At 37.8% G+C, this 72089-nt stretch overlaps 3 protein-coding genes and 1 non-coding gene across 5 annotated transcripts in view; 2 read left to right on the top strand and 2 right to left on the bottom strand.

The window, feature by feature from the left end:
* The first annotated feature begins 25597 nt into the window (after window positions 1-25597).
* Window positions 25598-42783, top strand: LOC103710620 (uncharacterized protein At2g33490-like). Of its 2 annotated transcripts, none has more exons than XM_039131034.1 (11): window positions 25598-26081; window positions 27468-27540; window positions 28000-28074; window positions 28512-28573; window positions 28690-28758; window positions 33955-33983; window positions 34060-34267; window positions 34376-34606; window positions 36907-36960; window positions 39434-40448; window positions 42533-42783. In XM_039131034.1, exons 1-10 carry the CDS (start codon window positions 25965-25967, stop codon window positions 40445-40447), a joined length of 1932 nt encoding a protein of 643 aa, XP_038986962.1. In that variant the 5' UTR covers window positions 25598-25964; the 3' UTR covers window position 40448; window positions 42533-42783. The 2 variants fall into 2 exon arrangements, with proteins under 2 accessions (XP_038986962.1, XP_038986961.1); XM_039131033.1 differs by having other exon boundaries at window positions 27982-28074.
* A 9957-nt stretch (window positions 42784-52740) lies between these two features.
* Window positions 52741-52812, bottom strand: TRNAN-GUU. Its single transcript has one exon. It is a non-coding gene; the product is annotated as a tRNA-Asn (tRNA).
* Window positions 52813-54095: 1283 nt separating this feature from the next.
* LOC120112086 lies at window positions 54096-54740 on the bottom strand. Its single transcript, XM_039130652.1, has one exon. The coding sequence runs from the start codon at window positions 54738-54740 to the stop codon at window positions 54096-54098; it is 645 nt and encodes a 214-aa protein (XP_038986580.1).
* Window positions 54741-68531: 13791 nt separating this feature from the next.
* Window positions 68532-72089, top strand: part of LOC103710621 — a 5044-nt gene continuing 1486 nt past the window's right edge. The window contains exon 1 of the mRNA XM_008796437.4: window positions 68532-68871. Within this exon, the coding sequence (XP_008794659.1) occupies window positions 68687-68871 (185 nt within the window). The 5' untranslated portion in view covers window positions 68532-68686. The remainder of the gene's footprint in view (window positions 68872-72089) is intronic.

The following is a 72089-nucleotide window of genomic DNA, read 5'->3' as shown; positions in this document are numbered from 1 at the left end:
GTCGGCCTTTCATACTTATTTTACCCAAAGAATCCGATCAAGCTGAGTTTAAAATAGTATAGTCATGCCTTGGATATATTAGCATTCACCAAGAAAGGTATGCTATTAGCGGAGACAATCTGTGGAGTGATTGATGATAACCCTATTTGATTTTGATGAGCTCAAAGCATTTGAGTATATCTTATGTTTTACTAATGAATTCAATCTAGTGTTTCAGTGAAATTCTTGTAAATTTATGGTTAAGTGTCTCTAGATTTGGTTCAATACATTTTGGATAAGTAAAGAACTCAATTTGAACCAAAGTCTGAGACTCGAGTCGACTCCTGTATATTACGAGTCGACTCCGACTGAGAACAAACAGACAGACAGAAAGATTCAACTCAAAATCTGTCAACGAGTCGACTCCTGAAGAGCGCGAGTCGACTCCGATGCTGCCGAGTCGACTCCAGGGTAGTACGAGTCGACTCCAGGGAGTTACAGACAGAAAGACAGAGAAGTTATTTTGGACTCTGAGAGCCGAGTCGACTCCCGAAGAACTCGAGTCGACTCCGATGGTTGGCAGGTCGACTCCAAAGGAAGCGAGAGTCGACTCCCAGTGTGATACAAGGCAAAAGTCAGAGAGCAAATTTCGGACACTGAGAGCCGAGTCGACTCCTGCAAAGTCCGAGTCGACTCCAAGACAGCGCGACCCCAAAAGACAGAAGACGGTATTTTCGTCTCTGAGAGGCGAGTCGACTCCAAGACAGTTCGAGTCGACTCCAAGGCAGCGCAACCCCAAAAAGACAGAAGACTGTTTTTCGGATACTGAGAGCCGAGTCGACTCCGAAACAGTTCGAGTCGACTCCAAGATGGCACGAGTCAAAAGACAGAAGATCGGGAGTTCGGACTCTGAGCGCCGAGTCGACTCCCAGGATTTTCGAGTCGACTCGAGTGAGCAAACTTGAAAAATGCATCCCTGGATTCCTTACATCGAGTCGTCTCCAAAAGTGCCAGGTCAGCTCCGGACATTGGGGAGTCGACTCCAGGTTAAGTCGAGTCGACTCCCAGTCGAGACAGCACTTTAATTCAAATCCGGAACAGTTGCCGAGCCGACTCCAGAAAAGCATGAGTCGACTCCTGCAGCAGCCGAGTCGACTCCAGATCGCACGAGTCGACTCAAGATCGCGCGAGTCGACTCCGATCCCAATGGAAACATTGTCAGGATGTGCAGAATGTGCAGAACAGCTAGGAGATTGTGTCTAACGGCTAGTTTCCGTGGGGAATGGCTTAAATAGCTACAGAGAACTGTAGCAAAGTAGTGAGGTGATATTCCTTTCAAAGAAAACAAGAAATCTCTAGCTACCATTTGATTTCAAAGAGCATACACGGAAAAGAAGGAAGAGGGGCATTAAACTCCATCCAACCAACTCTTCCCAGCATTAAAGAGGTCTCCTTCAGCCTTCAAGTCTACAAGACATTCAAGAGGAGACCCAGAATTCGAGAAGCCCTCCTCTATATCTTCATAAATTTGTTTGAGGGCTCTTAACTTCTCTCTTATTTATATCGCTGTATATCTGCTTGTTTAGAAGCTTTATTTTTCTGTTTGTCTTTTGTTCAAACCATTTGTTCCTTACTTGATTCAATCAGGGGATTGAATCAAGGGTGTAAAGGTTTGTTGGTGAGCCTAGGTTGAAACCAACGTGTAAGGGTTTGATTGTGATCCCGGAAAAACAATCGGGTGGTTCTAGTCGGTGAGCCTGGGAAAACCGACCGAGTTCGTTGTGATCTCGTAAAACAACAAGTTAGGTTGTGAGCTTGTAAAACAACCGGCTGTAATCCGAGGGGTTATAGTGAATTCTCAAGTGAGGCTTGGGGAGTGGACGTAGGAGCAAGGGTTAGCTCCGAACCACTATAAATTTCTTTGTGTTTGTGATTGCCTTGTTATCTCTTACTTTCTTCTCATTCACTGCACATAACATCTAATTAATCAATTTGCAAAAAGTATTAATTAGTTATTCACAACCCTTTTAATTGCAATAATTACTTTAAAACCCAATTCACCCCCCCCCTCTTGGGTTGTCTATCTGGACAACAAGTGGTATCAGAGCCGGAACTCTTTTACCCAAAGAGTAAAAGATCAAAATGACAACCCCATTTGGATCTTCTCATATTGAGGGCCAGTCCACCCATAGACCTCCATTCTTTAATGGATCCGACTACTCTTATTGGAAGGCTAGGATGAGAATATTTATCCAAGCCCAAGACTATGAGATGTGGACCACCATACTAAATGGACCATACATCCCATCCATTTATGTAGAGGGTGTCACTGTACCCAAACTTGAAAAGGATTGGGGTGACAATGACATAAGGAAGGCACAACTAAATGCCAAAGCAATGAATGTGCTTTATTGTGCTTTAGATAGAAATGAATTCAATAGAGTCTCTACTTGCATTTCTGCAAAAGAGATTTGGGATAGACTTGAAGTGACCCACGAGGGCACAAATCAAGTAAAAGAATCTAAAATAAATATATTAGTTCATAAATATGAATTATTTAAGATGGATTCTAATGAAACAATCACTTGCATGTTCACTAGATTTACTGACATTGTCAATGGCCTAAAAAGCCTTGGCAAAAATTATACTAACAGTGAACTTGTCAGGAAGATTCTTCGTTGTCTACCAAGGTCATGGAAAGCCAAGGTAACGGCAATCCAAGAAGCCAAGGACTTAAACAAGCTGCCACTTGAGGAGCTACTTGGATCCCTCATGACGCATGAGCTAACAATGAAACAACACAATGAAGAAGAGTCCTCTCACAAGAAAAAGGTAATAGCACTAAAATCTGTTTCTACTAACAAAGATTTGTCTTGCAGCAGTAGCAGTGAAGAGGAAGACAATGAGGGAGATGATGATGAGGCTCTCCTTGTAAGAAAATTCCGAAGATTCATCAACCGAAAGAAGTCCTCTCATCAAAGGAGAGGCCCCTCAAATTCCTATCACAAGGATAAAGGTAAGAAAAGAGAAAATGAGGGGATCGGATGTTATGAGTGTAAGAAGCCGGGGCATTTCAGAGCTGAGTGTCCTTTGCTGAAGAAGGGGAGCAAGTACAAGAAAAAGAAAAGTCCTCGTCTCCACCCTATCGGACTCTGATACATCATCATCATCATCGGATGAGGAACAAGAAGAAAAGGCCAACCTATGTTTTATGGCTAACGACAATGAGGTAACATCCGAAACACATTTAGACTTTACCTTTGATGAATTATATGATGCTTTCAATGAATTAATGGACGAGTATAAGACGATAAACCTTAAGAACAAAGAATTAAAACTAACTAACCAAACTCACCTCTGTAAGTACGATACATTAATTAAGAATAAAGATGTTATCATTAAAGAAAATTCAGAACTTAAGACAAGCAACCAAATGTTAATTCAAAAGACTAATGCCTTAATTAAAGATAACGAAAGACTGACCAAAGAAATATTAGAACTTAAAAATAGTAAACAAATCATAAAAGAGAGTCTCACAAAAGACCTAAATGGACTAAAAACAGAAAAACTAAAATTGGCACTAGAACTTGAAAAGTACAAGCCTTTTGTAGAAAAATTTACATATAGCTCAGAAAAATTAGAAATGATACTTAATAGTCAACGAGCTGTTTTCAATAGAGCTGGTTTAGGGTATAAACCTAAAAATAAGCAAAAGCTCCTTAGTAATTTCTTTGTTAAAGCAGGGGAAAGCAAAACTAAGAAAATAACATGTTTTTGCTGTGGAACATTAGGACATAAAGCAAATGTGTGGGATTATAGAAAAGAAAAAACTAAAAGAAAAATTAAAAGGGTTTGGGTTCCAAAAGGAACCAACATTACTAACCATGAAGGACCCAAAAAAATTTGGATACCTAAAATTGTATGATTTGCTTGTGTAGGAGTGTCTTGCAGCCAAGGTCGACAAAAATTGTTAGTACTTGGATAGTGGCTGCTCAAGACACATGACGGGTGACAAGGACCAATTCTTCACCCTTGAGCCTAAGAAGGGAGGTGCTGTGACATTTGGAGACAATAACCAAGGTCACATCATTGGTATAGGTAAAGTACAAATCACCCCTTCAACATTTATTGATAATGTTCGATATGTTGATGGTCTTAAGCATAATCTACTTAGCATTAGTCAATTGTGTGATAGAGGTTTTGATGTTTTGTTCAAACCATCTTTATGCATCATAACCAACTCAAATGACAATAGTTTAGTTTTTAAAGGAATAAGACGTGGCAATGTATATGTAGTAGACCTTGAGGATCTTGCCAAACATAACCCATGTTTAGTTGTTAATGAAACTAGGGATAATGATGCTAGTTGGTTATGGCACCGTAAGTTAGGTCATGCAAGTATGGACACAATATCAAAACTAGTTAAAAGAGATTCCGTGATAGGTTTGCCAAAACTAAAGTTTGAAAAGAATAAAATATGTGAAGCTTGTCAATATGGCAAACAATCAAGGAACTCCTTTAAATCCATAAATTGTGTTTCTACATCTAGACCTCTAGAACTACTACACATGGATCTATTCGGACCAACTAGAACCACAAGTCTAGGTGGAAATAAATATGGTCTAGTTATTGTAGATGATTTTTCTAGATATACTTGGATAATGTTCTTAGCTCATAAAGATCAAGCATTTTCAGTATTTAAGAAATTTCATAAGGAAGTAACAAATGCTAGAGATACTTCAGTCATAGCTATTAGAAGTGATCATGGAACGGAATTTGAAAATCATCTATTTGATGAATTTTGTAGTAAAAAGAGAATAACTCATAATTTTTCTGCACCTAGGATACCACAACAAAATGGAGTTGTAGAAAGAAAAAATAGAACCCTAGAGGAAATGGCTAGAACCATGCTATGTGAAAGTAACCTCCCTAAGTACTTTTGGGGAGAAGCCATTAATACCTCATGTCATATACTAAATAGAGTTTTATTGAGACCCATTATAAAGAAAACACCTTATGAACTTTGGAAAAATAGAAAGCCCAAAGTAAACTATTTTCATATTTTTGGATGTAGGTGTTTTGTTCATAATAATGGGAAGGATAACCTAGGTAAATTTGATTCTAAATCTGATGAGGGTATATTTTTGGGATATTCTACAACTAGTAAAGCCTATAGAGTTTTTAATAAAAGAACCCTTGTTATTGAAGAGTCGATACATGTTGTTTTTGATGATTCTAGTGATATCTCTTCTAGCAAGAGAGTTGATCTTGATGATGATGTTGAAGTTCTTGAAGAAAAGATTGATGAGATGACATTACAAGAAGATGAATAAAAATTAATTGGAAATGCATCATCAAGCCAAGAGGCAATTGTGGATCATGGGCTGACTAAGGCTTGGAGGTATGCTCATGGGCATCCTAAGAAATTAATTTTAGATGATCCATCTCAACCTGTTAGAACTAGAGCGTCTCTTAGGAACTTAAATAATCATCTAGCATTTGTCTCACATTTTGAACCTAAACGCATAGAAGAAGCTGAAAAAGATGTAAATTGGATAAATGCAATGCAAGAAGAATTAAACCAATTTACTAGAAACAAGGTTTGGAACCTAGTTGAACGACCCTCTGAATATTCAATTATAGGTACCAAATGGATATATAAAAATAAACTTGATGAAAATGGAATTGTAATTAGGAACAAGGCTAGACTAGTAGCAAAGGGCTATAATCAAGAAGAATGTATAGACTTTGATGAAACTTTTGCTCCTGTAGCTAGACTTGAGGCAATTAGATTGTTACTAGCATTTGCATGCTCTAAGGATTTCAAATTATTTCAAATGGATGTAAAAAGTGCATTTTTGAATGGGTATATTAATGAGGAGGTGTATGTAGAACAACCTCCTGATTTTGAAAATCATCAATACCCCAATCATGTGTATAAATTAAACAAAGCACTTTATGGTTTGAAACAAGCACCTAGAGCATGGTATGAAAGACTTAGCAAATTTCTACTAGATCATGAGTTCTCTAGAAGAAATGTAGATACAACACTGTTTTTAAAGAAGAAAAACAAAGAAATGCTAGTAGTGCAGATTTATGTTGATGATATTATTTTCGGTGCTACTAACAATCGCCTCTGCGAAGAATTTGCTGACTTGATGCAGAGTGAGTTTGAAATGAGCATGATGGGAGAGCTGAACTATTTCTTTGGGCTTCAAATCAAACAATCTGAAGAAGGGATCTTCATCAATCAAGCTAAATACATCAAGGAGATGCTTAAAAAGTTTGATATGGAGGGAAACAAGTCAATCAGCACACCCATGAGCTCATCATGCAAACTAGACCAAGATGAATCAGGTAAATCAGTAGATCAAAAGATGTATAGAGGTATGATAGGATCTTTATTATATCTCACTGCAAGTAGACCTGATATCATGTTTAGTGTATGCATGTGTGCTAGATATCAATCTAATCCTAAGGAATCTCATTTAATTGCAGTCAAGAGAATCTTTAAATACCTAATAGGAATAAAAATATAGGTCTATGGTATTCTAAAGAATCTAGCGTGAACTTAATAGGATATACAGATTCAGATTTTGCTGGTTGTAAACTTGATAGAAAAAGCACTAGCGGGTCATGTCAATTCTTAGGAGAAAATTTAATCTCATGGTTTAGCAAGAAACAAAACTCGGTTGCATTATCTACTGCTGAAGCTGAATATGTTGCTGCCGGGAGTTGTTGTGCTCAAATCATGTGGATCAAACAACAACTGGAAGATTATGGAATTAAACAAGATAAAATTTTCATTAATTGTGACAACACAAGTGCTATTAACTTAACTAAGAATCCAATTCAGCACTCAAGAACCAAACACATTGAAATAAGACATCACTTCATAAGAGATCATGTACTGAATGGTGATGTTACACTTTAATTTATTTGCACTGATGATCAACTAGCTGACATCTTTACAAAACCCTTGAGTGAAGAGAGATTTAGTGTGCTTAGGGGAGGATTAGGAGTGATTGATCCATCCTAGTGATGTTCTCTTCTAGTTCATTGATTTTGATGATTAGGTTGTGTTAAATATAGAGTCTCTCATCTATGATCATCAAATCAGATCATAAACTTAGTGATTATCCCTTGTTTGGCACGACAATAACATGATTTTTAGGTGCGTGCCAGAGTTCGAGTCGACTCAGATACGTTTCAGAGTCGGCTCATGACGGGGAGTCGACTCGCTCATAGACGGGAGTCGACTCGAGGTCGATGACAGCATTAGGGGAGTCGACTCGTGCATATTTTGGAGTCGACTTGAGGTCGAGTCGACTCGCGACTTACTGGAGTCGACTCGCGTTCGGAAATACGATGTTTTAACCCTAATCAAAGCGTTTAATCGACACTTCTATTCACCGCCTCCACTGTTCACAAACCCTAGAGCCGTCTCCGACCTCGTCTCCGACCTCCATTAGGGCTTTTTCGTCGAGTTTCTTCCGACTCCTCGTGTCCTTTCCCCTCTCTAGGTCTACTATGCCTCGTAAGGTAGTTGTCCCGAGCCGGAAGAGGCTCCAATCCGCGAACGGCGCCGAGCGACGGTCCAAGGCTCGGAATGAACCCGTGAGGCCACAACCTCCGATTCCTTCCCCGCCGAGGCCGGTTCCCTCGCGTCCGTGCGCCGGGAAGGCGGTCTCCACCGGGAGATATGTCAACTTCGACTATCTCTCCCGGGAAGGCTTCACTATAGGGCATAGGTTGAGGGCCCAAGGATTAGAGTTGTTTTGCTCCCTAGATCTCCCTACTTACCCAGGGCTAGTTTGGGAGTTTTACGGGACTGTTTCTAGGGGTAATGGTGGGATACAGGGAACCGTAGCGGGTGTCCCTTTATTTATTTTAGAGAATTTTATTACACAAATCCTTCATCTTCCCCAAGTAGGGGTATTTCCCACTCATCCAGCCGATAGGACTGAGGCCTTTACGGCCATATTAGGGAGTCCACCCCAGTCCCCACTAGATGAGGTGTCCGCTAGTCAGCTTTCAGTTGAAATGCGGCTCCTCTTGAGTATTATTTCTAGGACCCTCTTTCCTAAGACCGGCCGCTTTGACTTTGTATCCGAGAGGGACCTAGCCCTTATGTACTACATCCTTCAAGATACCCCAATTAACTTTCCTAAGCTGATCTACAAATACCTATGTGAGCCTCTAGACAAACCTAGGCTCACTCTTCCATATGGGATGTTGTATACCCTGATTTTTAGGGAGTCTGAGGTCCCCATTCCTGAGGGGGAACCCTCTCGCGCACTGCGATACACAGATCGCATGGGTGAGGGAACCCTTCACAGGATGGGATTTGATAAGGTTGAGGGAGTCTGGGTCAGGAAACCATCCTCTTCCACACCTACTACTCGACACTCCCCCAGCCCTGATCATGATTCCGATCTTCCCACTTATTTCTCCACCTCAGCACCATCTACTTCAGCCGGACCCTCCTCTTCAGCACCACCTACTCAGCCACTAGAGGTCCGGATCTCTCCTGAGCAGCTTCGGGAGTTGCGGCAGGAGATCGTGCGGGATCTTCGGGACGACCTACTGAGGGAGCTCCGAGGTCCAGCGACTGCCCCCTCTACTGCATTGGTTCCTTCATTGGCAGCCGTGACCGAGATGTCGGCTCATCTGAGGAAAGAGATTTACAATGTTAGAAGCCTTATATAAGCCCAATTCTCAAATCTGAGCGATGTCACAAGCAACACTAGAAAGATGCGAGATGACATCCGACACGACTTAGGCAGCCAGAGTCAGGGGGCCGAGCGTCTGACAAATGTATTGATCTCCAAGTTGGATACTCTCCAGGCGAATCTGACTGAGCTCACCTCGATCTATAGTAGGGCCACCTCGGCGATCATCACGCAGCTAGGAAACATCATAGATGGGGTTAGTCTACTTATGGAACAATCCAGACTGGGCAAGGGAGCCACATCCTCCTCAAAGAAATCATAGATTGTTTTTCTTTTTCTCTTGATGATATGTACTTACTACTTTTTGATTATATCTACAAGTGTACTTAAACTTACATCAATATAATGAGTAGACATTTTTCTTCAGTATTGTGCACATTTGATCTCTAATTGCTTATGTGATGTGCTTTCTTCCTTTTTGCTATGATGACAAAAAGGGGGAGAAAATATATTGAAAAGACATGTAAAGGGAATCATTGAATAGATCAATAAAATGAAAACTTTTAAAACATACAATAATTTGTTCTTAGTGGATTCGATACCTCGAGGCTCATTATCTCTCTGTTGGGGCTCCTAACGGAGTAATCTCCAGAATCTATTCAAGGAATATTCGGAGATTAGTTGAATCATACTCAAGAACAAATTGGCAGATTTTTCCTCTAAAAACCAAAAATTTAAGTTCAAAAGCTTCAATACACTAAAAGAAAATTCAGAGAATCAAAACAAAGTTGAATGCATGTGTTGAGGGGGAGAATCTAAATCTTTAAGAAAGCAAACTCATTAAATATATATAAGCCAAACAATTGATTGCATGACATGAAGGCTTATATAATTCCAAATGAAAGGGGGAGCTTTAACTTCAAAATTTATTGTTTCACACCTTTCAGTTTTGGATAAATTAAATAACTAGACACTTGAATTCATTTTAAAATTCTACTATAAATCTCCTTGTTTGTTGAGCAATTCACTTTATATATACTCAATGTTTTGTCATCATCAAAAAGGGGGAGATTGTGGAGTGATTGATGATAATCCTATTTGATTTTGATGAGCTCAAAGCATTTGAGTATATCTTATGTTTTACTAATGAATTCAATCTAGTGTTTCAGTGAAATTCTTGTAAATTTATGGTTAAGTGTCTCTAGATTTGGTTCAATACATTTTGGATAAGTAAAGAACTCAATTTAAACCAAAGTCTGAGACTCGAGTCGACTCCAGGATATTACGAGTCGACTCCAAGCATATCAGAAGCACTGGCACTGGCTCGAGTCGACTCCTGTACATTACGAGTCGACTCCGACTGAGAACAGACAGACAGAAAGATTCAACTCAAAACCTGTCAACGAGTCGACTCCTGAAGAGCGCGAGTCGACTCCGATACTGCCGAGTCGACTTCAGGGTAGTACGAGTCGATTCCAGGAAGTTACAGACAGAAAGACAGAGAAGTTATTTTGGACCCTGAGAGCCGAGTCGACTCCCGAAGAACTCGAGTCGACTCCGATGGTTGGCAGGTCGACTCCAAAGGAAGCGAGAGTCGACTCCCAGTGTGATACAAGGCAAAAATCAGAGAGCAAATTTCGGACACTGAGAGCCGAGTTGACTCCCGCAAAGTCCGAGTCGACTCCAAGACAGCGCGACCCCAAAAGACAGAAGACGGTATTTTCGTCTCTGAGAGGCGAGTCGACTCCAAGACAGTTCGAGTCGACTCCAAGGCAGCGCAACCCCAAAAAGACAGAAGACTGTTTTTCGGATACTGAGAGTCGAGTCGACTCCGAAACAGTTCGAGTCGACTCCAAGACGGCACGAGTGAAAAGACAGAAGATCGGGAGTTCGGACTTTGAGCGCCGAGTCGACTCCCAGGATTTCCGAGTCGACTCGAGTGAGCAAACTTGAAAAATGCATCCCTGGATTCCTTACATCGAGTCGTCTCCAAAAGTGCCAGGTCAGCTCCGAACATTCGGGAGTCGACTCCGGGTTAAGTCGAGTCGACTCCCAGTCGAGACAGCACTTTAATTCAAATCCGGAACAGTTGCCGAGCCGACTCCAGAAAAGCATGAGTCGACTCCTGCAGCAGCCAAGTCGACTCCAGATCGCGCGAGTCGACTCCGATCCCAACGGAAATATTGTCAGGATGTGCAGAATGTGCAGAACGGCTAGAAGATTGTGTCTAACAGCTAGTTTCCGTAGGGAACGGCTTAAATAGCCACAGAGAACTGTAGCAAAGTAGTGAGGTGATATTCCTTTCAAAGAAAACAAGAAATCTCTAGCTACCATTTGATTTCAAAGAGCATACACGGAAAAGAAGGAAGAGGGGCATTAAACTCCATCCAACCAACTCTTCCCAGCATTAAAGAGGTCTCCTTCAGCCTTCAAGTCTACAAGACATTCAAGAGGAGACCCAGAGTTCGAGAAGCCCTCCTCTACATCTTCATAAATTTGTTTGAGGGCTCTTAACTTCTCTCTTATTTATATCGCTGTATATCTGCTTGTTTAGAAGCTTTATTTTTCTGTTTGTCTTTTGTTCAAACCATTTGTTCCTTAGTTGATTCAATCAGGGGATTGAATCAAGGGTGTAAAGGTTTGTTGGTGAGCCTAGGTTGAAACCAACGTGTAAGGGTTTGATTGTGATCCCGGAAAAACAATCGGGTGGTTCTAGTCGGTGAGCCTGGGAAAACCGACCGAGTTCGTTGTGATCTCGTAAAACAACAAGTTAGGTTGTGAGCTTGTAAAACAATCGGCTGTAATCCGAGGGGTTATAGTGAATTCCCAAGTGAGGCTTGGAGAGTGGACATAGGAGCAAGGGTTAGCTCCGAACCACTATAAATTTCCTTGTGTTTGTGATTGCCTTGTTATCTTTTACTTTCTTTTTATTCACTGCACATAGCATCTAATTAATCAACTTGCAAAAGTATTAATTAGTTATTCACAACCCTTTTAATTGCAATAATTACTTTAAAACCCAATTCACCCCCTCTCTTGGGTTGTCTATCTGGGCAACACAATCTCCACTTCGTCCTTGGCATCCATATTCCATAATGCCAAGAATTGATGCAGAGAGGATTGAACTCAGTAATTGGTATAGTTTTAATCTCTTCCAACCAATGCATTATAAGAACATAACCCTTCAATAATGAAGAAAGCGATCATGGAAACCTTGGATATACCTCTAGATGAACTAGCAGCACTCCTTTGGACTTGTAAAGTCTTCCAAAAATTAGAAACTAGCACATCTATTGCCAATAGATCATCCTCATTTTTGCCAAGCTTCCTTATGACTAAAGCTAGTATTTTATTGACAACCACCCCATTATCCACAAGCACCTATCTGATCAGCCTAAGAAACATATGCATATCAATACACAAGGCTTTTATGTGCTCACCGATCTCTTTTGTGGGTCTTTAGAATATATATTAGCAGCTTTTTAGGTCTAGACACAGATATCTGGCTCTTGTTTCATTAGCTAAGAGTGGCCTCCTTTCTCAACATTAGAACTAGCTAAGATCTCCGAATATTCCTCTTGCTCCTTAACATCACCTTGTTGTCCAGCGACCGGCTTTCACTTGAAAAATAAAAGGCAAGGTGAACACTATATTTACCTTTACTATATCTAATAACAAACCAAATTGGATCTTGATGACCATGTTCTTCATCCCTAAACTTTTGAAAATGTCAGCCTTCGTTATTGAGGAAACAACAACCTATAATTTGACTTGAGGAAGTTGCATGTCCATCCTATTCGCTTGTGGTTTCCTCTCCTCCATCCTTTGCCTTCTCTTCATTGCTCCTAGCTTTTGTCATCTTCTCATCCTTGCCTTTGTCATCTTCTCGTCCATGCCTTTGTCATCTTCTCTTCCATGCTTTTGTCATATATCAAGAGTGATAATTGTGGTAGAAAAAATGATACATTTTTTCTTGTAACTGGTACCAACAATCAAGCAGGATTACTCATGACTTAATGGTCTTCATCCTTTTGTCGATGCTAAGGGGTTGTGACTCTTGGCCAATGGTCCCAACTTTCTCTTCTTAGGAGAGGTGCGCCAGCGGCGAGCAGAAGCAAGGTTATTAGATACCGAAGGAAAGCCCGGCCAGAACCACACGTGCAAGTTTCCCATGTTCTATTAGCTCAGCAGAAGTTCTTGATTATCGAGCCAAGCGTGTTGCTCAGTTATGTAGCCCAAGAAGGGGTGAATTAAATTTTTTAAAAAGCTTTAAATAATGCAGCAAAATCAGATCCTTTGCAAAAGAATGATGATTTTAGAAAGTCAACAATAAGTAAGTATGCAAGAAACTAAAGCAAAGCAAACAAGCAAGGCAGACACACAAAGTTTGTAGTGTTCGGTGCCAATCCTACATCTTTATCCACTCTTTATGACCTCTTGAAAATTTCACTATAATCTATATCTCAGATTATAACCCAGCAATTTTTTGGATTTACAATCAAATCCAGTTAATTTTTCTAGGTCAATCAACCAAAATTTTTATCGATTGTTTTTTAGGTTCACAATTAACCTAGTTGATTTTTCAGGCCAATCAACCAAAGAAATAAAGAAAAAGATGAGAGGATAGAAAGCTTTGGCTAAGGGGGAGCCAAGCAAGAAAAAGAAGAAGAAGAGAACTTGGAGTGACAACGAAGATTTCAACTCTAAAGAAAAAGAAAATAAGGTAAACAACTTGTGCTTTACCACAAACTATCTGAAGGAAAAGAATTTATTTTAAAAAAATATCAATTAACTATAGAAAATAATAATCTAAAATTAAAAGTAGAAGGCTTAAATACTAAGCTTTTAAAATTCACACATAGAGAAAAGAAATTAGATATAAAAGTAACTAACTCTAATCACTCGTTCATAAGAGCTAATTATTATGGAACAAAAGGACACATGGCACATTCATGTTCACTTAAAAGTAATACTACCAATAGAAATAAAAAAAATTGGGTTCCTAAAGGATCAATAATGATTACTCAACAAGGATCTACAACAATTTGAATATCCAAAAACAAAAATCAATCATACATAAATCAATACTAGGATATTCTGATTTGAACTTGAAATTATTGTAAAAGTTGGAAATTAAATCATGCACATTTGAATGAAACAAAACCCTAAGATGGAACAAAATGAATTCTTAAAAATGAATGAATCTGAATTTGTAAGAATAAATTAATTTTAATATACCTCTTTGTCATGCCTTACATGCTTTAATTCTATGATACTTGCGCTTAGTGCCTTAATACATATTGTAATGCACCGATACTTGCCGAAACTTATTAAAATTATCCCCATATTTGGTTACAATTCTTTTTCTATAATGTTTGAAACAAATATGCTCTTGTCATGTTACTCTTAATCTCGACGACCTAAGTTGTATATAATTTGAAAATAAGGAAAGCTAAATCAAGTTGAATTGTAATGAATATAGAACACATATCTCCAATTATTTAATCTGAAAGTTTCATTGAAAAACCTTTCTCAAATTTTGAAACTTCAAGTGGAATGAATAATTATGGGGAAGAAATAAAAATTAAGGAGGAGAGATCATATGCAACTTGATAGCATAAATGAAAGACTTTTACAAAAAGGGAGAGAAAGAATGCTAAACATATAAAGAAATAAAAAAATATCCTAATTCTCTCCAATTAGCCTCATCTGAAATTTAAATATAAAATTTATTTTGATACTCCTTGAAGCTCGCTATTTGGTTGATACATCATGTGCTTCAATCATAAATCAAATTGAAAATCTAATATTTAATATTTTTAGCACCACCAAAATTGATCTTAAATAAGTCTAATTTAATGAAAAAGGAGGAGAGAGAAAGTAAACTATTGTCGAGTCTAAAATTTTCGAAACTCTTGAACCCTAAGTGGTCTGATACATTAATTTTGAATGTCAAAAGCTTTGAATCATTGTTTTTATCTTTAAGCTCTTCAATTCTCTTGAATATTGATTAGAACAAATTTGAAGCTGTTATAGTTCTCTTAATATTGAATAAATTTTATAATACAACTTTTTGATGCTATCGAAAAGGAGAAGAGAAAAAGTTGAGTATATTGCTTAATTGAATATGTATTAGCTTGAGTTAATCTGAACATTTTATGAAGCATTCATGAAGTATTTTCTTAAGTCATATATTTGTTTACTTCATATTTTACATATATTTACATAAATAAATTAATTGTGCACAAATCTTAGATGCACAATATGCTTTATATTGCATATACTCAAAGTTTTGCCATCATCAAAAGGGGAGAGATTGTTGACTCAATGGATTGATTTTGATGAGTACAAAATATTTAAGTATGATACTAATAATTTTGTGGAGTAGTCAATTTATTTTATAGGGAGCTCAGTAAGTTTGAAAGGTTAGAGAAGCATAAAAAAATATAGAAGAATAAATCTCAAAGTTGGAGAAGTACTTAAAGTGTTTCAGAAGCTTTTGTACTGGAGGAGTCGGCCCTAAAACCCCAGGAGTGTTGGAAATTGTGCCCCAAAGCCAATTTTTTAATTGTAAGAAATTGGATTATGTATATGTTTTATTAAAATGAATAAAAATTTATTCTAGCATTTTTCTATTCATCACAAGTGATACATCTTCAAATTGAACTCCTGTGTATTGTGATGAAGTCCTTAGGACTAATTTAGTGGATAAATGAGGTTTTATCATTTAGTCCTTAAACCAGTTCGCAACCAAATGATGAGCTATCAATTGGACGATAGCTATGTCAAGCATAGGTCGTTGTGTGCCATTTAGTTGGTTGTCCTCTTAAACCAAGGAGTGTGGAGACACTGTATGGCATACAGGTGAGATGTAGCAGTATATCATCACTTGATTTGATTAATTGAAATACACTATCGATGACCGGACTCAGAGTTCGACAATTCACTCTGAGGTCATCTTGAGCATCGATGGTCATAGGGATGAATTATGCAATAACCATACATCTAGGTTCTTGAATGTTGCTTTGCATATTCGACCTATCCGGACGTCGGATATCATTGCTAGATGGTCACCTCGATTAGTGCATGGAGTAGTCCATGTACTATTGGCTTAGTATTCGAATCTATTGGAGTCACACACATCAGTCAAGCTAAGTAGGAAGGTCTTGACCCAATTTAATTAAGAATTAAATTATGGGTCATTTGGAATTTGGTTCTGTCTATGTTCAGCTAGCACTGAACATGAGGTACATGCTAAATTTCATGGATGAACAACTAATTAAGTTTGTATTTCGGGTCAATCAAGTTTCAATTAATGTAATTGAACTTGAATAGGACTCAATTGTTGAGATTGGGTTTGATTGGGTCTCAATTAGTGTAATTGGGCTCGATCACGATTTAATTGGGATTTAATTTCGTATTTGTTCTGATCTAAGTCGGACTTGGATCGAGCCGAAACTAGACCCAATTGAGTCTCCCATGAGTCGGACTCATGTGGAATTTTTTCGGGTCAAAAATCATTCAAATGGGCTGTCAATTTGGTTTAGAACCAAATAGGCTTGCTTTATTACAAAATAATCTAACCCATTTCCTATTTGGCTAATCCATATCCCACTTAAATGGTTGACGGCTGATTTGTTTTAAAATCCTATGGACCATCCATGGACCGTTAACAACCGTGGACCCTTAAGAGTTTTTCTCATGAACCGCGATGGGAGAAACACCTGGGAGCAAAACAGAGCTTTCTCCACCGATGCTTCAAAGCCACGCCGCGCCACCGTCCGGCCTCCGGCCGCTCTGCCGTCTGGACCGAAATGTCCGATTTTGAATCGGCTACATTCCGGTTAAATTTGATTTTTGAAATCCGGCTGTTATCGGATGAATTGGATGATTTTCTCCACGTTTGTTTTTTTTTTAAAACAAATGTTATGAATCTTACATTTAACTCGATAACGGCAGCTCATAACTCCTCTTAAATGCTCACTGTGTTGGCCTATAGATGGACCAACGTTTTCCTCTTGAAATAGAGAACGAATCAGAGAGGAAAAATTAGAGTGAGTCTATTTGTGAAATCTTTGGAAGAAATTTCACAGACAGAGGCTTCGGTGGGAGTTTTCTAAAGGAGAAGAGGAAGAGAGAAGAAGTGGTCCTTCTCTCTCAATCTTCTCTCCAGTGGCAAGCATCCAAATCCGGCTTTCTGGTCTCCTCTCTTCTCCTCTGCGATCGGTCTAGAATCGAAGCTCTCGGGTTGGAAACGGGAGAGAAGGAAGAAGAAGGAGAAGAAAAGAAGTGTTTTCTTCTAGGGTCCTTTTTTGCAAAAAGTGTTTTTTTGCAAAATACAAAAATCGTCCAACCTTCCTGCGAAGCTCGACGTGCGCGCGAAGTAGAGGGCCTGCAGATCCAGGCCTCGCGAAGCAACGTTCAAAGATCTAGATCCGGTCTACCTCAACCATCTTCCGCTGCGGGATCGAGGTATGGTTTACATATTAGTATGTTTAAGATTTATAATTGTTATAAATAAAAAAAATTTAAAACTAATTTTCATGCCTGGCGTTTGATTTTATCGGACAACTCGAGAAATTTTTTCTTCAAGGAGTCGACCCAGAAAGCCACAGATCAAAAATAGAAGGCAATCACTTTCAAACATCTTAGGAGCCGAACCCAGGATCTCAAGAGCCGACCCCAGAATCTTAGAAGCCAATCCCAAGACTTTAGGAGCCAACTCCTTTGTAGTGATAACTTTAACGATTAGTTTTTTGCGAGCACAGAACATTCAAAATAACTTCCAACGGCTAGTTTCTTTTCTCCAACTACTAGAAATAGCTCTCCAATAACTTTTCAAGCAGTAAATGCTTCCAAATTAAATTGGAGAAGATGGAGAATTAATAAGATTGAGTGGAGAGGTAAAGAAAAACAAATACAAGTGAACACCACTTCTTGAGCTTTAACTTGAGGATCAATTTGATATGTGATTATTTAAAGCTTCCTTCCACATTAGAGTGAGCTTCCAAACATCCATAGAGAGAGAGCTTCAACTGCCAATCATTAAAATCCATCACAAGATCAAGAGTAAGCAAAAAAGAAAAAGTAAAAGAGCTAAACTCTACTTACCAAGATTCCAACTTTTAGAGTAATCAAACTTGAGCTTCAACGACATCAATCCAATCTTTGTAGAGGTTATTATGTATGAATTTTTCCATCATTATTTAGTGCACAAGATTAGAAAATTTCATGTGGGGTTTTTGGTGTGGTTGACACCATAAAAATCAGCTAGCTTGTAAGGTTTGATTGTACCCATAAAATAGCTAGATTGTGATCGTGAGCCCGAGTAAAACAATTTTTGTAGATTTTGGTTGATTTTTTGAAAAAAAAAATAGGTTGATTGTGATCTTGTGTAAAACAATCGGGCTATAATCTGGGATAGATTATAGTAAAAATTTCAAGAAGTAAGTCTTAGGAAGTGGATGTAGATGCAGGATTAGCACCAAATCACTATAAATCTTGTGTGTTTGTATGACTTGTGTTGCTTGCATTTACTTCTTGCATATCTACTAATTGCTCTCTTGCTAAAATTAATATTTATCCATTAAGTTTTTTTATTCCACCACATTATTTAAAGCTTTTTGAAAAATTCTATTCATCTCTCCTCTTGGGTTGCATAACTAGGAAACATATAAGCCCTCTAAAATTCATTCTTGGTGGGGTCCCTTTGAGCAGAAGAGAAAAAATGATGAGAAGGAATCAATAAGGAGAAATCAAAATATAGAGAAAAAGGAGAAGAAGATAAAAAGAGATCAAGAAGGTGACATTTTTTTATCTATTTTTAAGCATTATTCTTTCATCTTTCCTCCTTTAACTTTTATATCCTATATTATTCTTGCATCCAAGCCACACTTCTAAGTTTTTGATGCACCCACCTATTGTTCCCATTTTCCCACTGTTTAGCCCTTGTCCAAAGTTATTTCCTGACTAAAGTTAGAAGAGGATGAAGAAGGCAAGCCGAAAGATGTCTAGCTACTATTTCTTTCTCTTTAATTTATTTTGAGGGGAGAGGCAATTTGCATGCCGCTTTAGCCTATTTGATATGATTGATTATATAGCATAAATATGCATGATATGTTCACCATACTAGTAAATTATGGATGCTGTTAATAAATTTATAAAGTTAACCTTGGCTCATTTTGAGTTGGTATAATTATTAGCAGCTAAAAATGAGCATATGTATATGTTATGGATGTCTAAGCAATGGCTCGCATGTGTTTATTTTTTTTAGAACAACCATTATATAACAAAGTAATAGGATATTATTTAATAATTATGTTGTTTGCTAAAAAATGATATTTTTATTTCTATAAAATAATATGAAGGCTAAAAAGAACTCATCTTCTATTACAACACAAAGGCAAGTGTATATACAACATCTGTACAGAAGAGATCCCATGATTTATGTAGAATGTAAGTATCAAAAATGGTCAAAAATACAAGAAAGAAAATATTACAATATATACATGATGAATCCGGATGGATCTTTGCTACGGATGAATTTTGCCATGTGTCTTTGATTGTCCTTGATTTTCCTATGTGCTTTGTGTACTAATGAATCTGGACAGATCTTTGATACAAAGAAATTTTGCCATATATTTTTTATTGTCTTTGATTTTCCCTTGAGCTTTGCATTTCAATGAATCTAGATTAGATCTTTGGTATAGAAGAATTTTGCCATGTGCCTTTGACTTTCCTTGATTTACTTTAACACTTCCTCTTAAGTTGGTGCAGGAAAGATACCTAACTTGCTAACAAGGTGATGAAATTGATTGTGATCCAACACCTTAGTAAAGATATCGGCTAGTTGATTGGCAGATGATACATTCTTTATTTGAAGAACTCCTTAAATTTTTTTCATGGACCAAGTGGTAGTCTATTTCAATATGTTTGGTTCTTTCATGAAAAATCGGATTTGCAACAAGATGTAAAACCACTTGCTTATCACAATATAAAGTGGATGATCGAGGATGATCAACTTTCAAATCATTCAACGAGTAACGTAACTAATGAGCTCACATATAGTAGTCACCATGGAACGACATTCATCCTCAATAGAAAATTGTGAAACTACATGTTACTTCTTTATTTTTCATGAGATTAAACTGTCACCCAACAAAATACAATAGCATGAGGTTGAGTGTTACGTTGCAGGGCAACTTGCCCAATCAGAGTCACAATAGTCTAAAAGATAGAGAGGACCTTGAGAAGAAAGTAGAATGCCTTGACCATGGGTGTCTAACGCAAATGAGGATGGATGTTGCTGGATTTTTGTGGATGATAACTGAAACTCTTTCCTTTTTTTTCTTTTTTTTTTTCCTGAAGGGTTTGGCTTCAATTAGAAGTGGCGGCTGAAATTGATTAGACCCAAAGCTAATTTGGTTTAAGCTGTGGGAGGAAAAGTTTAGACATGCAGTTTAGATCTGAAAACTAAAGGACTTTATGATGAATAGAGCGTCAAAGAATTTAGGACTATTGTGTGAAAAAGGTGGGCGGATGGAAGAATGGAAGGTGTTGTGGTTTGGGTAGTATATGATAATTATGGGCTAAATAGAAGAGTCTCACCTCTATCCTAATCCAAGAGTCTTTCAGGCGTATCACTAAGGAAGAAGGGGCCCTTAGAGTCTCACCAAAGAAGGAAGAAGAAGCCACACACCTCTAGATCACCAGAGCAAGTAAAAACCAAATAGTTTTCTGCTTTATTCTTCAACGTCTACCCTTTAAATAGATGTGGTGTTGGCACAAATTAGAAACTTCAAAACGCGACAAAAACTCAAATTAGACTTATGGATAAACTCAAATACTAAGGACTAATTAGGACTCCTAACCAAAGTAGGATTTGACCAAGTCAAGATGAATAAGTAAGACTCCTAACCAAAGTAGGAGTGGACCAAGTCAATGGAAACTCCACATGCCTATCGAAGCAAATCAAAAGGTCTTCAAACCACTCTACAGTAGGAAGGAATTCAGGTCTTTACGTGATGAATGGATCAACAAAAATTCTCCACCGTTGGATGAACTCCATGTGATGGCGTTGAAACTTCTTTGAGGCGTTGGAACTCCTTCACACAAAGTAATTTCATGCGTTGGCACTTCATGCGTTAAATCCTTTTGGATTAGCATTGAGGAGTCTTCCTCAACATGGTATTCCTCAAGGATAGCGCTACATCAAAGGATCCTAAAAATCAACAAATATAAGGTATCCTAGCAGAAGGAGGAGTCTTCATGCACCAAGGCTTCTCTTCAAAATTCTTTATGCAATTCTTCCCTACGCGTCATTGGAAATCTTTCTCTAAGAAGGACTCTTCAGCGTATTCCTTGCATGGTTGGGGAGATTAATTTCATTCCTTGACGTGGAGAAGTCCTTCTCTTCATGGACTCTTGATGCCTCCTAATCTCTTGACATTAGAAAGAATCTAGAACTCATAGGGCAACTCGATTTTGACTAAGTCAAAGTCTACACATCATGCTTTGATCTTCACGACATCTAATTGCCACTTGGTACTCAATTATATGGACTCAATCATCAAATACAAATCAACAAATTACAAATCCAAATTAAGAACCTAATGTAACTAGGTGCTGAAAATACTGGACCCATTGTGTTTCGGGCACACCCAAGCGACGATCCAAATACGACGCACATCTAGGATGACTCGGGCTCCTGCTCCTGCATTAGTGCCTTTTAAATAGCATAAGACACACAAAGAGGCAGACATATAAGGTTTCCTTGGCTGGACCATGAATTGGTGGAGGATATTGACTGAGTAGATAATGTCAGAAAGTGTGACGGTTAGATAAATGTCACCCAATAAACCTATGATAGGATGAAAGATCAGTAATAAAGGTCCATATGAGTTATTGACCTTCAAATATTGTTCCATTAGAAAATTAGGGTTTTGCACCTAAATAACTAGCATCATCAAGTATGTCTAGAGTATTTCTGTTGATTTAAGAAAATATATTTGCATAATCGAGCCACCTTAATGCCAAGGAGAAACTTAAGATGACTGATATCTTTGATATGAAATTTGGAGTTCAAAAAAGTCTCATGATCAATCATCACGGAGTCATTACTATTGATGACGATATCATCAACATATACCAAGATAAAAATATGGCTAACTCCATGATGCTTCATAAACAATAAGAAATTAACTTTGGAATGTGTGAAATTATCTTCAAGGAGAGTGGTTGAAAACTTGGCAACCTAGTTCAGTGATGCTTGCTTCAAACCGTAAAGAGACTTATGGAGCTTGCAAATACGATTCTTCCCCTTACTAGAAAAATCAGGAGATAAGGTCATGTAAACTTCCTCATGTAGATCACCATGTAAGATAGCATTGTTCACGTCTAGTTGATATAATGGCCATCCTTTGTTAGTAGCTATCGCTAAAGGCACATCATTGTGACTAACTTGGAAACTAGTGCAAAAGTTTCATGGTAGTTGAACCCTTCTTGTTAAGTGTATCATTTTGCCATTAAGCATGCCTGGTACCTCTCAATAGAGTCACTATCATAGTACTTGATTTTGTAAACCTATTTGTACCCTATAGGTTTCTTTTTTGATAGAAAAGAAGTAATAGTCCAATTATTGTTCTCTTCCAAGGCTCGAATTTCTACTACCACAGCATCTCTCCAATGCAAATATTTCATTGCTTAGTTGAAAGTTTTAGGTTCAAAGTTAAAAGATAAAGCTGAAACAAAAGCAAGGTGAGGCTTGAAAAAATGCAGAGAGTTAAGGTAGTGAGATATAGGATATTTAGTACCTTTTGAGATCGCACTTGAAGAAGTCAATGGAGAGTGGCAATGAGCAATAGTGGAACACTTATAATCTTTTAGCCAACATAGGGTGGAGCATTGTTGAGAGGAATGATGAGAGACAATGGGAGCATGAAACAGCATGATTGTATCCATTGGGATCCTCGTTAGTACTAGCAATTGGTATAAATGCTAGAGAAGTATCAAATAAATGTAGGGGCAATATCTCATGTGTCTATTCATGAATTGATAACGAAATAATAGAATGAGTTGGAGAACCAACATATAATTTATAAAAAGAAAATATAAAATCTTGAAATTTAACATCTAGTTGGTAGAAGTGGTGTGGTTATCAAGATCATAAAACTTATACCCCTTTTGACCATATGGGTAACCAATGAATACACATTGTTGTGAAAATTATGGGTATAAGCTAAACAATCAAAAACATGAAGATGCTTATAAGTGGGTTCGGAGTTAATCAATAATTCATATGTGCTCTTGTAATTCAAAAGAGGAGAGGGCATTAGATCAATAAAGTAGGCAACTGTAAGAAGAATGTCGCCCCAAAAGGAGAAAAGTGAATTTGCTTGAAATTTTAATGCTTTAGCAATATCAAGTAAATGCTGATGTTTTTTTCGGTAACACCATTTTGCCAAAAAGTTCCAACACAACTATGCTGTTAAATGATTCCATGACTATGAAAAAAGAAGGAAAAGAATTCAAGATGTTATTACTTCAAATGTTTTCAACAGAATGATTAAATTGCTTTTTTACCATGGCTATGAAAGAATTCAAAAAGTAAGGTGTTTCTAATTTGTGATTCATCAAATACACCCAAGTGTAATAAGTGTAATCATCAATAATTGTTAAAAAATAATGTGCACTAGATAAGGATGATACTACGATTCTACCCAAAATGTTAGTGAATCAATTCATATGGGATAGAAGGAGACATTGAGCTAACATAAAAAAGGTTGTCGAGTTTGTTTTACCACGGGCACACACTTCAATGATGTTTATTGGAAATAGAAATATCATTATTTGACTAGGGTCCCAAATGCCAATGCCAAAGATTAAATTTTGGAATATATTTTCCAGCGAATGCAAAAGCAATAACTTGTAAAAGATAGAGTCCTTCTTGTTGCTTACCCACTCCAATCAAGATAAAAAATCACTCAACAGTTTAAAGCACCAATCAGAGAGCTAACAGAAAGGAAATATTACAATATGCACAGGTTGAATCTGGATAGGGCTTTGGTATAGATGAATTTTGCTATGTCTCTTTGATTGTCCTTGAATTTTTCATGCACTTTGTATGCCAATGAATCTAGATAGATCTTTGGTTCAGAGAAATTTTACCATGTGCCTTTGGTTGTTCTTAATTTTTCCATATTCTTTGCATGCCCATAAATCTAGACAGATATTTGGTACAAGGAAATTTGCCATGTACCTTTAACTTTCCATGGTTTACTCTAACAATGTCTAGTTTTGAGCAAAAAATTATCAATTTTTGGTTGAAAATGATATTTTATTCAATGAATGGAGATTTTGATGTATAGCTGCATATTTTTCTTTTATTAATCATTATATGTTATTAATTTATTTTAAATAATTTTTTTCAGAAAAAATAATTTTTATAAGTATTGGAGCAATTAATAATTGTTTTAATGAAGGCCCATTCTGACAGAATAATCACATTATTAAATAATTGATTACTATTAAAGAGAAGTTGCAACTGCCAAACAAAAATCGAGGTAAAATAGATATTACAGAGCAATTATAGAAAATGACTTTTTTATAAGTACAATGGCCTGAAATGAAAGCAAAATGAAGAAGTGGTGGAACTCGAAAGATAAATTTTTACATTAAATTTTTTTTCCATAATTGGGTCAATACTTGCATCAATTTTTTAATCCCTCTAAAATTACATTCGACCCACCTATCCATTTTCTTCCCGAAAAATATTAGAAACTTCAACTTCTAATTGCTGTCCAAAAGAGATCAAAATACCTTTTTCTTTTAAGAGACAGAGAAGCCAAGGGTAACCTGATACCAACCCACCCCATCTCCTAGGCCTTAATTCTTCATATTGTCCAAGGTGACCAAAATACCGTTTTTTTTTTTTTTAAGAGATAGAAGACACAAGGGTAACCCCATACTAACCCACCCCATCTCCTAGGCCTTAAGGTAGGTACATGAACAAACCAAGCTCATGATCATCAAACTAGGACTTAAGTGGAGACCAAAATATTTGAGAGATACCACTTCTTAAGTATTGAAACCATGACCTTTCGCTTATAAGACAAGAGCTTGTATCATTAAATTTTTCTTTGATAAAACAAATAACCGATGCCAGATTAAATGCCACCCTAAAATGGTCATATACCTACCATTGTAGCAATCTTTGGACAAATCACTTTATTGCCATGCTAATGTTTGAGTTCAAATTATTTTTTGAAAAAGTCTATGTAAAGCACAAGCAACATATAGTTGATCATGAAAATCATACAACTTTCATCTAGTTTAAATATCTAACTTCAAAAAGAGGGAAAAGAAAACCCGATCTATGATTTCAATTGGGCTAGCAATGTGAATTGCCGATGTTGCTTAGAAACAAATGTGAAGTGTTCCACTAATAATAGCAGTCCACTATAAATTGGTCGGATATGTTCATGCAAAGCAAGTAATTTTGGCACGTAGGGTTCATGTCTCGGCCATGAAGCCTTTGAACAAGCGTGAAAAGTCCAAAAATCAAGAGTTAGGACTGCTCAAGTAATGAGGTTTTGACATTTACATTTGTTGTCACGTGTACATTGCGTGTGGTACAGTGATGTCAAAATGTCAAAACCTTTACTCCATGAGATGCAGTCAGCTTAAGAAATTGGTTAGCTTGAATTGGGTGAACGGTGCAATGAGATCACAAACCAGCATATGATGGGCCCCATGATGATCTCTGGGCTGGTCTCGGTCAGTTTTGACCGGTCCTCCTCCAATAAAGGCAGTGTGACTTTGGAACCGGGAGCATGGCGGGGGCTGTGTTTGTTCAGCGGTCACGGCACCGCGTATGCCTTGACCGACACCAAAAACTTTGATACGAGGGGAGAAAGGCTACGCTACCTTGCTATTCTCACCCTTCAATTCTTCCCTCTCCATTCTTCCCCCTCCCTGCTCTCAGCTTCTTTTTCTTCTCCCCACTTTCTCTACGAACGAGTATTTATGTCTTCTTTGATCCGGAAATTATAAACTGAAATAAAACCAAGATAGAGGAAGGCGAGAGAGAGAGAGAGAGAGAGAGAGAGAGACGGGTTGTCTCTACTTTGTTCACGCATCCTGGTCTTTCTAGGGTTGCTGACCACAAAGAGGGACAAGGAGATTTTGTTTCCCTCTCTTTCCCCTTATCCTCTCTCCTCCAATCTCTTTTTCTGCCGCTTTACTCCTTCCTATCTCAGGATCTTGAAGGGGAATACGATTTGGTGTTGGGATTTTGAAAGGGAAAGTTAGAGAAAGATGAAGTCGCCTCTGAGGAAGCTCCGAGGGTTCACGCTACACCGGCACGATGCCAAGGAGAAGAGTGAGCACCATCACCCTCCGGCGATGCTGGATGAGCTCGTCCAGGCCACCCAGGTGACGCTTTTCTTCCTCCCTAAGGCATTTGCTCCGATTTTTTTGGTTGTTTGATCTCCTTATCTCGAAATTGGCGGCAAAGATGGGATTTTTAGTGCGTGTCTCCTTCCAGCTCGAAGTATCTCTGGTTTTCATTTCTTTTCTTTTTTTGATGCAAATTTTTTTTTTCTTTTCTTTTTTTTTTTTTTTTTTGGGGGTGGGGTGGGGGGAGGGGAAGAGAGCGGGGATTCTCTAATATGTGTATGGGTTACTCTATTTTTCTTTTTCTTATTATAGTTTGCTAAACTAGTTAAAGTATAATTAGTTATATTGCAGGGGTTAGATCCTCTTGCTGGAGTTCAAGTTGTCTACATTTGTCTTCTGAGCTGACTAGTGTATTAATTTAGGTATTTTGGTTGAAGGAAGCAGAAGGATTTTGTTTTTTCCCTCACTATTCTATGGAATTTAATGGCTTTTTTGGTTTCTTATCTAATGCACTTTTTTTGTCCACCTTGTTTTGTCCACAAAGTTGAAGTTTTTTTATACTTAATCACTGCAAGCTCTATTCTATGCTCTTCCTAACCTGTCATACTCGATGATACAAACAAGTGTCACAGATAGAACAGGTGATTCCGGAAAAGCAGCAACTAGACCTCCTCCAGGACTAGGTGGAACTGTTTTAGACCATTTTAACCCGAACTGAATCCTGGCAATTTTGACATTCACACTTTTCCCAACCATAATAAGCTCGAGCATTTTACCAAATGGGAAATCTTAGTATTCACACTTTGTATATCATTTTTGCACAAAATACAATCAATATTTGATTTTTTTATGATTAATTTGGAAAGGATATTTGTTAAACTAAATTTCATAGATAATGGTAAGGTACCTGTATGATACCAAGGTTTGGTTTGGTATATGAGCTAAACCGGTGCATACCGGTTCAAACCGAGCAGAAGCACCCCATACCATGTGGCATTGACCTGTACCACTCGGTTTCGAGTGGTACCATGGCTGGGTGTAAGAAAAATTATTGATAGCTTGTCTTGGTATGGGATGTGGAGCATATTGAACTGGTAATGTACTGGTACAGTTCTCGGTGCTGGTTTTTGCGAATCTTGGGTGGGAGGATGGTTGAGAAGTATTAAATTGCTCTAGTAATGGTTGTGGGGATGGTTGAGAGACATTCTATATGGAGTAAGAAGATTGAGTGAAAATTTACTTAAGAATCAATGGATATTCTTTCAAATGGACCGGGCAAACAAAGCAATCTGCATATCATTTGCAGAAATATGTCTGTGTTTAATCTACTAAAAACAATGAGCCAACCTAAAAGAATAATCTATGTTTTCTTCTTCTCAATTGTACCATCAGCTCTTACACTTGGATGCTTCGTGTTTGCAGGACATGCGAGACATGAGGAGCTGCTATGATAGCTTGCTTTCTGCGGCAGCTGCCACTGCAAATAGTGCATATGGTACATTTCTTTATGCTGCACTTAGGATGTTCTCTACATTAAAATGTTTCACATTATATTAAAGTATGTTAAACTCTAAAGTCGAAACTAAAAAGCTAAAAGCTATCCTAAATCTGCAAAAATTAAAACAGTGTCGAATCTGCAAAGTAAAAAACAGGATGTAATTTTCTTGCAAAATTTTTTAAAATACAGAGCAATCTTTATAACCAGAAAACTTAAATTTAAGTAGTTTATGTTTCTTATTCAGTAACTTTATAAAAAATTATGATATATTATGGAAAAAAATTACCTGTTTTGCTTTTGAGCTCATATGTTTGATGAATAAATTACATCATAACATATGCAAAGTTGAGAATACTGTGGCAAATGACCAGTCTTTACTACTTGAGAACTTGTGAAATAAATCTAAAAAATAACCATTGTTGTCTGATCTACTCTTAGATGTACATATTCTTGCAGAGTTCTCAGAAGCATTGCAGGAAATGGGTACATGTTTGCTTGAAAAAACTGCATTGAACGATGATGAGGATAGTGGTGAGTGAACCAAACTTTCATGTTTCCTGTCTTGCTTGCAGTCAATTAATTTTACTAACCTGCTTTTCTGGTTATACGTAATATTTCAAAAATGAGAGTGAAAATCCTGACAATAACTGAATATAGATTGAAATAATTTTCTGGAATTCCTAAAGTTTTCGTTTCTTCTTGAAATATCTCTGTACGCTTTCTGAAAGCATCATTCAAGAAGCCCTTTTTATTCTATGCATGCTGGAATTTTGCCAGCACTGTCTACCAGATCCCTCATTTCTAAACATACAATATCAGGACTCTATTTATTAGAAACAAATTAAAAGATACTTATTTTAGATATTGAAGTTTGAAAGTTGACTAATCCTCAAGTAATCTTTTAATTTTTCAAAAGTATTTCACCTCTTGATTTGTCATTTGCATTTTGAATTTGATTATGCATGCAGGCAGGGTTTTGTTGATGCTGGGGAAAGCACAATTTGGACTTCAGAAACTTGTAAATAGCTATGTGAGTCCAGTTTTTATATTGTGAATAGGCGTGCTAACACAAACCTTTCATATATTTCGTATGGCAAATGATCCAACATCAGTTGATTGGAATTTATGTTAAATTTTATTTCATAGCGTGCCCATATCATCCAGACAATTACAAAACCATCTGAGTCTCTTCTCAAGGAGCTTCGAACTGTGGAGGTTTGTTCCTTTTGATTTTTCTGTTCTAAATGAAAAAAATGTTTTACATTTTGATCCTGGGCACAATAACTGATTAACTAAGTGTTTATTTAACTATATAATGTGTAGAGTTAGCTTCAAATTTCTCTATTCTTATGTTGTATAAATGCCTGCAGCTGCCACATACATCATGAATCTGTCCCAGGCTGACCCATTTAATAAAAAAAAGGGAAGCCCAATTCGTAAGGCTTCCACTATTGTGGGGTCTTGGGAGGGTTACATGTATGCAACCTTACCCCCGCTTGTGAAGAGGTTGTTTACGTGTTTTGAACCTATGATCTCCAGGTCACAATGGGGCAATGTTACCTTTGCGCTATGGCTCATCCTTAGGCTGACTCATGTGATAACGAGCTCAATTGGTGATCAAATAGACCCGACATATTCTTGTGTGTCCAAACTTATTTTTTCTATATCATAAAAAGCTAAGGATGATAAAGTCAAGTAAACTATTATTCTTCTGAGATAAGCTTTCTATTATAATACTGTTATTTATTTCTAATAGATAACAATACTTACCAAGTGAAATATGGCATGAAATGTTTCTGATGGTTGGAGATACTTTTTTGTGCACCCACACCCCCCTATGCTGCACCATTAAAAGGTTGTGGGTCAACAAGTGGAGTTTGATTGAAGGGTCGTGAATTCAACATTTTGTTTTTTCATTTCATGGCCTAAGCAATGGTTATTAGTGGAGAAGTGGAGTATTGACTTTTTCATCCTGTTAAGAGCAAGTAAGATCAGAAGTCGATATAATTTGGCATAAGACTTTTGTGCTAAAGAAATCCAAATGAGATCGAAAGAGATAAAATGGGTTGAATCAAGTGGCTAAATAGGATTTTATATTGGTGCCAATAGATGGGAGAAGATTTGCTCTTCCATTCTACATATTAAGTAAGAGCAAGCTTTTAAATGGTGGGATGGTGGGGTGTCTCACCTTCCTGAGTATCAGGATGAGGTACCTTCCTGAGTGGTGAGATGGGATGAGTCTAGAAAAGAGTCGGGATAGGACACAATGACCATTATCCTAGTGTCAAGGTGCGGGGTGTCTCGTTCCAGGGAAAAAGTAGGACTTCCCCATCCCATGGTATTTAAAATCTTGCCTTGATGAGCATGCTGTAAAACTAAGACCAAGGATTTAAAAATCAAGATAAGGACCCGTACTAGTCATGTTCAATATAGTATATACAATATACAGGGTCACCATGGTCCAGTAGAGGGCCGGTTCAATGAGTGAAAAAAAAAGAAATTAAAAAGGTGAACTGAGTAGTATGGGATAGTATGGGGTGAGACTGGGTAGGTCTGAGGCTAAGGTTGTAAGTTCCAGCGGGACAGGGACGTCCTGGACATCCTATCCTATTTGTGTGAGAAAATGGGACTGGAACACGGTTGGGACTTTGAAACCCATCCATGCGGGGAAAGAAGGAAAAAAAAGAAAAAAAGAAAGGAAGAAAAGATGAAGAAAGGAAAAAGTGAAAGGAAATAAGAAGAAAAAGGAAAGAAAGAAATGAATGGAGCAGAAAAAGAATGAAAGGAAGATAGAAGGAAGGAAGGAAAGAGAAAGAAAAAGAAAAGGGAAAGAAAGAACGAAGCAAAGGAAGGGATAGGAGAAAAAAAGAAGAAGAAAAAGGAAAGAAAGGAAGGTAAGAAAAAAAGGAAGGAAACAAGGAAGAAAGGAAGAAAGCAAAAGAAAGGAAACAAAAGCAAAATGAAAGGAAAGAAGGGGAGATAGGCGAAGGGTACCTACGGGACTCTCAATCGAGACTGCCACTGGAATGTGGCAGGAAAGTGGGGGCATCTTGTTCCATGTAGAAATTGGGACACCCTTATCCCATGGGATTTAAAACCTTCTTGAGGCAGCGTTAGGTGGTCCAGGGTCAATCACTTGCAAACAGTGCCAAGGGGTACCATGTTATAGTCCCTAGCCGGTTCAGTATGTATATAGGGGTGTGGGTCTAGTACCTTGATCCTTAATGACTCGTGCTTTCTAATTTAGTGCCACTTGACAATTACAAAAGCAAGTTTATAAAAGATAGGATTGAAATGTTTATTCACCCTCAACATAGAAAAGAAACTGAAAGGTTAGCTGAATTATATTAAGCACTGCTGATGTTTATTTGCCAACAAACAAACAGCTAGGCCTAATGATGTTTATGTGCCAAAAAACAAACAGCTAGGCCTAATGCGATGCTAGTTTGCTTCTGAGAAGTTTTCATACCCATGCTATAGCATGATATCTTAAAAATGCGTGCTCCTTTTCATGTTTACTCATGAAGGATACTTTCCAACTTGGAAGCTTCCATGATAAAGAAAGTGAGGCTTATTTATGCGATTGAGCTCTATCTTTAGAATAGAACTTGATGACTCTTTGAGCTCTCTTTTATTGCTAAGGAAGTAAAATTAAGGAAACTAAGCAGCAAGTCTTGAATGTTTTACGATGTTGGGCAATGAAAGGAATCCACAGAGAATTGGATGAGGAGAAAATTGTAGTTTCAGTGGAAGATTGCTCATTTGGGATTAAGATACACTGAAACCTTGTCTGGGAGCTTAGTTTTTTTCCTATTTTTTGTGGTGTGTTGAGCTTTCGTCATCATCACTATCATTATTCCTCACATAATAATAATGATACTTATGTCCTTTTCTAGGGTTTTTCATAAGATGTTATGTGTGTTGGTTAAACAAGTGAGACTAGATGGGAAACAATGCTGTTTTTGTTTTGATCTAGTATAGTTTTTAGGTAAAGGTAGGCCTTTATCTTTAACTGAGCCAACTTTTAAGTTGTGTGGACTCATGGAATGCTGTACCGGCCCGTACCGGCCGGTACGTACCGGTCCGGTCCTAGACTGGTACCGGAACGACAAAAAAAACCGGTATTTTCCGGTTTAACCGGCCGGTACGGGTCCGTACCGGCCTGTTCGGAGCCCGTACCGGCCGGTACCGGCCGGTACCGGCCCGTACCGGCCGGTACCGGCCTCGTACCGATGCGAACCGGCCGGTACCGGCCACGTACCGATGCGAACCGGCCGGTCGCATCGGTACGATTTTTTTTTTAGAACCACAGTGCCCTGTGGTTTTTGAAACCACCGCGTACCGGTACCGGCCGGTATGTATCGGACCGGACCGGTACCGTACCGGTCCGGCCGGCCACCGGTACGCCGACCGGTACCGGTACGGCGGACCTTGTGTGGACTGCTTATTGATTGAAGTAGTCTTATGAGTGGGCGGCTTTTATGCGAGGACCATGCTTACATAAATAAACTAAAGATCAAAAATTTGGAATAAGTAAGGAGAAAAGACAATTTGTAATCCCCTCTTCGTCCCGAACAAAATTTTCCCTAAAATTGTATCTCTCTCTTTCTCTCTCTTCATAGTTCCAATCTTGTGTAGGTTTGATTATATTCCCTGTGGACAAGTTCATTAAAGCTCTACCTCTATCAGGAAAGACTTTGAAGGAATGAATTAGAATTTTAGAAAAGAAAACATGCTGTAATTTTCATATGTTCTGCTAGAAGCAACTCTCCTTCCTTTGTTTTTTTTCTTTCTTTATAATCTTTCCTTATGCTTTAGGATTCGCCCATCGTGTTGAGCGAATCCTTACCATTCAAAACCATTCAAATTTGAAGTCCTTACCATAGATTTAATAGTAAAATACAGGTTTATACTATAGTAGATTTCACTGGAATCTAAGTAAAACATGAAAGGCCATTTTCCCTCTTGATCTCCAAACTTTTTCTATTAGGAGGGTGAGAACCCGTAGTACCAAGGTCCGCCGAACCGGTACTAGGACCCATACCGGTCAGCGCCCGGTATGGTTCGGGACTAGTTCGGTGCCGAATCGAATCGGTAGGGCATGCCGGTTCACGGACTGGCACATCCTATTTTTTTTGGAGTTCTCAAAAAAAATTAATTGATAATCACTCTTTTCGAATTTTTTCTATGAATTTAAGTCTAATTTGATGTTTCTTTAATGTTTTCTTGATATTTTTTTATGTTTTCTTGATATTTTTTTTTGATTTTTCTATGATCTTGGTTTAACCTAGAATATGCATCTTATTGCTTTAAAATGATACAAATCATCATATGAACAACATAAAATATTCTTAAATCAAGTAGTGACATGAAAATTAAAAAACAATACAATCAATTGCATATTTTTAAAGTCCAACATACATACAAATATCTAAAATTGGGTCGGGCGATGCTTCTTGTAGATATCCGGATCATCCGATGCCTTTGGGCTTTCAAATTACATTAGGAAGGCCTTCTTGGGCCTGCCCAATGGCACTTGATGCCTTTAAAAGGCATCATGTGGCAGTGGCAGGTGGCCCATACCCAATCCGGTTCGAAATCGGATCACCGAACCGGCTGGTTCGCACCGAGTTGGCACCGAACTGGTCGGAATCGGATGGTAAAGGATCCGAACCGGTCGGTTTCGGGCGGTAAAGGACCCGAACCGGCCGGTTCTGGGCGGTAAAGGACCAGTTCCGGCCGGTAGGGGCCGCAACCGAATATTATTGACGAACCGACCTGGTTTTGCACTGGGTCGGTTCCGTATTGCCTGAATCGGGCGGTTCGGCAGACCTTGCGTAGTACTATTGGACTTATGTAACCAAGCAAAATGTAAAAAAAATTATGTATCTTTAGGAGGAGGTCCATCGAGCACCTCATGTCATTTGGACTATCATTACTCATCAAGCTCTAAAATCTAAATAGAATTAGGATGTGGGAGCATCAACTAGAAAGCGTAGAATTTGCCAGTTTCAAATTAATTTCAATATATAATATTTTCAGGACCTAGGGTGAAATTGCTTATCCACATTTGTTTGTGTTTCCAACTTCCTATTTCTTGCTTTTTCCTTCATGCCATGTACACAGTTTCAGCGTTTGTCTGAAAAATTTTGCTGTCAATCTAGTTATAACTAGTTGGACTCGGCTAGAGCATTTATTTATTTTGCTTTCGTTTCTCTGACTGATTTCCAAATTGACATCCCTTAAATCCTATTCCTTCCCAGACTTCTGCATTGAGCTTCTTAAACCACATTTTCAGAATTTTGTACTGAGAATATTCTTGAAATAACCAGCTAGACTTAACCCCTTTGTTTTCTTTGTGACCAAGCCATGATGTATTGTTCTTTTAATGGGACTTTATTGTCATTGCAGGAGATGAAACAACAATGTGATAATAAAAGGTATGAAGCGGCTCCAATTTTCTGTTTATTTTTCTTTATCTTAAAAATAATTTTCTTCTGGGATATTTTTCTTCAGAGATATCTATAAATTAATGTTAGCGGCACATCAGGAGAAACGGTGGTTAAGACATGCCAAAGGTGAAACTTACTCAACACAACAGTTGTTAGCAGCTCGAGATGATTATGTAGAGGAGGCTGCCCTATTTTCCTTTCGCTTGAAATCATTGAAACAAGGTCAATCTCGAAGTCTTCTAACACAGGCTGCTCGCCATCATGCTGCACAGGTTGTGGCTTCAACTATTTTATGTAAGAAATATTTATTTGTTTGATTGAACATGTAGTAATCTCACATTTTCCTTTTAAAATTTTGTTTTCTCCTGCTTGGACTTCAGTTAAATTTATTCAGAAGAGGACTTAGATCTCTTGAACTGGTTGAACCACATGTTAAAGAAGTTGCTGAACAACAGCATATTGATTATCAGTTCGGTGGAATTGAAGATGATGAAACTGACAACAATGATGATTATTCTGGTTATGATAGCAGTGATTATGGGGAGTTGAGTTTTGACTATGGACAAAATGACCAATATCAAGATGTTTTCTCAAATAAAAATTCAATGGAGGTGAGATCATATTTACTTCAAGGTCTTATTCAGTGTGTATTCATTATTTCTTGCTGCAGGTTAGGTTTAAAACTTGCAATATCTTTTTTGATGTAGACATTTATCATTTTAGTAGATGATTTTTACTGATGGCAGTGAATTTATGGGTTACTGCTTGATTTGACGTTGACATAAATCAATTTTATTATCAGAAGCTGTCATATTTGAAATAATTTCTTTGTGTGCTTCTTTCAAAGTGCTGTGCCAACATATCTATATGTGTACTAAGCAATTAAATTCTTCCTAAGAGAAAAGAGGCAAATTCTCTTATTTACAACAAGGAAAAAGAAATAAATGTTCTACATTGAGTAGTCCAATGATGCTATATTCTTAGGTCTTATTTCCAATTGTGCCTTATGTCACTTTCTAATTTAGTTTTAAAATGTTGCTTCTTAGTGGTTATTTTAGAAAAATTGTTTAGGGTTATGGCTCTTCCCCTTCTTTCTCTCTCTGTCTGAAGAGGCTGGACTGCTTATTCGAGCCTCTAACTTTTTCTAACATTCTGTAAGTTCCCGATTCTGTGCATGGCTGCATGCAATGGCAAAACTAATTACATGATATGGAAGATGGTCCTATTGTAAACTTTAAATTACAAATTCAAGCAATATTCCATTCTGCGATTTGGGAAAGATGCTCTATAATTATCTAAGGTTTAAGCTAGCAAGTTTTTGAACATCCAATGTCAATTGCCATCTCATCTATTATGTTTGGTGGTGGACCTGATTTGACCCCTATCATAGTCTAATTTTGCAAAATCAATCCTTTATTGGCCCAACCTGGCCTGTCTAAACCAGTCCTTACAATTCTTAGTGACTTATTTTCAAGATGAATTGAACAACTAGTGTTAAGAAGATCAATCACACATAAGATGCTTACCTGAGGTCATGACTCAAACTGGCCTCAACTGTCTTGACCCAAATAAAATTCTATGCTCATGCCCCTGGTCGGGTCAAACCTCTGACCTGTACCTGACTTGTTTAAAATCTGGGTCAAACAATCTGAACCATACTTGACCCAAATTGAAAAACCCCTGATCCAAACTTGGCCCAAATAGCATTGGTTCGGGTCACTTTTCACCACCCCTATGTTGACCTCTCTTTGAAAATTATGCGGCTTGATTGAAGTGTCCCGAAGTTGCCTCTTTTCTATGGTTTCATTATATTGCTTTTCCTATACTCTTCATGCATGGAAAATGTAGTTGCTGGCTTGCTGCATACAATGATTAAGAGTTCAATTTATTTTGACCAAAGAATTTTGTGCTCATTGCTAATGAAAGATCCAGTGCAACATCAAGAAACAATTGTGAAGAAGGCACATAACATGATCTAAGGAGATGATATTTAGGTCGTTATATTTTATTTCTGGGTAGGGTAGAGTTGGGATTATTTATTTAATGAAAATTTTTAAGTGGAACTGGTTAAGGTATAATATAAATGAAGGATAGCCACTAAGCCATATGAGATGGTTTGGCCTTAAAACCCAAGAACTTGAGATTGCCTTGACACACATCTGGTGAAACCAAGTAAATAGATTTTATGAATATTGCATTTAGAAATCTTAAGAACAACACTAATGATGAATAAGGATGGGAAAGCCATTTCACACAAGTTCGTTATATGCAAAGTGCTCTAGAAACGATGTGCTGAGTAGGGTTATCAGGTGTTGAAAGGTCTGAAAAATAGGCAGCAACTAAATAATACTACTATGGAAGTAATTAGAGGGATTTGAGAACACCTCATATATTACAACTAGATCTCCGATAAATGGTGAAGTAGGATTTTTAATTTATGAAAATGTGGGGTTTTTTAATCTATAATATGCCCAAAATCCCTTGTTGCAGAATTGGAAACAAAAAATTAAATGCTACAAAAGCAACTGATTGATAAAAAGAAAACCGTAATGCTTTATAGTAAAGCCAGTGGATGACTAGCTTGCTACCGAGAAAATAGAAAACCTAGTTTTGTGCACAGTTTGCTGAAACATCATTTACATGGTCCTGCAGCTGAATAAATGTCTGATTGTTATCACTATTGAAAAAAATAAAGCACATATGAATCATTTTTTTGTTACATTTTTCATCTGACTCTAATCGGTATGAACCTTTTGCTTATTTACCTGTATTCTCAACATTATGATTATCAATGGTCCTCTGCTGGTTTTGTTCTTTAGCTTGTTAGCTGACCAACAAATGCTTTTGTTCACCTTTATCACAGTCCATTTTCAGTTAGAATATCTAATATGGCCTTTTGTTTGACATGCAGTTTGATCGAGCGGACAATGTAATTGCCCCTGCATTAACTAAGGAATCTGCAAAGGTAGACTTTCTGTTCATTTTGCTAATAAATTTGATGCCTCAAGCTTTCCATCTCATCATGAACATGGGTCAACATCTGCTCTTATTCTAATGTCTAGTTGATGCATGTTGTATGGGCACTAATTGCCTTCTTGACTGAAGGTCTGGAAGGGTTTATTTGGTACATCACATCTTGTCTATCCTTAAAATACACTTTAGTTTATATATGTTGAATCTCATCTTGAAGCATTATGAATTCAAAATGGGCTTGCAAAGTCAAGTTGGTAAAATATATACTAAACCCCTTTTCATTTTAAAGTGCAACTTGTATGCTTAGCACATTCATGTGCATGGGTTTCTGTTTCACCCATTCTAGAGCTTCAGATTTTTCTGTTGCCACTGAAGCTTCACGAATGGTTCAAAGATCAATGATGTAAATTTTAGAAATTTTATGTGTAAAGGAAATTGACTAGTTGATATGCTCCCCCTAAACTTATGGTTAGTGATTGTATGAATGAGTGGATTGAAAAGTCTATTAAGAATGCTATCATAGGGAACACTTGGATTGCCCTTTTATGCTGTCATTGTAAAGAAACTCGTCTCAGGACTTTGCTATTGTACTCATGAACAAGTCATTCTTTAGCTAATCTTAGTGCCTTGTATGCATACAACTACAACCTCTCTATGGGGGACAATCTCAGATGCATTTTCATTTCTAGACCCTCAAGGTTTTCCAAGCCACCATGTGCTGTGAAACTATCATGTCTATAAGCAACACATGCTCGTCACAACTTCATGGTGACATCTTATCAGCATATCGTTTCTTCTGTTCAAAGTTAACAGTGATCGAAATTATAATCAAGGCATACCCTTAGTTTCAAAATACACCATATCCATTTAATCTTCCTCTATAATGCTTAAGTTTAATATGGAATTAGAGAGTTGTAAGAGTTCAGCAAAAGGTAATATTATAAATAGATGGAGAGGTACTTTTAACAAGAAATTAGCAACTCTATTACCACTGTGCCCAAGAAAGTCAACCTAGGTTGAGGTAGTACTCCAGATCTTTTGGCAGCTGGAGCAACGCATCATTATATGCACACTTCAATTTCCTGGAGACCCATCCTGTGATTCTTATGGTTATTTCGGCGCAGTTAATTATAGTCATATTAGGATTTCATGAACTGTCTAAATTTATGTAATTACTGTTGACTTCACTCTCTAGGGTTATATAAGGATTCCTGGGTCTGAGACTGTTCTGGAAATTTAATTTGAGTGGGGGCCTACTTAAGGATTCATACCTTATCTATATTAAGCTTAGGTAAGTTTTGATCAAGTAGAGTTGCCTTACCAAAAAAACAAAGAAAATCAAGTAGAGTTGGATCTCATGTATATTTTCAAGCCTTTACACACTTAATGTTTGTTTTTTTTTTTTGCTAAAATCATTTAATGTTTGTTGAGAGATGAATTTTGGAGTTATGTTGTGCTATTAGCCAATTGATTGTGATATTTAGTTAAGGCTTATTATCTTTTGAGTCCAAGGTTTCAAATCCCAATCCTAGTTTCGATATCAGTGAGGGACCGAGCAGGGATGGTACAATCCTGCATTCTGACACATGGGATGGGTTGGCATCCTGGTGATTCATGGGGAGATGAAATTTTGTTATCATTTTTTATGTTGTTTATTTCTTTTAATGATTGTTCAGGCTTTTTAGAGTTTGTCAAAAATTAGGATTAGAGTAGGTTTTTTGTGCTGATGGTTAGGTTTAAGGTGCCAACATTGGTACCTGCTTTTCCTCACCCTTGCATCCCCTCCTCTCTCTCTATTCTTTCTTTTCCTCTCTCCTCCATGATAGAAAACAGTTAGACAAGACATGACATCCTTGGGCTCTTTCTTTTAATTGGGTTCCACGTCTATACTAATTGGTACCAGGTGAACCATTCACCAACCTGCTTGGTCCTGATTGGGACCCACAGGTATGGACCAAGACGCTGATTTATGTGGATCCTGGGTCTCATTTTTGTCTCAGGACCTGGCCTCTTACTGGTTCAATCCAGGATGGCCAGGATGGATGGGATGGACTAGGTCCTGAATCCATGGTTTTGACAAATTTTACACAAACAGCGACTTCTATTTTTCCTTGTTCATGTTTCTAATTTCTTTCTTTTCTTGCGTGCTTATCATGGCTACAAATAATCTGGACCTAATACATTTGACAGTTTGTAACTTACATTCTTGTTTTTAACAATGTATAATCTAAAATATTGAAAAAGAAGCATAATTGCAACACCTATTAGTTATAAATTGTATACAACTGAGCTGTAGGTCTTTCTGATTCTGTAAAAGCATATGTGGCAGTTTTCTTTTTCCTTATTATACATCCCATTATTTTTCTGGATTTTTGTTATATGCTCTCTGTTGATAGGATGTTTCTGTTGTGGAAAGAAAAATAGTTACTTCACTCTTACCAAATTGTGCCTTTCCATTTATGCAGGAAAATGTAGATAGGAATCAAGATCATTTATTTACTTTCAATGAGAGCCCTGGGGTTGGCAGCCAATCGGCACCAATTTTTGCTGATAAGTTGAAAGAAATCCAACCTCTATCAACAAGAAAGTTTCACAGTTACGTTCTACCCACACCCTGCGAATCTAGGAACTCGGACTCCATGGGGCCTGTGAATAAATTTTCTGCAGATCAGTTAGAAAGCAAGGGTTGCTGGCCCGCACAGTTGTGGCATTCATCTCCGTTGGTGGCAAATAAGCTTGTGAAAGATTCCAGAGATAATGAATTATCAAGCCCCACCAGGGTACTTAAAGCACAGTCAGTACTTAAAGAGAGCAACATTAATAGTGGTCCTGTCCTCATGCCTTCTCCCATGGCAGAGGGGCTTCTAGGGCTGCAATTTAATCCACATACTGCTGATACTAAAAAAATCAAAAGACAGGCTTTCTCTGGTCCACTGACAGGTAAAGCTTCATCAGGCAAGCCGATGAATTCTGCCTCTGATTACAGATCTTCCATGGATTATTCTCCTGTATTTTCTGCAAAGCCAGCTTCCCCCACAAAACAGCCAATGGTTTCCTCAAAAGTGTCTCCTGGCACCTCACCTCCTACTAGGCCATCACCTAAAATTAGTGAACTTCATGAGCTTCCTAGACCTCCCACCAGTTTAACAAATGCTGCAAGACCTTCCAGTCTGATGGGTCATTCAGCTCCTTTAGTTTCTAGGAGTCAAGTGCTTGCGGCAACAAGCAGAACATCATCAACTGCATCTCCTACAGCATCACCACTACCAGCGCCACCTGGTCCAATGGCTCGCAGTTTTTCTATACCTTCTAGTGCTCAAAGAAAGCCGGTTCTACCCGTTACTAAGTTTGTAGAAGCTCGTCGTAGTCCAGAAGTGACTGGAGAGGTCGCTTCACCTCCTCTGTCACCTATATCTCTAACAAATATTCATCCAGCATCAACAACTTCAGAATTGGGTACTCGAGCTATGAAAGCATAAGGTCAGTGAAAGCTGTTAAAGCGCATAATATTGTCCGTTTTTGAAGCACTAGTCCACTATTTGCATGGTTTATATTTCATTTATTTGCTAGCTATGTTACTGTGCTATATTCTCTTTAAATAGTTTCAGTTGATATGTTTGAATGTAAGCGGAAAATAATTGTAATCTCATACCTGCATGCCCATATTGTTAGATGGGTTTGAAAGCTGTCCTGTTATTTTACAAATGTTTTACTAACTCGTTTGGGAGTATTATGATTGCAGAACAAATTGCTTTCATTTGCTTTTATGATTTCCAGATTACAAATTTAAGTTGGGGGTGGTTGCTATAGTGATTTATCAGTCACTCCAGTCCACATTGCCATGTACAATAAATCATGAAATTTTTTAATCAAATAATATTAAGTGAATGTTAAGTTATATATTTAGGGATTCACTAGTCACTTGATGCGATATGAGATTCCAGATTTTTTTTAAATGTCATTCAATAGGAGGAGTTCATTATACTCTTGATTGGTTATAAACACTTGTACATTTAAACTGGGAGTTATTCATTTTTGTTCTCTTATTGGATTCCTTATTGTTGTCAAAATTTCACTCAGAAATTCATTGTAGCACATAAAAGACATACAAATCACATGCCCCGAAAATTATAGGTTTCGAATTCACAATTTGCATAATCTCAAGGCCTCTGCTTCTTTTTTCACTATTCTATAACACAAACAGCTTGTCATCTTAGCTGAGAATAAAAGTAAAAAAGAGTCAAAACAACAGATTTCTTATCTCTTAATAATCACATGTTTTATTTTGTAAAATCTAAATGAACTGGCTGGGAGAGTAACCTCTCGAATTTTTGCATGTTTAACAACCATCTTTGTTCTCATCAATGCAAGTTCTATTCGAAAGATAAAAAATGACTCCGTTTCTCTAATTTTTGCCAAGTATGCTTGCATGTCCTTGTTCATTGTTTATGCTTCAACAGTTGGTTCTCCACACGAACAACAATGTGTCAAAAGTTGTGATCCATCTTCCACCTAAATGATGCTTTATGATCTTTCCCCATAACAGATCTAAAAAAGGAAAAATTACCACATCATGTAATCAGTTGCCTTGTCTCCAGTTAAATATCACCAAGCGCATGCTGGAAGCTGCGAAGACACTTCCATATGATTTTGAATTACCTAGACATGATATTTTTATTTTTAGTCTTAAGTGAATGCGGTAAAAGATTAGTTGGAAGAAATCTCTTTCATTGCAAATTCTCTATCATACTTCACATTATAAGGTGCCTTCATACCTTGTCCAATATTTAGTATGAGCATTTCCCAGTTTGATGAACATTTTCTTCCCTCTATTAAGCTAAAAGAGGTTAAATTATTGAAAGCATAAAGTTATCAAGGTGGTCTCCACAACATAAGCATAACCACTTCCGACACACCTTTGGCCCAAAATTCTACTGTATATAGAGTCAAGCCCATCGGGATGTTTGGTTGTCTGGTTTATGTTTTTAATTTTTGCAGATGTTTGTTTATTTATAGATTGGCCACTTCACAATGTAGTGTTTCTGCCGCTTCTCATTTCAAGCTGTTGAAAAGCAACTTCACTCCAAAAATATTGCTTATTGGTCTGACCGTTTTGTCACAGAACGCCAAACATGCCATAATCTTTCTGCAATTTTTGGCCGCTCTCTAATGAGTAAGTAATGGGTGACAGTGTTCTGTTCCATATCGCATGTGACACCTCCTCTTCATTATATTGAGCTCAAAGGGTCAGAAAAATGCAACCAAGATTTGGTACTTGTAAAAAACAATTTGGATATCTTCCATTTCGGAGGATTTTGCTTGGATATGAACCATTAGCAAAGAACAATCATTACGTTCTTACCCACTTGTTGAGAAGTTGTTTATCGTGATTTATGAGAAATCTATGTAGTTTTTTGAGTTTCTACGTTTGGAAATAGTTTCTGTAGTGCAATTGATATTTGGATTCAATTTAAGCATCCCCTTTAGACTAGAGCTTCACGCATTTTATGGTGAAGTTGTAGTTTGCTCAGTGAGCTAACTTGTTCTCGCTTCTTTGGTTGCAGGATCCTTCTGAGTAAATCCACCTTGCTTTTGCTGTCCAAAGCTGGTCAACTTGGTCGCCTGTGATCCAGTGGTTTTGCATATAATAGCACGTACATTCCTAGTTTCTGCCATGAATCTCATTTTTTGTTACCTGTCATAACAATGGAAGAAAATTATGAGCGCCAAATAATGAATCCTTTGTATGCTACGATTCATTAATGGAAGAACTGGATTTTCTTAAACAAAGCATCAAAGGTTTTTGTTCTTTTCATTTTTCTTTCCAAGTTTTTGTTCTTTATCAGTCCTGTGAGGTTTGTGGAAATTCTGATGACTCAGATGACCTCGGATTTGTGCTATTGTGCTCTGAGGTTTGAGTTTAAGATCATAGAAGTTGTGGCTCTCTTTGTAGGCAATCCTTAATCAGGAGCCTACAGATCTAGATCTAGTGACCAATTATGAAGATAACTATTAAAATTTGTGAATTGAGTGCTGGAAAATCTCATTCTCATCTTGTGATCAGCTATCTGATTTCTTTTTACATAAATCATTTTGGTAACTAGGGATTGAAAGATAAGGCTTTGTTTTCTACAAGCTTTGACAGCTGAGCTACCTTATCGAGCGATCGATCGATTTGTCATGGGCATTGGTAGCAGGTTATTTCAAAATCATGTAATATTTTACCAAGGTTCAATTCCTTTTTCTTAGCATTCCCTCTTAACCCTAGGATTGATGTTACTCTGCATGTTGGCCGAGTAGAAACACGAAAATCCTATGTTCATATTTTCAGCAGCCAAGCAACTTGGCCGAATGCCTATGCTTAGGTCTGGCCAGGCCTGAACATCAGGCTTTAATTTTTGCCCAGGCCTAATCCAATCTTAAAGAGCCAGTTCTAGGCCCGTACACCAGACTCCATTCCCTCTTAATCTCCAGTATTAGAGTTGGTCACAAGCCAGGTTGCCTGCCTATTCTGAAATTTAAGCCCACTTAAAAGAAAAAAGATTTGTATATATTTAAGCAAATAGAAAGAAAATAAAATGTATGAAACATTGTTGTCCAACTAAAAATTGCAGAATAACAATGGAAATTACAAATTTTGACAAAGTATAAAATACAGTGTCTCATTAACATTATAACAAATAAACATTATTGTGCAATCGAAGCTACGTAAAAAGTAACCATCATACTTGAAGCCACTTCAATGGTAGAAGAAATATTTTCTTTTATAATGATGGTTGTCTTCAACCTTGTTTCAGTATTTTAATACAATTAGTTCTCCTTGGTTCTGGTTATTCGCTACTCGAGCTCCAACAATTTGGTATTAGAGCCAGGTTAAAATGGGTACCCACAAGGAGAGATTGGAAAAGCTAGAATACGACTTGCAAGATGTTCGTGAAGGACAGATGCACGTTGCTACAGAATCTGCAAATACTCGAGTGCAAATATGGGGTCTGGAAGAACGAATGCAGGAGATGCTGGCAGCACTAAACGGACTGAGAACCACTCATTCCCATGCTGAAAGAGGATCCTCTTCTCGACAACCATCATCCCGAAATGAAGGTAGTTTTAACACTAGTGGTTCCATATTTATCAAAATAGATTTTCCACGCTTTGCAGGGAATGATCCAACTGAATGGTTGGGTAGGGCCTTGCAATATTTTGAGTATCAAGAAATTGCTAATGACCAGAGGGTTGCGGTGGCTTCCTTCCATTTGGAAGGAGAAGCCAACCAATGGTGGCAGTGACTTAAGCGGGTGCAGAGGGATGAAGGCATTATCATCACGTGGGAAGTATTTGAAAGAGAGCTGTGGTGTCGTTTTGGCCCTACAGAATTTGAATGCTTTGATGAAGCTCTCTCCAGAGTGAAACAGACCAGGACCTCGTGAGATTACCAGCGGGACTTTGAGCATCTTGCAAATAAGGTTGTGGGATGGCCGCAATCAATATTAATTGAGATCTTTCTTGGAGGACTAAAGGATGAATTGTTGATGAAGTGCGGATGTCCAAACCACAAACACTAAGGGAAGCTATCAGCATCGCTAGAATGAAGGATGAACAAATCACTCGACGACAGAAGCAGCTATGCGCAGAACCTGTTTGGTCAACTCCGGCTCGGTTCGTGGCGGCAGCTCCACCAACTCCGGTCCCCACAGCAACAAAATAGGTGGTTGGTTCACCCATAAAGAGGTTGTGGTCGGACAAAATGCAGCTGAGGCACGAACAGGGACTATGCTTCAATTGCCACGAATGAACGTTTCACGCCCGGACATCGTTGTAAGACTCCGCAGCTATTCCTGATTGAAAATGCAGCTATTACCAATGAAGAAGAATGCACCAACCAGCCGGGAAACAAACCAGTTATTCATGAAATGGAGCAGGAAGAAGTGGAGGGCATGCTGAAATTACATTGCATGCATTCTCTGACTGGAAGGGTCCGCAAACCATGAAGTTGCTGGCACAAGTGGAGAAGCAACCAGTTATTGTGCTCGTGGATGGCAACTCCAACCACAATTTTATAAGCAAACGGGTGGCACAGTTACTACGCCTTCCGGTGACCACCACATATAGCTTCACTGTCCGGATTGCCGAAGGTGGCCAACTTTCTTGTCATGAGAAACATGAGGAGGTACCTTTGGAGGTTCAAGGCTTTAAATATAAGATTACATTATTTTCCTTACCATTGCAGGGGTTGGATATTGTACTGAGAATTCAATGGCTTGAAAGTCTTGTACCCGTGTTGTGTGATTTGGGGAACTTGACCACGAGATTCAGTTGGGAAGGAGAGTCTCGGCTATTGTGGGGACAATGTCATTTAACAACTAAAGAAATTTTGGTGTAGTCACTGCATAACGAATTGTATGGGTGGGGCCTTATTTGCATTAACCGTGAAAAGGGAGGATCAAGACATGGACCAGGCCACTTTACCATCCGAAATAAAAGAGTTGCTTGACGAGTTCAAACTCCTTTTCGATGAGCCACGTTCATTGCCACTAGCACGTGACGTTGACCACTGGATTTTCCTTAAGGAAGGAGTAACTGCAATCAATGTGCACCATAAAGGTACGCTTACTTTCAAACAAGTGAAATTGAAAAATAGGTGGCGGAAATGTTAGAAACGGGGATTATTCATCCTAGCCAAAGTCTTTTTCCTCCCCGGTGCTTTTAGTCAAGAAGAAAGATGGGTCGTAGCAATTTTGCACCGACTATCATGCACTCAATGAAGTTACTATCAAGGATCAATTTCCGATCCCCACGGTCGACGATATGATTGATGAGCTCCATGGTGCGCAATTCTTCACCAAACTCGACTTAAGATTAGGATACCATCAAATTCGAGTGCATCTAAAAGACGTCATAAAATGACATTTTGAATGCACAATGGACAATACGAATATTTGGTAATGCCTTTCAGCTTGTGTAATGCTCCTTCAACTTTTCAAGCCACTATGAACTCTCTTTTCTGCCCTTACATGCGAAAGTTTGTTTTAGTATTTTTTGATGATATTTTCATTTGTAACACATTTTGGGCAATGCACTTAAGTCACATTCGAACTATATTCTAAACAATGCATAACAATCAATTTTTTGTTAACTACTCTAAATGTGCATTTGGGAGGGAAGAAGTTGAGTGCTTGGGGCATATTATTTCAATCAAAGGAGTGCAAGTGGATGATAGTAAAATTGCAGCTATGAAGCAATGGCCAGAGCCCAAATTCATGACTGAGCTTAGAGGGTTTCTTGGGCTTACCGGCTACTGCCGCAAAGTCGTAAAGAATTATGGGTTGGTAGCAATGCCCTTAACTCAGCTTTTAAAGGAGGCCCAATTTCAATGGAGTAATGAAGCCCAACTAGCCTTTGAGGCTTTAAAAACAGCTATGACCACTACCCCTGTTTTAGCTACCCCAAACTTCAATGAAATTTTTCTTATCGAAACTAATGCTTCAGATGCAGGAATTGGAGCTACTTTATCACAATAGGGGAGGCCCATTGCATTTCTTAGTATGGCTTTGGGGCCATGCAAATGGGCTTGGCCTATTTATTCAAAAAAAATGTTGTCCATCTTGGAAGCAATGAGGTGTTGGAGACCTTATTTGCTTGGGAGAAAATTTCAAATACTCACTGATCAAAGGAGCCTGAGATTTTTCTTGAACAACATGTATCTGCCCCAGAGCAACAGAAATGGCTAACTAAGCTACTGGAGTATGAATATGAAATTAAATATCGCCCAAGGAGATATAATTCTGCTGCTGATTCTCTTTCTCGTGAAGGGGGTTCTCCAGAGTTGCAAATTATTTCAGAGTCCGTGAAGACGAGCCTGTGGGTCTGAAAGCTCATTGGCCAAATGGAAGATGGGTATGTCTCGAATTATCAGTATAAAGAAGGGATGCTATGGAGTAGAGGCAGGGTTGTCATTCCGCCCGAATTAAACCTCCGACAAAAGTTACTGGAGGAGTTTCATTCTACCAAAATCGCAGGGCATTTAGGAGTTCTCCGAACTTGGAAAAAGCTTGCACAATCATTCCATTGGGAGGATTTAAAAAGGATGTGCAACAGTTTGTAGCTGCCTGCGATGTGTGCCAAAGAAATAAGGCTGATTTCCGAACTCCAGTAGGCTTTTTGCAACCTCTCTCGATTCCTTCCAATCTCTGGGACGATGTGACTATGGACTTCGTCGAAGGGTTGCCAACATCAAGCGGGAAGAATGCGATATTGGTGGTGGTAGATCGCTTGTCAAAGTATGGGCATTTCATTGGCATCACACACCCCTTTACGGGAAAGATGATTGCTGAGATGTATGTTGACTGAGTAGCAAAGTTGCACGACATGCCCAAAAGCATTGTAAGTGACCATGACTTGCTGTTTTCTAGCAATTTTTGGCAGAAATTTTTCAAATTACAGGGAACCCAGCTCAAGATGTCGACTGCATATCAACCTGAGACCGATGGATAAACTGAAGTTGTCAATTGATGTCTTGAGTAGTACCTGCATTGTCATTCTGGCCAATTTCTAAAAAAATGGAGTCAACAGCTAATGTGGGCAGAGTACTGGTATAATACCACCTTCCATAGTGCCATAGCTACCACTCCATTTCAAGCACTATACGGGCGACCTCCTCCTATGATGGTGCATTATATCTCAAGCGGATCAGTGCTTGATGAAGTGGATAAGGAGCTCCTAGACCGAGATGAATTGTTAACACAATTAAAGGGTAACCTTGAGAAGGCATGGAATAGAATGAAGCAACAAGCGGATGCCAGGAGACGGGATGATTCTTTCGCCATTGGAGACTAGGTATATTTGAAGTTAAAAGCATTCCACCAACACTCGATTTTCAAACGAGCTCATCAACAGTTGGCGAGTAAGTTTTTCGGGCCATATCGAGTAAGGGAATGTGTGGGAATGGTTGCATATCGCCTTGAACTACCTGAACATTTTTGCATCCATCCAGTATTTCATATTTTGTTTCTAAAGGAAAGGCTGGGAGATGGCGACATTGCGACTGCTACTGAACCCCCTATATCGGAAGAAGGGTGTTTAGAGTTGGAACCGCTTGCCATCAAAGAATATCGTTGGGTTAAACAAGGCCGGAAGCTGATTGCTGAAGCTCTCATTCTCTGGAAACACTTGCCCAAAGAGGAGGCTACGTGGGAACCAGTTGATCACATAACCAAGCAATTTCCATCGTTTGACCTTGAGGACAAGGTCCAACTTCCAGGGGCGGCGCATGATAGAACCGTCGGTAACAGAAGGCCAAATCCCAAGTACTTCGGGTACGTATTCATGGGACATCAGAGGCATGAGGGGAACAAGGAAGCTGTTAAGGGTAGGGCCGTAATGCATAGAGCTGTTGCATGCAAGATCACATCAAACTAGAAGAATGTTGGGCAAAACCACTTGCAGATTTCTTTGCTATTTCTTAGTTATTATTGTTATTATATTTACGTTGCAGTTTTTAGTCATTAGGAAATTATTATAAATAAGGCGGGAGGCATAGGAGTTAGGGCAGAGAAATATTTTCTTTTGTAATTACGGTTGTCTTCAATCTTGTTTCAGTGATGTAGGAGCAGGAGCCCGAGTCATCTTAGATGTGCGTCGTATTTCGATCGTCACTTGGGTGTGCTCGAAACACAATGGGTCCAATATTTTTAGCATCTAGTTACATTGGGTCCTTAATTTGGGTTTATAATTTGCTAATTTGTATTTGATGATTGGGTCCATGTAATTAAGTACCAAGTGGCAATTAGATGGCGTGAAGATCAAAGCACGATGTGGAGACTTTGACTTGGTCAAAGTTGAGTTCTTCTAAGAGTTCTAGATTGGTTTGAGTCTAGTCTATTTTGGGATGTGGTCTGTTGGAGAAGTCCTTATGAGTTTGGAGTCCTTTTATTTGTGTTCCATGGTGTGTGGGAAGGAGTCCTAGTCGACTTGGACTCTAGTCCATGCGGCAGGAAGAGTCCAATAAAAGTAGGAGTCTTGTGGTTAAATTGGTCAATGCTAGATAGAGTCCTAGAAAATTAGGAGTCCTTGTTTAGGTAGGATTTGATTCCTTTTAAATTTTGCATTGATAAGAGTCCATGTTTATCCCAACCTCTTACTCTATAAATAGAGAAGGTATGAAGAATAAAAAAGAAATTAGAGAGTTAATTTCCAAAAATTGTGTGAAGCTTTGAGAGAGGTGGACACCTTTTTCTTGGGGTGCGATGCTCCAAAATCCTTCCTTGGTGAGACGCCAAGATAGGCTGAAGTTGAGAGGCTGCGATTCCTTCCCTTCTTCACGCCAACCCCTTGAGATTTATGCGGAGGTGAGACTCATCCATATCTATCTTACAGTTATCTTTCCCTCATCAAATCATCAAGCCAACATATCATCATATCAGCCATCCATCACATCTGAAAATTCTTTCACGGTTTCATTGCAGTACGCCCAACCAATCAGCCTTCAACTGTCCATAAATCCCTATAGTTTCACACCCCAAGTCATCCTATTCTTCCATCCATAATCACCCTTCATCACGTCATCAAATCCAAAGAGTTCTAAGTAATTTGGGACTCTTAATCCCATCAAACCAAATGCAATCAAGGAGTCTTACTTCAACTAGGATTTTGAATTTTCTGCAGTGCCCCAAAAGCCGCAGCCATAAGCCACATTCCATGCCCAGATGTAATGGAGAGGTGAATGAAATTTAGGGAAGGAGAGAGTAGTAGGGAGAAGGAAGTAACAAAGTATGGAGATGATTTCACTATTCCCGAATGCATTGAGATGCTAAATAAGATGGAGGGACTTTCAATGGAATTAAAGGCACCGGCAGCTAATGTTTTCTTTCAATCATACAATCGAGAAATTTTTCTTTCCCTGAAGAAATTCAAATTTGTTGGTTAAAGCTTCAAATGCAAAGGCATCAATTTTGTTAAATATATTTTATTAGATGCTTGTGTATAGAATTTTAATTACTATATTTATATTTAATCCAAAGATTATATGTAGCATCAACTGAATTCAATCATCTTCATCTCTCTTCTTGTTTACATGCCATTGTTCTTTATCCGAGTCTATTGTGTAGAGTATCCAAAAAAAAATTTCGATACAAAAATAAGGACAACATATTTTAAAGAACAAACTAATAATATCCTACTATGTTGGTTAGTCATACACGATACGTGCCTATTCATGTTTATTGTAAGTGTCTATTCACACTTATTACAAATCATATATTGATACATGCATATCCATGTTTATTGCAAGTGCATACTTACAATTATTATCATGCGGTTAAAAATGTAAAATAACAATATCTTAGCTTAGTAGAAGATGTTTTAAGAGTACAAAACAAAAACTAAACTTAAAAGAATATTTTAAAATTCAAAGGTCTTTTTTATTAAATCAAACAATTTTAAAGACTTTTTATTAATTAGCAAATTAAATTTTATTTCTAGCTTAAAACCATGTCAAATGAAGTCATCTACCTAATTGTTGGAAACATTGAAAATGGTAAAAGAAGGGGTCGGAGGAGGAAGGTGGGAGGGCAAGGTAATCACAATTTATTATCCAAATATAGGATAGGATTAGTTACATAAGATTTTTCTCCCAATAGGATTTTATGTATATTGCTATAGGATCAAAACCCACATCCCATCACGGATGTTATCCTAAGGTTATAAATTCTAGGCATCCAAACAGGCCGTTGAAGGATTTTGTGGACTCTAGGAAAGTAATCCCCTGTAGAAGGTGCAGGATTTGAAAAATATAGTAGTAAAATATCTCGACTTTGAAATGGCATGAACTTCATACTTGAATGCATGAACTGAATTCAAAAGATACTTCTCTGTTGAAAAGTCCCAAGTTGCTTCAGTTATTAGTATGCTAACTTGGAAAGATTTTTACTCTCTTAAAACATAAGAAAGAATATATTAGCCTTGAAGATTTGCTTCTTTCTTTACATGTTCAAGAGGATCGCAGAAATAAAGATTGTCTGACATCTGAACTTGCTACTGAGGCTAATCTTGTAAAGTTTAGAGCCATCTAAACCAAACTACAAAATCCAGAACCTAAATCGACGGAGAAATCAAAATGAAAACCAAAACAAGAAGAAAAATAATTTCATGAGAATGGTAAAAACACTTCACCAAAGATAATGCTGGCCCAGACTGGGAACTACATTCACTCATTTGAGAATGCCATTCAAGAAACAATGAAATTGCTGAACTCTAACCTTTCATGAGATTAATATGACAACAATAGTAGCAGCATCAGCAGTGACAATAAGAAAAATATATACGACCAATGCTGTCTCGATTATAAAGCGTTTTCAGCTACCATTTTCAACATTGAAGCTCCTGTTGACTTAACAAAACGACTCTCCACTCGCATCCTGCAATCAGCTCTTCCCTTCCTAGATTCATTACATGAGAACTGCTAATCCATTAGTAAGTAAATAAGTAATATGACCTACAAACTTGCATAAGAGAATGGCCAAACAAATGGAAAGGGATAATGGATCAAGTCATGCCTGCAAGTCTTCCTCTTCTCTTTGCATTGCAACATGGCATTGCCCCTGTACTGAGCCAACAACTGTTTGTCAACTTTCTGAGCTTCTTTTGCTGTTACGTTTCTGACATGGTAGGGTTATTCTCCAAAGGAAATTTCCTTGCTTTCGCCTACAGGTCCAGGATCATATGAGGAACCTGCATGCCTAACCATCATAGTCAATGTCTTTGTTCCAGAGGTTTTTTTGGCCCTTGGCTTGCTGAATTGGTTGCAATATTCTGCCATTTGCTGGTCCTCGGTGCTGTGTTCAGCTGAAGAGGAGAGAGGAGTGCCAAGTAAGGATATCTGTGGTTTGCTTTTAAATAAAGTGATCTATGTGCTTTCCTTTACCCTTTTTCTCTCCACATTTACAAAAGATTGCCCACATAATTATCCATAAAACAAAGAACACAAAGCAATCCTTTAATTACTTGACTTAAAAGGTTTTCTCCACCCTCATGTTTTCCCGGTACAATTATGTGACATCTAACAGAGTACCCAGCGATCAAGCATAAAGTGAGTAATTAAGCAAGTTGCAGCCATCTAAACTTCCCCGGTACAAAATAAACCTACTCATCCAGATGCTTCTGTTCCAATTCTTCAGGATTGCTAGCAAGTTTGTCATAAACTCTTCTTTTCAGCTTTTCTTTAAATTACTCTTAATGCCAAATGTTGTTACTTTTAAAGATAATCAAGAGAATTAAATCTGAAACTATTGTGGCAGAACAGTTGCCTGTCGCATAGAAGGCGACCCAGTCAGCCGCACTGTTCGCCTCCTGATATAAATTCTTCATAAATAGCACAAGGTCATCAGATGTTCCAATAAATAAATATAATAGATGTGTGACTTACATTATGAGGTGAGATGTGGTAATTGTTAGTAGCTAAGATATCCTCAATTGCTGAAGAGCGGTCCGTCTCAGCTTCCAACAACTCTGCAGTTGCAATGGAACTATCTTTAAGAAGATCACTGTAGCTATTAATAGTAAAACCAGCACTCTTTGCACCACATCCAACTTCATGCAGAGAACATTCATCATGATTTCTTGATCTTCTAAATTAAATTCCCATATCCGCAAGGCAATAGATAGAATTGGATTCAGTAGTATAACAAGAGAACTAATGCATTTTCTTTTTTTTTTTTAAAATGGAGACAAATGCATTTTCTTTTTTTTTTTAAAAAAAAGGGGACTAAAATGAAAAACTTCGCTAGAGGGCTTGAACCTCCGACCTTGTGGTTAACAGCCACACGCTCTAACCAACTGAGCTATTCCAGCTTATGCTGATTTAGAGCTAGCTGAGACAACTTATACACAAGGATGATGGATATCATGTGCCTCAAGGGTTGATGGATATCACTGGTACATTCATGAAGGAGGTGACTACTCCCAGGAAAACTAGAACAAATAGTTACTTCAGTTCATATCATCACTCATGTCCATATTGGAAGAAAATTAAGAAAACCTTTGTGGAAGAGGTTTTTCGGTACCAGAGGCTCCAATAAAGTTACCTAACCGTGGCTTCACATTTATCTAATATTTTTTTTTTCCTTGATTAACATATGTGATGATTCATAAGAGTGAGCTGACTCAAATTATTGGGCGTCCCACTCGCAGCCGGAGAAGACAGGCGAGGAGGTTGGCCGCGTAGCACCGGCGCCGCCTTGCCTGTTCAAAACCTTAGGAAGAAACAAGCTTTGGAAGAATGAACTCCCTCACCATTCTGACGGGAGTTTTGCATTACTTAAATAGTGTTACAGCCAGTGTTGTAATAAGGATGAACAGGTGTTTTGTTTTAACAAAATAACAGTAGCTAGTTGGGATAAGGACTCAAGTGTTAGTTTAGGTTAACCTTCTGTTAATTATCTGAGGTTATCTGACTAACATTCCCCCGCAAGTGAATCATGGAGATGTCGATGATGAGCTTGGAACGAAGATAGAGGAACTGAGGCCGTGGCAGACTCTTGGTGAAGATATCCGCAATTTGAACATTGGAAGGAATGAACTGAAGCACAATCTTGCCAGCAGAAACGAGTTTACGAACAAAATGGTAATCTGACTATATCCATCCCTACTCAAACTTGAAGTTCAAACTTCATTGGACTATAAATAACAATGCACAATAAAACAACTTTCATTCTTATTTGTTGGCTTAGTAGATAGCTAGACTTTAACATATTAACCAGCTAATCCATCACACTGCTCCATTGTGGGAGGTGGCAACAGCCATGTTGACAAGTTTTTTTTTTTTTTTTTTGGTGAAACGGCGGCTCACACCCTACGGGTGTGGATACGGCCTACAAAATCTGAAACAAATAAAGCTAAAAGAGACTCCGGCACTGTGTCGGGCTCCCTCAAAATAAAACCTCCAGAATGGTGAGCCGCATAGGAAGCGACCCAATCAGCTGCACAATTCGCTTTCCTGTAGACGTATGTAGCCTGATAGGTTTCACACGCCTGCAGAAGTCTGCGAATGTCCAGAAGGAGCGGTCTACCCTCACCTGCACGACCTCGGCCCCTAACCCAATCAATCACAGTGGCCGAGTCGCCCTCGAGAATGATCTAGTCTGCACCTAGTGTCCATCTCGCATAAGATATGCCCTCCCAGGCGGCTCGGAGCTCAGCACATACCACCGACGCATCGAAGATCCGCTGACCCCCCAACGCCACTAGCCTGGCATCATGATCTCGAATGACGAAGCCTACACCTCCACCTCTCCCGTCAGCTGCCATACTACCATCGAAGTTCACCTTCAGGAAACTAGGGGGTAGGGGTACCCAGGATACGAATACATAACTGGGCGCTACAAGAGCAGAAGGGGTACCCCAGATGTCTCTGGCCAACCCGGAAGGTGACCTCACAGCAGTACTAAGGAACTCCTCTGCATGCAAAAAGGCCCCGGCCACCACCACCTCCGGGGGCGAGCTGCGACCCTCAAAGACTCGTACATTCCTGTCTAACCAGGAATGGTAAGCCAGGTATGCAATACGAGTCCCTCTCTCATCCATCCCGGGCCCTGCCCCCGGGGTCTCCAGGAAGCAGATGAACTCGGCAATGGACGACCATCTCTGCCCCGGGTCATAGGAAATCCCTGCACACCTCCAGATCCGAACGGCCCGCAGGCACTCAACTAGCACATGATAAATGGACTCCTCCACCTCCGGACAAACTCCACAGTCTGCTGCTATCCGTACTCCCCGTCGCATCAGAACACTCCTAGTGGGTAGACAGCCTCATGCTACCTTCCACAGGAATAGTGCGACGCGTGGATGAACACGTAGTCTCCAGATCCAGGCACCGTCAAAATGTCGGGTCTCCACTCCTCCTCTCCACTGCGCTATGCCGCGGGAACTCACTGTCGTCCGCCCGGACAAGCTCCATATCCTCCTATCCACTGTCATCCCCATCGGGATCGGTAAGGCCAGCACTCGCTCTGCAAGCTGCTCATCAAACACCCGCCTAACAAGATCTGCATCCCATCTCTGCTCCCCCTGGACAAACAGAGCACTCAGTGTGCGCCCCTCCAGCCAACCATGGTTCATCAATGTGGGCCAGTCCTGCAGTCTGCCCTCCGATAGCCACCTATCCTCTAGAATGCTGATAGTCCGACCATCCCCAATCTCCCATCGGATCATAGGCATCACCCCCGGGACACGAGTACATATCTCTCTCCAAATAAAGGAAGACCCACATCCAGCTCTGAAAGTGGCCGAAGTGATGGGGTCGCCATACTTCGCCCTCAGCAGAGAAGCCCAAAGACTCCCCGGCTCCAGAAGAAATCTGACTGCAAGCCTAGTGGCCAGTATCTCCCTGCGCTCAAGTAGAGAGTGGACTCCCAACCCACCCCGACTGGTTGGCTGACAAATGACCTCCCAAGCCAGTAGGTGGATGCCCCCTCTGTCCCCACGGTGCCCCCAAATGAAGCTCCTGAACATCCTCTCCAAGTTGCGGAGCACAGGTACCGGTACCAGTGTATTAGACAGTAGGTAAACAGGAATAGAACTCAAAACTGACCTCAGTAGGGCGACTCTGCCCATCATCGAAAGAGTGCTCACCTGCCAGCTCTCCAGTCTCCGTCTGATACACGCCTCCATAGACAAGCACTCCCCCTGCCATAAGTGTCGGCCAGTAATCGGGACCCCGAGGTATCTAAGGGTCCCCTCCTGCTCGGCAATCCCCAATCTGGTCATGATGGCGGCCTTCACCCTAGGATCAGTCCTCGGGCTAAAGCTGATGGGTGACTTAGATAAGCTGACCATCTGACTTGAAACTCCACAATATTCCTCCAGGATCCCACTAATAGTCAGAGCTGACCTCCGTGTCGCGTGAGTCAGTAGTAAGCAATCATCCGCAAATAGCAAATGTGAGATACATGTCGCACCCCTCACCGACTTATATGCCTCAATCTCCTGTGACGCTGCTGCATGGCGAAGTGCTCGTGACAAGAAATCCGAGCAGATGATGAACAAAAGTGGTGAGAGTGAGCAAATGAGGAAATCGACTAAATCGTATATAAACAATAGTTAAGGCATCAAAACTACAAAGAAGAGAGAGCAGCTACATTGCATAGCTATTTATTATTTTTTGGCATTATTTTTTTGCTTTGAAATTGTTGTTAGGAAAGCCCAAATGAGGAAATCGACTAAATCATATATAAACAATGGTTAAGGCATCAAAACTACAAAGAAGAGAGAGCAGCTACATTGCATAGCTATTTATTATACACAAAAATCAGAATGTTTCTCTAATTATTGGTTGTTAATAAGGAAAAACATCTCATGAACATCTCTTTACACATAAACTAACATATTCGATTAAAATCATGGACAATCCATAGCATGTACACCATTAATCAGAGCAACATCCTTCCAACTCTATGAAGTTCTCACAAACACTCCCTATAGCTTTTCTCTCCCCAAGCTTTCGAGAAGCGTCTTCTCCCGCTCCACCTCTATCACTGCAAGAATCCGCAAATTCATGCAAGCCACCATCTCCACCATTTGCTTCTATTCTCGGAAGGCCGACTCCAGTCGGAGCAGGTCCGCCACCTTCTTATCAAGTGACAACAAATGATACCATCCATGCAAAATATTTTAACAAAAATAATATTCTAATTTTTGATAATGTGTAATTTCTAGCAATATTTAGCTTTTTATACTTAAAAAAAGGAGAGTGTTATAGTCTTACCAATTTTACCAAATGAGATCAGTGTGGGTACTCTTTAAGCTTTGTTCTTCTATTTGAGGTTTTAATTTATAGGTGCTAACTCACGGTATAACCACTATCCAAATTTTTTTAAGGATGACTTTGGAAGCGTAATAATTATATAGCAAAAAAATGCTTAAAGAGATTAGGTGGCATATGAAATGTTTAAGTGTAATTGAAGATGGTTTGAAAGTCTTAAAGGTGGAGTGCAATATGACTGCATTAGGCAATCTATCATGAAAAAGAGACCATCCAGTCTCAGTCCACCTAGCAATCTTTTTATTTTCAAAATGTCATAAAATAGTTATTTCGCACCATTTACATGAGCTCCCAGCTTTGTACTCTGGTTAATTATAGTTTTTGAATCATCTTCCAATAATACAAGAGTCACCGGAAGTACAGTAGTGCATAAATAAGGGGTTCTTAGCTTTATTTGAGTTAATATAGCAATAACTTCCTACTCCTTATCAGCAACTGGCTGAAACATTAGCATGTACTTAACCATTTTAAATATTCTATGTATATCTACACATTAAAAAAAAATTATGTATATGTTTACGAAAATTGTTTTAATCAAGAACTTTCATAGTATCAATTATATAACAATTATCACTTTCTTTGTTTCCCTCTCGTAGATTTGATAGCAACCACCTAACTAATAGTCCATTCCATGTATCTCTTTTATTTGTAGGTCACTTTAGTTATGGAAGTTTTTGGGACTAAGCCTAGAGAAGCTAGCATGAAAGCACAAATCATGATATCAACTTCCTAAAATTCGTGGTTGATATTTTATCTTGTCTTCCCATTTGGATAATTGATTATTATCAAAAGGTTAAACATGTTACTTGTGTTCATTCTTATGGAAAAAATTTTTATGTCACCACTTCCGATCATTTGATGTTTGAGTTAGGCCTACATGACATGACAGGTGGGAATACTTCAACATTCTGCTTTTATCATATTCTTCTTTGTTATATATTCTATATATCACATTAGATAGATATGTGGAATATATTAGCTTTTGTTTAGAATACCATTCATTTTCAAGATGCCAATGGAAAATGGCAGGCGACACTTAAAATCTCGTGCTAAAAAGCATGAAGGTTTGAGTCCTCTTCAAGGAATAATATTGAGATCGTTCATTAAATAAGAAATTCAATAACAAATTTTGGATCTAATCAATATTGATATACCGAGTATCTTATCTGTTGATAAGAAATATTCGTGTTATCCCCACGATCCGAGTCCGAGCTATTGGAATTGGAATAGGTTCGATAACAGATGATAAAATCCTGGCGAGAAATCGTCCACGTTGGTTACCAACCAATATCTAACATGTAAAAGAACGAAGAATGGACAGGGAGTAGTTTAGGTTTGTAAAAATCATCAATTTGCATCTTATGAGGCTAACAAAAAGAAGAGATGAGGACAGTTCGGAAAAAAAGGGGAAAGGAATCTTACGAACAACTTGGGAAATTCAAAAGCTGAATCAGGAGTCTTTGAAAAAGAAAAAAAAGTTGAAGCAGGAAGATGTAGGATCCTATAGAAGTGGGTCCAAACCACACTCAAATAGGTCCAATCCATCAAGTTCACCTGGCTTCATCCAAAATTAAACTGATAAGGCTAGCCTAGAGCCACTTGACATTAATCTTTGACATAGCAGAAAAGAGATCAGGAGTTATATATGGAATGTATACAGTACTTAACTCTTCAACTTTCAATCATACTAAAATGCCGAGAGTATTGATCAAATTTCATAGTATATAGACATAGGCAATTCCAATATTATTCCCTAGAATGAAAAATGACCAAGTGGTGGTGTTTACAAATCTGAGCCAGAAAGATGGTCAGATTTTGTAGATATATCATCAACGGGTCGGGCTTGGATAGAGCACAAACAGTTTTTTTTTTTTTTAAATTTTTCGAGAGTAAAATGAAATTCTTGGTTAATTCATTTCTGGAGAATAGAAATGACTAGAGTATAGGTTCAATCCGATAATCTAGCCCAAAACAATTTAGAACAGCCAGTGGTTTGGTTTTTGGTCAGGTATTATTCATACAACCTGTTTGGTTCCTTGTAACTAGATTGTTATTAATGTTCTATTAGCATATGGGCATGGCTTTGTTTAATGATGTTATTGCAAACTAATTAATCTTCTGTTTGTAATCATAACAACAATGGACACGAGTGGATTTGGTTTTGTTGTTAATTATATGACCAATGTGGATTTGGGTTCCTTCATGCCTTTTGGAATATGCCTACATTCCTATAAAAGCTAGAGACATGAAGTGATGAACAGTTCATTTGATGCCTCTAGTTATAAAGTTCATGAATAACGATTCTCAATGCCCCAAGCTCCCTATACATCACCACCTTATCTCGCGTGTTAAAGATATGGGGAGGTGGGTTTAGGATAAGGGTTGTATTTTTTGCATGAAAGAAAGATTCCACTTCTTTTGCACGAATCCACTATGAAATTTCTTTGTTTTTTTTAAAAAAAACAAGAATACTACTGAAGATTTTGAGTTAATCACATCTTTAAACTCAATATGCTCAACTTTTTATGTTGAGTTGTATTTTGACAAAAGATCCTGGGACTTTGATCATGAAAAAATAAATGAAACTAAAAAAAGGAAAGATAAGATGTGTGCAGAATGATTGGTGCCTTCACTGATAGCTTCAGTGAACATTAGTGGGCCTCAGTAGCCTTTAACTACAGTGTGCATGCTAGGTCTGTCAAATAGTGAAAAACTTAATAATTTCCTTTATGAAGCTGACTGCAGCAAATATTGGACTCTAAGGATTATGTTAGGAATATAATAAGAGAAGATTAATGTTGATCAATGCATTAAAATGACTATCAAGATATATATTAAAGCTGTCACAATTCCGGATCTCACCCAAAAGGACTAGCCGGAAGGTATTATTTAAGTTTCTTGGCATTGTATAAGTAGCCAAGTTCTACCTAGTGTGCAGCTGATGTAGGATTAAACACATGCCCACATAGATCCTCAGACTAAGAGTTCAAATTCATTCATATTTAATCACAAGTACGATGATTAACTTGTGATCAACCTCTATGAACTTGTGCCGCAGTGTCCCCTAGGCCATGGACGGGTCCACTATGATACCATTTGCCACAACCTAAGACTTTATCCAAAAAGACTATCTGGAAGATATTATTTGAGTTCCTTAGCTTATATAAATTCTCAAGATCTATCCGGTGTATAGCTGATATGGAACTAAATATACGCAACAGACATTAAAATCACAATTGCTCAGCAGATGTAAGCTACATCCCTGACAAAACACCTTTCCTCTTTTCTAACTATAATTTAAAGGATGTAAAGAGAATCAAACAATAACTTCAGATGGCAATTCTCAAAAAAAAAAAAAAAAGAAAAAATTACATGAGAGAGACCATCTAAACGACGTCATGTAGAGAAATTTCTCGAATGAAAGCTCGGAATTGCTTATTCTAGCATGGATGGCTTTTAGAGAGTACTTCACCAATTTGTTTGTGGTTCTGTTATCGATTAAGCAGCACTATAGAATAGGATTGGAAGTAAAATTCTCCAAAGTGCTTTTTCTTCCTTTTCCTTTTTAATAAAAAAATGCCTTGCGTTTTCGATATGCTTCTCAGAAAAAGAACCACCAAAAGTTTCCTCTATAAGTGGCCAACCCTATTGCTGCTGTGTTTAATTCTTTTTTCATATTATATATATATATATATATATATATATATATATATATATATATATATATATATATATATATTTACATGTGATTCTTAATTAAGTCACAAACACTAAGGCTTTCTAAACCAGGACTTCATCTTTAAAATTTGCATTTTCGGGCTCCTTCGCAACAAATTAAATGATTCACTCAAATATGGATAGACTCCCTATCTCATATATATTTGATTAATATTCACTCATATGATAATTAGGAGTGTTAATCCATCCATCAATCATTAAAAACTACAAATGCATGATCAAAGTACCTATCTTTCATCCTCTTGAACGGTTGCACTTGGCGATAAAGTGAATGCTTGAATTGCTGAGATACATATAGAAATACTTGGACATTTGAAGTAAACTTTTGAAGTGTGGAGCCTTTTTCACCTTAAGAAGGTAATTATCTAAGTCAACTGCATCTCAGTCAATCAGTACTCAAGCATCTAGAGAATCCAATTCATGTAGGCTGTCAAAGATGACATGAATGTCCATGCCCAACCTTTGAAGATGCCGCGATAACACATTTGTGACATGTAAACCATGTCGAGCAGCTTCAAATGCTTATCCCTTCTCAATCGACCGCCATTAAGTAGGGCTATCGAAGCTAAGAAGGACGTGTTGCCAATCGTAGTATCATGAACCTTTTTGATGGAAGAAGCTTCGCATATTGCTTGCACTTGCATTGCCATCATTTGAAAGGCTTAACCTAGTGGATCCAAAATACAAGGTCAAGCCCAACTTGGAGGGAACAAAAATCTTTAATTGGTGGTGTGTGGTATTGACTTTATTTTGGATAGGAATAATGTGTGTATAAAGCATATATAAGAAAGAAACTTAAGGTTATGAATTCATCCCATCTAGGCTTTATAGAGAATATACAAAAATATCTAAAAGATTATAGGAATCATTCCCTCTTAGGCATGATCATGACCCTTATTACTCAGAGTGAGATGTCAAAGATGTGACTTGAGGGAGAAATGCTAGTATCGTACCAATCCATGACTTGTGGCCTTTGAGAGAGCTTGGAGGACACAATTTGCTATACGACAACCAGAAGAACCAATTATCACCATGTAAAATACCACATAAAGCTTGCTGTTTCCCATCAATCCCTAAAAGAAACATGAGTAAGGTGAGAATGTCTTTATAGACACTGGTCCCGGGAGATCTAGGAGAATATATTCTGTATAGAGGAGAAGATTGGAAGTCGGCAAATAATAGGCTGCAAAAATAAAGGAAAAAAGTTGTGGATGAGGCAATTTAGTAGTCAGCTAATTTATGTGGCGAGCTGAATCCATCTCTCCTCCCCTCGTCAACTATAAATAGAGGCAGACCACGCAAGAAAAACTATCATCCACACAAGGAGAAGGGTCAAGCGGAAGAGAGGTCTTACATGAGGCTAAGAGCTCATCTTTGGTAGCCAAGGATGACTTGCCTATAATCTCTTCAAGATCTTAATGATGGTTCAAGCCATCATATTCGAGAGCTTTGTGTGGTTCATGGGCAGTCTCCTTGGCTAGTCTGAGTGGCTCTTATCCTTCATGCTAGACCTTCACATCTTCCTCGTTTTCGAGTTCGCATTCGATGTTATCGTCAGGGATAAGCCTTCGAAAGGGATGTCAAAGGAAGGTACATGAATGTCGATGAGGAATCGGATGCTTGATTAGTAGTGTTAACAGATTGATTATCATGTTCTAAGTGCATGCAAATTATGCTTTATGTCTGCATGCTGATTCTTTATGCCTCAGCACATGCTTTGCCCACACCAAGGATTTCTGATGATCATGTCGAGATATATGCATCTAAATTTCTTTCTTGAGGAATATATGCATCTAAATTTTCATGATGGATTTGTATAAGCGAATGACCGTGAATTGTTTTCATGTATAATTCTACTTATATGTAAGGTCTAGAATATTGCACACTATATATTTCATTTATTACTACAACTATTGCTTTTTTGTTGCTACAAATCCTCTCAAGTTCCCTCCTGAATTTGAGAGTCAAGTTTGAGAGTCACGGTTATCCATTTTTTACTTAATTTTATTACTTCTTTTTCTTTTGAGAATTGCTAGCTACTGCCATTGTTTAATTGTCAACATTAGCCATTGGAAATGCAGTAAGATTTTGTCCTCTATCTTCTCATCCATAAGAAAGCTCCTCGTCAAATGTGTGAAGGACATTGCAAGATGCTGCTCCTGAAATATGTAATCTGTATGTTTTTGGTTAACATCAATGTCTGGTAGTAGTAAAATATCAGTTGGAATTTGTCCACTTGGGGGATCATGCAAGCTTTTGAAGTCAACAGTTTGCCCACAGCATATTCTTTCTTTGAAAGGCTATCATTGTGGAGAAAGTAGTTCAAGTACCTGTCAAAAATATCGTCATCACAAAACCAAACTTAGAATATATGGAATTTAATGAGACCCTGGGATTGCATCCTGACGGAATTTCATCTTATTTGCTTTCATATTTTACGATGATTATTATATTACTTTGTTATGCGATATCAATGTATTGGTCATTTTAATAATAAGAAAAAAGTTCATTTTTATTAATCTCCTGTTCACATTTTTCCATCAAATTTTGCTGTTTACCTCGTTCATAGGTCTATGTCGATATGATAAGATCATTCTGGTGTGTCGGCAATCTTGCCTGCTTAAGAAAGGGCTCTGCATGCTGTTTTCTTACAATACATACTTCGCAATCAACACCAAAGCAATGCATAAATGACAGAGCAATTACCATAAGTCTGCTTCTCAGTTCCATCAGGCTTTGGAAGTTCAAATGACTATATATACCTTTACCTTCCATGCATCTGGTCTAGAGCCAAGGAAAGATAAGCTAATCTTTCAATCAATATCGACTTGATACGACTAACCAAAGCAAGAGAATATGGAGGATAGACATGAGGGATTAGTGACGAAGACAAGAGGGGAAGAGATAACTAAGAGTATGTAGGATTAATAAGAAAATAGCAAACAGATTGCGTAATAGGAAAGTATAGTAAGCCAGCCATAACTCACTTATCATTGGAGTAGGGTGTGCTCATATAATGATGGATAAATATAAACATAAGGGCTTAGATTGAGATTATAATGTCACACCCTAATCGTCACCATACCGGACAGGTACACAACACGACGGATATCATATAGAGCATAAGCCCATGAATATGCATTGCCTAAACATGTACAAAAATATCATAATAATGGAGATAATGCAAAAAAATTCTTTTTATAATAATATTTATTTTGCCCTATAATAAAAATGGTCCATAGTAGTGGTCAAAATCATGGCAAAAAATATAGTAAATTATTGATAAAATTTGTACCAATTATTAGTAAACCATGGCAACAATTGGCATCGCTAAAAGCTTTTGTCATGGTTTAGATGACCTTTGGTATAAGCAACTCTATGACTATAGTCTTGAGTCATCCTATAGTGATGGTTTGTAATCACCAGTATAACTTCTTATAGCGATTGCAACCATTGCTATATATGCATATTGAAGTATGACAATAATGGATAATTTCTTTAGTGAATATCAGGCAACTGTTGATATTGCTATGGTTAAAACCATTACTATAAGTTTGGTTTGTTGCAAGGATTTAGCCATCACTATATATGAGTTATAAATTATTGGCAAATAGAATTTATTTTTTATAGTGATGGCTGCAAACTACTACTACATCTATTATGTTGTGACATTTACACGTGTCACTATAAGCACTAATTTTAGAAACATTTTTAATCATTGCTATAAATTTTTAAGATATTGTAGCTAAATAAAATTTGTACCCTATAGCGACAATCAAAATTTGTTGATATTATTTTTTTATAGTGATGGTTAGATTTGTCGTTATAAATTTGATGTGTTACAATGGTTTTAACTATCAATATTTATGTTTGATTGGCAAACGTATAAATATATCTTTTACATGTGTTTTGATATTCACTGTACTATAATTGTCTCTAAAATAATCCCATTGCACCAATTTAATTACCATATCATCCACAAAGTTAGAAACACAACCTTCACCATCAAAACCATATCCAACAAAAAAGTAAAACTGCTGAAGCTCTAAATATCTCACAAATAGCTAATGAAATCTAAAAACACTACTAGAACTCAATTTTGCTAATCTCTCCATATCTCATGCAACAAGTAATACCAAGATAGCTTTAGTTGTCCTTAGTTGTCCTGCTTCTCTTAGTGAGCTTGACAGTTGAGTAAGTGTTCATCACCATGCACACAATATATCCATGAAGTAAATAATCTGAATGCAAATTAGGATATAGACACATGAAAATTTAAATAAATGTCATAAAATATTCATGCCATATATATGAGTCAATAAATACTTCCATTAATATTTCAATATCATCATAAATGTCCTTGCACATTATGCATGCAGAATTTATAATATCAATTAAAGCTTAATTAGCATTCACAATTTTATGATGCAATCTCCAACTAATAAAATAATTTGGTTTATAGTAAAAGAATTAAAGCAATCCCCATCTCTGGACTAAGACATGATCATGTGATCCACGATGGGGCATAAGTATTTCCATATGTATAAGCCATGATGAGCATCGATATTACCACTTTTTTAAGCCTATGATAGGACATTGATAAGATCATATTTTTAGCCAATGATATGGCATAAATAATACATCGCTAGTCCAATCTCAAAATCAATTGAAGCATTCATATTCACATATTAAACAAACTACATCAAATTTTTATGCATGATACGGTAATCTTGAAACAAAATTTAAGAGGAGAATTCATGCCCATAATTTCTATACTAGAAATAAAGCAATGTAAGATAAGAAATCATATTCAGATATATGAATAATCATATTTGTCATAGTGGATAGATACACTTACTCATAAGGATCCATATTAGAAATGAAAAATGCAAGTAGTAGCCAATACTTTCCCAAAATATGCCACACACCAAGTTAAGGAGAAGTTTTAAATAAGAAATTTTCTTGTTGAACATATCAAACTTAATCCCATGCTCTCTCTCCTCCTGACATCATAAAAAGATATTAATTCATATTATTTATTTCTTTATCTCTCTCCTTTATTTAAGGGTAAAAAGTTAAATTTATAAATTAGAAAAGAAAAAGAAATTTGATAATTGCTGTCACAGTTATTCATAGTTTACTTCCCACATGAAAGTCAATACAACATATTGGCATGGCTTCTATACTTGGAAGTTGAGGCCTCAATCACTGTGGTTAGGCCAAAAGATCAAATGAAAATTCTATGGAGGGATTCTTTAATTTATCATAGAGGGAGCCCTTTATTCTTCACCTTGTCATCTATCATGCCTTGACTTGAAGGCACAGGCTGAGCATGTAATAGATGACTGCACATTCGGTAGGATTTTATCCTACAAGATATGTCAGGCCTACCCTCTATTTTCATTAACATATTCCACATGAATATGGACCAGATAGTGGTACAATTGAAGCATCTACACTTCTAACAAAATATTTAAACAATAAAATCAAATAACATGCATATAAAATAGACCAAGACAGTCATGAAAGTTTTTTAAAGTTCTTACATCACATCTCTTCCAAAGCATTTATTAAATCAAAATAGAAAAGGCTAAACCTAATCCATTAATTCTTAGCATAATATTCTTCATCCGAGTTACTCCTAGTATCTAAAGAAATATAAAAGAAATGATGGCGGGTTAATAGCTCAACAAGTAACTTATATCCCTAGTTAGATGAAGCATAGTAAATGCAAGAAATGTCATTCTTCATAATGTATGATTTTTGGATGTAAATGAAAGTAATTTTTCCAAACACTGAGTATAATTTTCACAAAAGCATGTACACTAACATAATTTTCAAAAATTTTAATGCATCCGAGCAAAAAATCCTTTCTTTTTAATAAATTTTCAATTTAAGGTATTTGAAAAAGAAATCCACTCTCTTAGCCTTTGAGATCAAGACCACGATCAACCTGATGATAAAGCCCAAAAGAGACTAGCTTCTGAATACAAAATATGTTGACAATTAATATGTGGCAACAATCAGTCCTAATTAGCTAAGTTTAAAAGAAAATTAGCTCTGAATAATGCAACAATATGCTAGCAAACAATATATACTAGCAATCAGTCCCAACTGACTAGACTCGAAAGAAAACTAGTTGCTAAACACATTTAGCCAATGATCAGTCCCATTGGCTAGGCTTGAACCAGAGTCATACTAGAGAGAAAACATAACATCCATTCTAACTCAATTATCAGTCATATCACTAATCCAAAAAATTCATGGGTTTTACAAACAACGTTTAATGATCTGTTTCATACAACATAATCATGTTATCAACACATCTTTCGTTGTAACATAATTTAGTATCATACTTCATTGGGTAGATACGGATGGCACAGACACCTAGTAGGGTCCTGTATGTATGCAGGCATGCCATTAGCATGGAATAGCTAGAAAGAAGGAAAGGGATAGTGCTGGTAGCATAAGTCCTGATGCCTTGACCTTCAAAAATTTTTACCACTGTAATACTGCCTACCTGGAAGAGACGGTAGAGTGTAGCTGGGGCTACAATAGAGTTGAACTAGGTAACTAAAAGTAGAAAATTTAAAAAATAAATACAATGATAAATGAAAGGTCAAGATAAAAATAAAGATTGGTTGTTTGATTGGCAAAAGTGTTCGCTACCTCAGATTACTTCCTCTTATGTATACAATATGATAAATGATACAGAACTGCCCATCTTCAGCAATAGTGACCCACTTCTGGCCTCCACTACTTTCATAGTTTTGGTAATTGGTGCTAACTATCCTCCACTATCCATATTGTGGTAACTACTAGATCTTGTATTATCTGTCAAACCGAATAGGGCTCCCATATAATGATGATCGATGGGCCTCAACCATTTCACCCAGCCATACTCTTTACTTAGCTTATGAAGTGACATCTACTAAGCCACCTGCATGCTAACTTGGTCAGCTCTCATTTCTGGTGTTTGATACTTCAGTCTCAATTGTCACTACAATATTCGTTTGAAGCTCTATTATCATTGTCTTGGCTTAGCCTTTCCATGTAGCTGAATATACACGTCTCTCAAGTGTCATCATAAGCTAAGATATGATGTACACTATACCTATGTAAAATATTTTATACTTGATCCATCACTTTAAAATTTATTTTTATGAAGAGCATATATAATATTTATGTCAAACATAAATATAAATATGCATAAATAATTATCATAATTTTTATTTCAAATAATTAGGTTACTTTCTAAATTCATATATTATCTTTTTTTAAAAGTAAAACATATGGAAAGTATGATAAAAATATTGGAGGTGGGGTGCTTACTGATTCCAATCGATATGGTACAGATATTTCACTTATTGAAAAGATTATATAAGATTTAAAACAATTAAAACAAATTATTAGGCTTTCTGAAGGTATGATATGGTCTTTTTCTCACTATCTACAGAAGTCCCACTAAGTTGCAAGATTTTCTTTATGGTTCCATAACCTAAGATTCTTCCAAAACAAAAAGGATGATCCTAGATTTGTACACTGATGACTCTACCTTTGGAGGATAAGGTCCAAGTTTAAGTATACACCACTAGGACTGGCCTAGCATCGAAGGATCTCGTTCATCCCCAGATCTAAATATTTATCTAAAGCTCTGATGCTATAAAATAGAATCACGGAAGGGGAAAAAATTCGTGATTATCTTGAATACGGAGGTTGATCTCAACGTCATGCATCCCTCAAAGTTCAAGAGTCTTGGCTTCCACCTGACTAGAAAAAAAATGGGGGTTAGAATTTATATTGAGTTGAAGGGTGAAGGATCAAGCTCAGCTAAGGGGAGAAAGATTCAATATAGGGTCAATCATGGGAAAGATGAGGGTCAAAAGTTCCGGTCCGCAGCTGTGGTGGTGATGGTTGGACCAGGCCGGGTTCACTCAGCCGTTCGATCCTACGTGCTTCTAGTTCCGATTGCATCGCGCGTTGCCGAAACTTTTAGTGGGTCCGGTCGATACCAGCCAATTAGCTCTTCCTGTGGAGAACTTTTTTCGTGGGCGTTGCAAACGGGGTGACCCAAATTCTTATTACCTCCCCCGTATCGTTTCTCGCCCGGCTCCCTAATAAAATTCCACGGCCTCTTCCAGATCCGAGTGAAGCTCCGCGAACCCTAGCCATGGCGAACTCGAGATTAGGGTTTCTTCTCTCCTTTCTTCTCTCCTCTATTCTCATCGCTTCTCCGGCGCTCGCGAGCTCCGACGCGCCCTTCATGGTGGCCCACAAGAAGGTCAGCCTCTCCCGTCTCAAGACCGGCGTGGAGCGGGTATCTGTCACGATCGACCTCTACAACGAAGGATCCGCGTAAGAGTCCCGAGAATCCTGAGCTCTTCGGTTTTCGTTCTCTCATCTGGTTTCGTTTTTCTTGTTGTGATGATCTGGGTTATCTTTAAATCTGATCGGGTTCGAAGCGTGTCGTCTCGAAATCCGATCTGTTTATGAGTGATTGCTGTATCGTTGTTTGGATTCATGACTGTTGCATCTCTGTTGTTTCTTTTGATGTCGAATAATTTGGGTGCTGATGCCTTTGGATACATGAAATATTTATATGGGATTGAATTTTTTTATTATAACAGCAGTAATTAGTTCATGCACCTGGTTGTTTATATAATTATTTTAATCTTGTCGTTTTCTCTTTAAACATCATCTGTCCCTGTTTATAACTGCAAGCTGATAGCAAATTTATGATTAAAGGTTGAGGAAAATGATAGTCGGTGGCAATTTCTGAATGCTTGTTACATGATGTCGATAGAAATAATTGAACCTAGCTTCTGTTTGTGCTTTTATAAGAGTCAAATGAGAAATGAAATTCAGGTGTCTCTTCCAGTTCACAGTCTAGTTGCTTTTATGTGTCTTGTTATGTTCTTGATGAATTTCCTTACCTAAAGGAAGATTATTAGTTGTTAAATCCTATTTCTTGTTTCATACATTTTCCATGTTATGGTAAATTAAAGCGGCAACTTTTGCTGGTTAAAACAAATATGGTTGCTTCAGAGAATCTTGACTTCAATCTTAGAGGATCTCTTTATCATTTCGTATTCCTGTCAGATACTTGGTATAAAGTAAGTTAGTGTATATCCTGTCGGGCTTTTCACTACTTTCCAATCTTAACTTTTTGCAGTTTGTTTGTCATGTATGCAGAATAGGAACTCTTTAGTTTGTTCAGTTGTTTAATTCTGGGATAATTGAGTCATCTTAGGAAGTCTCAGGAATGATTGAGTTTGCATATTTTCTTCAAGTCTTTGATGGTCCAGGATTTAAGTTGTCACAGATCAAATTTAGAGGTCTATAAAATTGAAGTTAGTAAATTGATCTAGTTTGAGTTGGATACTTGGATTGCCTTGGTGGATGTTGTGTAAGGTCAGGACAGCCACAAAAAAGGGTGTAGTTTAAAATTTGAACTCAATATGTGGACTTCAGGTATATGTTTAGGGATATGGGTTTTCTTTTTTCTTGATTTTTGTCATCTTCTTTTTCTTAAATAATTTGTTTTCTCTTCATATTGATTGCAAAAGGACCATCAGAATCTATCCTTTAAGTATAGACAGTCATCTTCTTCCTTTATTTAGATACTTGCTCATTGGTCCTCAATAATTTGTTTTCTTAAATAACTTGTTTTCTCTCTAGCTATCCTTTGAGTATGAGACATACCCTGGGTACAACAAATGCCTAAACATATACTAGATGGAATAGTGTCATTGTATATCTGGCTGAAGCTCGCTTTTTCAAATTGGTGCAATCTATGGTTGGAACGCATTTGTCCCTGTATGCATTACATATGTATTTGTGTACTTAAGTCTACTAAATTGAAAGAAACCAGGGTCAGGGAATTGTCGATTTAGATTCAGGAATCAAGGCCTTCCAAAGAACGGGAGGATATAGAGAGGCTTTTCTGAAATTGGGAACTAACCAGAATTTTGGCGAAGAATGATGAAATATGGTTAATAGGATTGGAGGAGTATGGGCCTTTTGGAAAGTGTAGTTAGAGACTTCTATGAGTACTGCATGTAAGTCTGAAATTTCATGCCCACCTCCTCATAGTAGAATCTATTGTCTAATTGAGTTCAATAATAATCAATTTGATTACATTTATAAAAGGATCCTCAACAAATCTCATGCCCCATCTCTAATTGCAAAAAGACATGCCTAATCAATTATTTTTATTAAAATAATTTTATTCTTAATTTAGTAAGAATGACTATATTTCCTTCATGACAAGGTTGATGTGGTATTCTATTTATTAGAATGTGATTGCAATCCTAGCTATGAGAAAGCTATGGCCTCTATAATAAAAAATGACATCAGATTTATATCCCTGTTGACAAAAATAATACTACTTCAGTACTGTAGAGTAGCTGACAAGTTGGCTACTCCCTCTCTCTCTCTCTCTCTCTCTCTCTCTCTGTGTGCGCGCGCGCGCGCGCGCGCGCGCTGGTGTATGCGTGTGTGTCTATGTCTTGATATTGTCTATTGTCTATGTCTTGATATTGTCTATAGGAAGAAACAAAAAGGATTACATATCATTTTATTATCCACAATCTTGAAGTACATAGAAACTGTCACTCTATAATGACTAATGTCCTTTAAATGTTATGTTATTTAGATTTTACTATCGTGCCTTGCATATGCCCCTCCTACTTTTTCTTTGTTTTATACATATTCGCCATATACCTAAATTGCCTACCTTACTTGTTGAGTACTTATATTTTTTTCTTCCCTTCCTTTTGGTTCATTTATCACATTATCCTCTGCTGTTTTTGTTTATGGTGTCTGTGCCTGTCCTTGAAAATCAAGGCAAGATGTGAGGTGTAAACATTTTGGGCTCTTCCTGGGTGACATCTGCTTTATTTTTTCCATTAACACTCTGCGCTGATGATAGGGTTATGCATGTACTGGAACTCTGCATTTTAGTGTTTGGCATACTGATCTGTTTCAGCCCCATTTGCATATATAAATTCTGGTAATAAGATGTAAATTTGTTATACATAGCTCATATTAACTCTTAAGAGATCTTGCTATTATGTTTTTATTGTGAATGAAATTTCCCTAGGGAAATTATTCAGGTTCTTTATTGATCTTCATGAATTTCTGGAAAGAAAAATTCTGTTGCATCATAAAAAATATGGAGAAAAGGTGAAGATATGGTATATAATCCAAGAATATATTTCAAGATCTAACAAAAATATGTAAATTTTTAAGTCAAGATATCTGGTATAAAATATCCGTAAAAATATAAACAAATGTACATCTTGTATTATTCTTTGGTTTTAATCATTTCTTCCCAAATTATTAGGCATTGCTTGAAAGAATATGTTTGGATATAGCTATCACAAAGAACAGCTTCACGCTTGAATCATCAGATGTGCTTATTTAGGAAATAACCCAAACATTGGTAAATATTCACTTGGTGGTGAATGTGCCATGCTAATAACTTCCACTTAATTGGAAAACAACTGGGGCATAGTTTTTCTTTTTTTAATGGAGACAGAAACTAGTAATAATGTAAGGCATATATGAATGAA

Source organism: Phoenix dactylifera, chromosome 10 (genome assembly GCF_009389715.1).
Source record: "Phoenix dactylifera cultivar Barhee BC4 chromosome 10, palm_55x_up_171113_PBpolish2nd_filt_p, whole genome shotgun sequence".
Lineage (NCBI taxonomy): Eukaryota > Viridiplantae > Streptophyta > Magnoliopsida > Arecales > Arecaceae > Phoenix > Phoenix dactylifera.
This window is presented reverse-complemented; position numbering and strand designations above follow the sequence as displayed.

Excerpts from the sequence above, each read along its gene's own strand:
- LOC103710620 (XM_039131033.1), top strand. The coding sequence starts at position 25,965 with ATGAAGTCGCCTCTGAGGAAGCTCCGAGGGTTCACGCTACACCGGCAC. Across the intron at positions 28,075-28,511 it reads GAACGATGATGAGGATAGTG|GCAGGGTTTTGTTGATGCTG; the intron begins GTGAGTGAACCA and ends TTATGCATGCAG. Across the intron at positions 28,759-33,954 it reads AGGAGCTTCGAACTGTGGAG|GAGATGAAACAACAATGTGA; the intron begins GTTTGTTCCTTT and ends TTGTCATTGCAG.
- LOC120112086 (XM_039130652.1), bottom strand. The coding sequence starts at position 54,740 with ATGCGACGGGGAGTACGGATAGCAGCAGACTGTGGAGTTTGTCCGGAG.